This window comes from Mustela lutreola, chromosome 3 (genome assembly GCF_030435805.1).
Source record: "Mustela lutreola isolate mMusLut2 chromosome 3, mMusLut2.pri, whole genome shotgun sequence".
Taxonomy (NCBI): Eukaryota; Metazoa; Chordata; class Mammalia; order Carnivora; family Mustelidae; genus Mustela; species Mustela lutreola.
Genome location: NC_081292.1, coordinates 207,852,544 through 207,923,822, shown reverse-complemented (window position 1 = coordinate 207,923,822; position 71,279 = coordinate 207,852,544). Strand labels below are relative to the sequence as shown.

The 71,279-nt window shown below is 42.8% G+C and overlaps 2 protein-coding genes across 5 annotated transcripts; one reads left to right on the top strand and one right to left on the bottom strand.

The window, feature by feature from the left end:
- Positions 1-13,834: 13,834 nt before the first annotated feature.
- On the bottom strand, positions 13,835-20,781 carry LOC131827983 (basic proline-rich protein-like). The gene is made up of 4 exons (XM_059168898.1): positions 19,501-20,781; positions 19,224-19,414; positions 16,822-19,146; positions 13,835-14,517 (listed from the first exon to the last, which is right to left on the bottom strand). The coding sequence occupies exons 1-3, from the start codon at positions 20,779-20,781 to the stop codon at positions 18,441-18,443; spliced, it is 2,178 nt and encodes a 725-aa protein (XP_059024881.1). The 3' UTR covers positions 13,835-14,517; positions 16,822-18,440.
- NAB1 (NGFI-A binding protein 1) lies at positions 19,699-62,496 on the top strand. 4 transcript variants are annotated; one of them, XM_059168574.1, is made up of 10 exons: positions 19,725-19,836; positions 23,007-23,069; positions 29,084-29,183; positions 29,909-30,746; positions 42,636-42,769; positions 45,319-45,370; positions 55,770-55,859; positions 57,658-57,820; positions 59,764-59,877; positions 61,723-62,496. In XM_059168574.1, the coding sequence occupies exons 4-10, from the start codon at positions 29,928-29,930 to the stop codon at positions 61,809-61,811; spliced, it is 1,461 nt and encodes a 486-aa protein (XP_059024557.1). In that variant the 5' UTR covers positions 19,725-19,836; positions 23,007-23,069; positions 29,084-29,183; positions 29,909-29,927; the 3' UTR covers positions 61,812-62,496. The 4 variants fall into 4 exon arrangements, with proteins under 4 accessions (XP_059024555.1, XP_059024557.1, XP_059024556.1 ...); XM_059168572.1 differs by lacking the exons at positions 23,007-23,069; positions 29,084-29,183 and having other exon boundaries at positions 19,699-19,836; XM_059168573.1 differs by lacking the exons at positions 19,725-19,836; positions 23,007-23,069 and having other exon boundaries at positions 23,102-29,183.
- The last annotated feature ends 8,783 nt before the right edge of the window (positions 62,497-71,279 follow it).

Here is a 71,279-nt window from a genome sequence, read left to right as displayed (position 1 = left end):
TCTCTATTTGTAGATGACATGATCCTGTATATAGAAAATCCTAAAGAATCCGCTAAAAAATATTAGAACTAATAAGCAATGTTAAAGCTTTCAGGACACAAGATCAACACACAAATATCACCATATTTCAATATACTAGTAATCAATAACGTGAAAGTGAAACTAAGAAAATTTCATTTAAAGTAACATCAAAAAGAATAAAATAGGAATAAATTTAGCAAGATATGTATAACATTTGCACACTGAAAACTCTAAAACACCGTTGAAAGAAATTAAAGAAGATCTCAATAAAGGGGAAGACACTCCAGGTTCATAGACTGGAACACCTGATACTGTTAAAACGGTGATGGTCGCCAAGCTGGTCTGCAGATCAGCTATAGTACATATCTGAATTCCAGTTGGCGCTTTTTGCAGAAATTGTCTCATGCTTCCCTGTTTCAAAATTTGCTGCAAAGCCTCAATAAACAAGTGTAATAGTGGCATTAAGATAAACATATAGATCAGTGGAATGGAACTGAGTCCAAAAACAAACCGTCACATTTACGGCCAGCTGATTTCTACAAGAAAGCCAGCTAAGACAATTCAAGGGCAGGGCTAGGTATCTACATGTGGAAGAATGAAGCTGGTTGCTGACTCCGAATTGTATAGATAATTACCTCAAAATGGACAGAAGATCTAAATGTAAGTTAAAATTACAAAAGTCTTAGAAGAAAACATTAGGAATAAAATTTTGTGATTTTGAATTTTCTCAGATATGACACCAAAAACACAAGCATCAACAAGAGAAGATAATTGAACAGCATCAAAATTAAGAACTTTTGAGCTGAACTTTAAGAAAATAAAAAGATAACCCATGAATTGGAAAAATGTTTGTAAATAAAACACCTGATGAGGAATTTGCACCAGAATATATAAAGAATTCTTAAAATTCAACAATAAAAAGAGAAATACCCCAGTTAAAAATAGGCAACAGGCTTGAACAGATATTTCGTCAAAGAAGATATACATATGACCAATGATCACATGGAAAGAGAGTTCATCATCATTAGCCATTAGGGAAAGGCAAATCAAAACCTGAATGAGATTCTACTTCATACCTACTAGGATGGCCATCACTCAAAATTTGGACAATAACAAGGTTTGGCAAGGGTATGGAGAAATTTGAACCCCTATTCTTTGTTGGGAGGAATGTAAAATGACATGTCATTTTGGAGGATAGTTTCAGTTCCTCAAAAGCTAAAACACAGAGTACCACTGACCTGGTAATTCAGTTTCAGACATAGGTCCAAGAGAATTGAAAACATACATCCACACTAAAACTTGTACACTGATGTCTGGAATGGTATTATTCAAGATAGCTTAAAAGGGGAACAACCCAAATGTCCATCACCTGATGAACGGGTGAATGAAATGTAGTAAATCCACACAATGAAGTATTATTTGGCCATAAAAAGTAATAACCTTGGATGAAACATGAAAGCCTTATTACGAGTGCAAGAAGGCAGGCACTAAAGGCCACATAGTACATGATTCCTTTTATATAAAATGTCCAGAGTCCACAGAACCTACGAAAACTCCACAGGGACAGGAAGTAGATTGTAGTTGCCAGGGCTTGGGGGAGGGGACATGGGAAGCGACTGTTGATGGATTCGGGGTTTTTTTCTGGGCGGATGAAAGAGTCGTGCAATCTGTGATCACTGTGCAATTTAGTCAATATACGAAGAACACTGAATTGCACATTTTGAAAGGGCGAATTTTTTGGCGTGTGAGTTGCACGTCAATAAACCTGTTACAGGAAGGAAGGAAGGAAGGAAAGAGGAAAGATCGGAGAGAGAGAGGGACGGATGGAGGAAGGAGAGAAGGACAACAAAGTGAGTCGCACAGAAACCGGCCTGCGATGGTTTACTCAGGTCGCTGCCCCCCCCACCCCGACAACCTGGTGCTGTCAGGTATTTGCATGTATTAGCTTGTGTTCAGTTGTGTTTGTTTCTTTCTTTTTCATTCTTTCTTCTCTTTAATCCAAGTCGTCCAGCCAAATGGGTTCTCGAACGTGTGTTCCCAACATATCTGAGTCCATGGCCAAGGGACCCAGATTCAGGTAGGAAATTATGACCAAATTCAATTTTTGTTACAGATTAACAGACAGGGGATCTCTAGAGACCACAACACTTCTTTTTTTCAAACACGGTGACATGACATCAAATTAATGATGGGTTCCCTTTAGTGCCAGGTTGATATCTGAAAAAAATAATCAATTTAAAAGTTAGAATGAGCCACAAACATAATGAAACACACATTCAAATGTACCCTGAGAAATGCCCTTTTATATTACCATATTCAGAATATATTAAAAAAAAAAAAAAAAGGAGCTGTACCTGTGGGCGTGTAATGACTTTGCGCAGCCATGCGGCACCTTCCTCTGACCTGCTCAGAGCACTTCCGAGCATTCACTCCAGGGACCGTCACAACATCCCCGTGGGTGGCGAGCGCTGCGCCCCCAGTGCGGGATGGCTGCAGGTCAGCGGACCCAAGGGCGCACAGTCATCCCCTGAGGGCTAGGGCACGGGGAGGTGGGAAATGCAGAGGGTCCGTCTTAGGAGCCGCGCCCACCTGTGACCCAAGCGGCATCTCCCTGCCGGGGTGACCTTCCTGACCAACGCCGGCTCCGAGCGCCGGTTCCTCTGATACTCCGAGTGTGCCGGCTGCATCCTAAGCAGGCGGTCAGCATCACACAATGGGGCTGTCTCTGGTGCTAATAAGAGTCACATGGCTAACACTTTCAAAAGGAAACAAAAAACTTGATTATACTGAAAATTGGACCTCAGGAGTTTTGTTCGTTTGTTTGATTCCGTTTCATTTTCAGAAAAGCACAGGAATTTTCAAAGTCGATAGGATTTTGGCGTGGATTAATCTCTACGTTTGCTATGTCACACAGTCTGGGAAGTGTAGAAGGCTCTAGAAACAAAATCGTGTTGTGGAGGGCAGAAATCAAGAAGCCGGGCACGGGCAGTTTTACTCACCATTTTGGGCCTCGGTTTCCTTATGTAGGAAACAGAACTTCAGACTAACTGATCTCTTGGGTTCTACGCAACTGTTTGATTTGGCAAGTGTATTTCTCTTGGCCATCTCAAAGCCTGGCCAGGGACAGGCATGTAGGGACAGGATCCCTCTTATTTACCAGTATATCCCCTGCTTAGCACAGTGCTTGGTACATAGTATGTGCTCAGAAACATTCCTGAATAAGCATATTCTGTTTTGTAAGATTTTCTTCAACAGTGAGGCACTACAGTTGAATGAACACCTTTCCCAGGAATATATGTTGTATTGACAATGTGTTTTTATTTTTCCAGATTTCTTTCATTCCATTCCTAATTCACCGACTGACAATCCTTCATAAAAGGATATTGCTAAGCTTTGAAGATTTCCAAACACTTGTGGCAAGGGCATTTCTGTAAGTGTTCACATGTTTCTCATTAATTTGAAAAGTTTATTTATACTTGCAGTATTTTTGGTACTTAACAAATAATAACATAATTATATTACATCAACACTTACTCCACTGTTTTGCCTTTAAAAGTTTAAGAAAAAAACCTTTTTTCGACAGTCTTTCTGGTTTTATTTCCTTCATTGCCATTAGTTACCTGTGGTGACTCTCTTCTTCTTTTTTTTTTTTAAGATTTTATTTATTTATTTGACAGAGAGATCACAAGGAGGCAGAGAGGCAGGCAGAGGGAGATGGGGAAGCAGGCTCCCCACTGAGCACAGCCTGATGTGGGACTCGATCCCAGGACCCTGAGATCATGACCTGAGCCGAAGGCAGAGGCTTAACCCACTGAGCCACCCAGGCGCCCCATCTATCTCTTCTTTTGATTGCTAATATTTGTCTGGAAAACTTAGAGGAGATGTCCTATTTGTCTTTGATTTTTGCTTCCAAAGATGCAGCCCTGAAGAACAGGAACTTCTTCTAGAGCATAAGCTCTAGGGGCATCTGTCTCTAACTTGGCAAAAATAAGACAATAAAGTTATGTGTCTCCTTCACACATTTAGAAGCCAGAAATAGATTCAGACGTGCGTTTTTCGATCTGCGTGCCAACCCAGTACGGAGGGGAACAGACTGCAGGGAGGAAGGCTCCCCCCATCCCCACCGGTGCTTTCCCTCCTCTGGGGGGCCAGGCTGCCCACAGCCCCACCAGTCCCCCCCCCCACCCCGCCAGCTGCGCCCTCCCCGGGGTGGTCATGCTGTGTGGCGAGGTCAGGTGTCATGGAACTCTGTCTCCCCGCGTGTCAGAGCTCAGTGACTTTGGACGGCTCCTTTTACACCCCTGAACGGCTGCTGATGACTGACTCCACTTTAGGTTCTTCCCATTTCATCACTCACGAAAGGGCTTGCAGAAGGCACTGGAGGCAGCGGATCATGCTGCAGTATTTTGAGGCCGGTCTTAACGCAGAGGTTAGAAGAAGGTTCTGGGTGCCCAGAGAGATGTGCTTGATGGGGAAGGCCTGTCTGCTACTGCTCTCCCCCTTAAAGGAAGGAAACCTCAGAGGGTAGAGCCCAACGTATAACGTGGTTTTGGCTAACAGTATATGCAGCATACATTTTTCCTTAGAAAGAGTAAAATCAGTTTTGTAATGCCTTTCCCCCCAGCCCTGCTATCACACAAAATACTAGGTGAAGAGTGTCCCTCCTTGGCCTGAGCCGGGCAGATCAGAGTCATTGTCACGGGAGTTTGGAATTGGGACAGAAATGCTCACTCCCAGTCTGTGCACTGGGGAGCTGTGGATTAGCAATGTTCGGGGCCATGTGCTCCGAGGCAGTGAAAACATCTGCAGAAAGAGAGAAGGAAAGAAAAATAAAATTACAAAGAGAAAAGCAGAGAAGAGAACAAGAGAGAGAGCTTGTTTCCTGGCTTCCTGCAGGGTTCCTGGCTCTGGGGTCCAGTCTCTCCGGAGAGCAGCCTGCCTCCGGCGTTTGGCCTGAAGTTCGCCCCTCCTACAGGCCACAGAAAGTCTTTCCTAAAATCCTGACTTCATGAGTGCTTTAACAAAGCACCATCATAATCCTTTTATCAAGGCCAATTATCCAAACTCTCAAGCGAAGGGCCCAGAGTAATCATACCACATATGCAAGAAGTCCAAGCTGGAGTTTTGGTCCAGAGGGGTGCGGAAGATCACTCCTAGCTGTGCCTGACACTCCTCCTCAAAAACCAGTAACTCACCAAGTGTGTATTGGGCGGTGGCTGCATATTCTGAATCAGGCCAAATGTTGAAGGCTTGAAAGCCATAGAGACGGAGCCCCTGCCTCCTAGGAGCTTTCAATCTACTGGAGAAGTTGCGTAAGTAGAATGTACCGTGTTCCCCTGACATAAGCTGGTGGAAAGACCCAGTCTTCTGTAACATCGCTCTCCGTGAAAACCTCAGTGTTGAATAAGAAATAATAATACTCTGTCAATATTATTTGTTAGTATTTCAAGAAGCCAAGCATGAGGATTAGCTACAAAAATCTCAAATATTTTGAAGGTCTGACTAAAATTCTTTAGAAGATTTTGGATGAGTGTTGCATGGTTCTAGAGGAAGAAGAAACAATGTCTTTCAGGATGCTTACATATCCAACCCAGTGAAACGGATTACACGCAATTTAACTTCCTTCTGCTGGTTGTGTGGAATGGGTCATGAAGTACACCGCCAAGTGTGGAATGAAGTACACCGCCAAGTGTCATGAAGTACACCGCCAAGTGTGATAGGGTCGTGGAGAACTTTGGACCAGGTTCTCCAACTGATAGCACAGCAACAGGGAAACAAGCCTTACTTAGACACTGTCAGTGATCAGTTACAATGTCAACTGACTTTATAAGATTAAATCTTTATATTAATACTTGACTACTTTTACATTGATGATGCATCAAAGAACACACGCTATTTTTAAGTGAATATGGTGTTCAGAATAGGACTTAGAGAAATAACTTTCATCTGATTACAAATTAACACATATTTATTGCAGAATATTTAGATAATAGACTAATATGATGTGACTGAATCCACAAAACCATTTTATTGCCATAGGTATAATTTTTATATTTTTTTAATGTTTTAGATCCTTCCTTTCTCTGTCAGTGGAAAATCTAATATAGTCTCACCCCAAATTGTCTAAAGGCCCCACGGGCTTGCCCAAAGGTGGATAAGGCTGAGTTATGTTTTCAGTGCAGGGTCTGGAAGAAATTGGTCTAGACCCTTTTACCAGGTCACAGTGCATGGTGTGGGCATACCCGTGATCAGATGCTGGTGGGGTCTGAGATGGGGCTCTGTACCTATAGCTCTCTTCAAGGCCCTCGCGAACGCACACATTGGGCCGGGGTGCGGGGGACTGTGGCCCAAGAAGGTTCCAGCTTAGCTGTGTGCCAGGCTTTCTCCAATAACGCCTAGGCCCTTAGTGTAAGTCAGAACACCAACTTTGTTCAGCCCGTTTCTAAAGATAATTTTATCAGGGCTTCATTATTCTTCTCTGATAACGAGCTTGAGCCAGACTACCCTGATAAAACTCAAAACAAGCAGGGATGAGCGTTTGTCTCTGTCTTCCAGACATCAAAACTCGATCCTCAAACCGTCCAGCTGTTTCATCAGGAATCAGATTGACGGTCATTGTCATGTGTGGCAAAGGTGGTCACCAAAGAGTAAACTGACTGCATAGATTATAAGGAAAAAAAATAAAAATTCTTGAGTGGCAGAGCACTCAAGCTAAGCAAGGATTCCCAATGTGGGGCTCCATCCCAGGACCCTGGGATCATGACCTGAGCCGAAGACAGACCCTTAACAACTGAGCCACGCAGGGCCCCAATGCTTACCCCTTTCGAGGCACAGACTGAAGGTCACCTCTCTCTGGTCTTCCTCCGGCAGAAGGTCCACCTACTCAGACCCACCCCAATTGCTACTTCTAAAGTCACTTACGTTATGCGTGTATTGTTCTTATTTTTGCTTTGAAGTGAGGATTTTGTTTTATTCAAAAGTTTATCCTCCATGTCAACTACAGCGGTGTTTTCCTTGCAAATAGTGCAGACTTGACAAATATTGTCGGAAATACATGGCTGCACAAGCTATAGAAAGATGGCGCACCAATTCAGTTAGCCCTAGTTCTTTAGCTTTATCAAAATCGAAATGGTATCAAGTACCTAGTACATGTAAGACACCAGGTATTTATAATTTCAAACTTTTCTTAAAATCTACTTGGAAAAAGTGCAAATATGAAAAATTATGAAGAATAACATAATAAATACCCATATAGCCCCCATCCATATTAAGAAAGAGCATTGGGGGTTACTCTCCCCATTAACATGGGGGGTCTTTATGTTTTAACCATACTACACATTACTTATAATGTGTGTTGGCTGAATCATTTAAGAAATTTGATTCCGGTGTAGAAAATAAGAGAAGCAAATACACAGGAAGAAGAATGAAATGAAGAATGGAAGCAAACGGCTTAAGAGGCTGGCGATTTGTCGCGTATGTTAAATGAGAAGAAGTAAGTTAGTGACCTATGAGATATGCTAGACTCAGAGAAAGTGGAGCATTTGTTTAACGAACATAATTAGAAAAGGATGGAAAAAATAAGAGACTCCCAATAGTCATGATACATAAATATATATGAGGCTATTCATGACCTACTGAAGATACATGAGGAACATGAGGCATTTGCTGTTAACAATTTCTTACTTTAGGCAACCACTGGCTCCTCCTGTCCTCTGCACAAGGAATGCAACACAGAATCCACAGCATCCCAGGCCTGTGTGGGAGCTAGAGCTCCAAGCAGAAGCGCTTGATTCCAAGCCTATAGAGCAACCGTGTGTTCTGACTACAAACACCTTCTGAGGGAAGGGTCCACTTTGTGCAAATCTCAGTTCCGGTCCTTAGCAAGGAAGGCGGAAAGGACTGGGGACCAGGTAGTGCCATCCCGCTACCTGCCTACATCATGTTTTAAATGTATTAACCTAACCTATCTTTTCACCCTGCTTCTTACTGTGTGTTTTCAATCAATTTAATACATCCTGTGAGTTAAGCATCTCATTTTGGCCTGTAAGCCTTTCTATTTTGAGATCTCCTGGGTAGCTTGCGTGTTATTGTACTTAAAGACTTCCATTGTGCAAAGGCGATTTCCCACACAACAGTGTTCACAAGTTTTAACCTGGATATCAATGGCATTATACTGCGCATAGTCACCTGCATGTGCTTCTCACTATCATATTTGTGAGAACCTTCCAGAGATGTGTGTAGATCTCTTTCATTGATGTCACACTATACCCTCTCCATGAATATATCACAATTTGTTGATGAATTCTTCTGTTCATCTAATGTATGCGGTTTCCAATTTCTTTTTACTAAAATTGCAATCAAGGCTGCTGTGAATATTCTTGTACAAATCTCCGCAGGCACATAACTCCTTAAGATGATCTCAGAATACACCCAAGAGTGAGCATTTCTGGGTCAAAGAGTATGCACATCTTTAAATTGACTAAACACTGCCTATTGCTAGGCAAAGTTATTGCTCCAATTTATATTCTTTTTTTAAAGATTTTATTTATTTATTTGACAGAGATCACAAGTAGGCAGAGAGGAGGCAGAGAGAGAGGGGGAAGCAGGCTCCCCGCTGAGCAGAGAGCCTGATGCGGGGCTCGATCCCAGGACCCTGGGATCATGACCTGAGCCGAAGGCAGAGGCTTCAACCCACTGAGCCACCCAGTGCCCCTCCAATTTATATTCTTAGCAGAAGTAGATGAGTCCCTACGTTTTAATCCAAGCCGACAGGTTGTGTTGTCATCCTTCACAATTTTTGCTAATCCAATGAATAGATGCACTCTAGTTACAAAGAAGTAATAACTGTGACAATTAAAAAACTTGTGATATTTCTTTGGTACTTCCATTATGAGGAAAAAAATATGTGCAAGGTTTGTCTCAGCTTTTTAAATTTTCCCATTCTCTGTTTAAGGCCAAATAAAATTTCCCCTTTTTCTTTCCAACTCCATGAACACCAAAGAAAAAACAACTTTGCAACAAAATCTGACATTTTTTTCCTGTAGGGAGAAGGGTTGGGAAGAATACCATGCTGGTTGCTTTATGTCACAAAAATATCCGCCTGATTATAAAGGAGCAGAAGAAAAGGAACTTAGCTGTATCCATGCAACTCAGCCATCACTAAGCACATGCCATAATGATGGTGGGTCAGGAGCTGAACGAACATAATTAGAACATAATTACTCACAGGCTGAGAGTGCATCCACTTAAAAAATTCTAGAAAGTTGCTCCTTGCCCTACAGTATTTATCATAAGGGCTTCTTCCATGCCTTAAATTTGACTATTATAATGTGCTTGGAAGGGGGTCAAAATTTTCATACTTAAGAAACCAGATCTCAAAAAATACATTCAGTAGTTAGAAACTGCCAGCACCTTATTTGTTACATCTCTTTCAAAACACAGATGGATGGGACACAGGACCTGTGGGTCCTACGGGATATAAGATGGAGACCACCCTCAACATCTCCCTCTCCCTCAACTAGCACCTGCAGACAGGCAAGTCTCCATTCTTAATATCTTGCTTAAACCTTTTGGGTCATTCCCCCGACAGCCCTAGCATTCTTAAGCATGGTCTAAGGGTCCCTTTTGCCTTTGATCCTCTAACATAATTGTTTAAAAAATGCAGATTCATGGGGCGCCTGGGTGGCTCAGTAGGTTAAGCCTCTGCCTTCGGCTCAGGTCACAATCCCAGAGTTCTGGGATTGAGTCCCGCTTTGGACTCTGCTCAGCAGGAAGCCTGCTTCCTCGTCACTCTCTGCCTGCTTACCTGCCTACTTGTGATCTCTGTCTGTCAAATAAATAAATAAAATATTTTTAAAAAACAAAATAAAAAATAAAAAATGCAGATTCATTAGTCCCAGCCCAGGCCTGCTCAATCAGAATGTCTGAGCCCTGGAATGGCGTTTTCTAGAAATTACCCAGCTTGATCTTTTTTTTTTTTTCAATTGAGAAACATAACACACATTAAGTACTAAAACCAGAAATATGTAGTTCAATAAATTATGACAACGTGAACATCTGTATAAGTGCCTTGCCAGCACTTCAGGGCCCCCCACCCCCACCCCCCAGGGCACCTGGGTGGCTCAGTCGGTTAAGCATCTGACTCTTGGCTTCAGCTCAGTCACGATCTCAAGGTTGTGGGACTGAGCCCTGCATGGGTTCCACGCTTAGTGTGGAGTCTGCTGGAGATTCTCTCTCCCCCCTCCCCCTGCCCCTCCCCTCACTCATACACATATTCCTGCTCTTTCTCTCTCAAATGAATAAATATGAAAAAAAAAAACAATAACAACAAAAAGCCCTTGCTTCCCTTTCAGTCACATGCCTCATCCCTCTTCCCAGCTGTACCCACGAACCTGAGGCCTAACCCTACCAGCGGACCCCTGAGCTCGCCGAAGCGAGAACCACAGTGACAGGGTCCGGTCCACACCAGCCAGTGGGCAGAATTCGGTCTTGCAACCTCTCCTTCCGCCTCTGCGCTCTTCACGTGTTGGCCTCAAGTCATTTGGAACCAGTTACGCTTCATCTTAAAATTGTTGCCCTAATTCCCTGCTCACCCGTCCTGCTCTTTCACTCCCCCCACACTTGCTGGGAGAGATTGTATTCCTGGAGTTTTCCTGTCTAGGAAATTCGTCCTGCAAGACCTGCCCAGTTGTCACTTTCTTGTAAGCCTCACGATGTTTGTCCCTCTGCCCCGTCCAAGGCAGAACCACGGCGCTTTCCATTGTGTGACTAGGGAGAGCTTCCATGTGGAGCAGAGACTCCTTTGCACGCCTCGTCGCCTTCCTAGAGCAGGAACTAGGGCGGAGCGTTTATTATTATTTTTTAAATCCTCTGCAGCACGTAGGCTTAGTGTGTGTGCCTCAGCGGGTGCTTAACTGTTGAACAAACGCATAGTCTGCAGGTCTGAGCCTCCGTGGGAAAGGAGCCCGCGGCAGCGCCGACACCCCAGTGCCCTGGGCCCATGACCTTCTTCCTCCAGGAGATAACCTCAGACGTCAGGACAGTGCGGGGAGCCGGGCAGGGAGGGGGAAGTGAGTGGCAGCAGTGGGGTGCAAGGCAAAGGGGGGGTGGGAGGCTAGAGCGAGGCTGGGCTGCCCGCAGAGCCCCCCGAGTGAGCGAGGCTGGGCTGCCCGCAGAGCCCCTCGAGTGAGCAGCGGTCAGACCACCACAGGCAGCTGGAGGGCAGGAGTGGGAGTGGGGCGGGGGGGGGGGCGGGGTAGGGTCTCCTTCCTTGCCTGACGCCCCCCCCCCACCCCCGCCCGTTTCTCAGACAGGACTTCTGGTTGTTAGACTGTTGTGCTGTGTGGGAAGCCCAGACCGTCCAGACTTCTTCACAACACCTTTTCCTGCCTCTTAATTGTCCCCAGACTGTGCACCTGCGTCTGAGGGTCCTTTCTTGCTTGAGAAATGCCACCTCGGGAGTAACCTGCCTCTTCTTGACCTTGGCCTACAAGGAAGGTGGAGCATTCAGTTCTTCAAAACTCCTACCCATCTACAGTATGCGTGAGTAGGAGTGTGGGACGAGAGCCAGGCACACAGAGGGGCCTTGTGTAACTGCCCTGGTGCGCAGAGGCTCTGGGTCGCCAGCATCTGGGCAGCCTGCCACGGGACCTTCGCCACCACGTAAACAGTCCTCACACAAGTGACCCTCGGCTGCTGGGCACCCCAAGAGCTCGGAAGAACAGGAATGAGAAGAATGACTCAAATTTTAAATAACCCAGAAAAGATACTGTAAAATAAGATTAAAATCTATCAAAAAGTAGTCGGAAAAAGAGCCACTGCCGTGGCTGGACCCCAGGATGGGGGGCGGGGTGACTTGACGTTTGGAGGTGACCGAGGCCAGCACAGAGGTGGCTCTTGAGAGGGGGCTGTGTTTGTGAAATGCAGGAGGATGGAGCCCTGCACGCCGCACTCTTGGAGACAGTGGGCTCCTGGGTCCTGCCCTACCGAACCACGGCGGCCTGCAGAAGGGTCTGGAGCAGCACTGGGCCAGCACTGCACCCCGTGGGCCCAGCCTGTGCTGCAAACCAGGGCGGTAGAAGCCGTGACATCGGAGGCTGCTCAGACACCAAGTCTGTCATTCTCTGGATGTGGAAGCCCAGATGAAAGAAATGAGTACCACTCCTTGAATTACTGCACAGAAGCCCCAGGACTGCATACGGCTCGGCAGCAGCGGCAAACACAAGTAGACACATGTTCGAATGATTAATCAGAAAAAAAAACAAAGAGATATGACTGTATTTGTAATATGAGAGTAAAGCAGTTCAAGCAAGCTAACCCTGTATCTCTAGATCTGTCTGACACATGGAAGACTCTCAAGACATAATTATACAGGATGGGCTCAATACCTATTTGCTAAATAAGTTCCTGATTTTTGTCACCCTCTTCAATTTCATTTTAATTTTTATTTCATTGTAGGCTGCTTTTGAAGCAGAATCTTTGTTAAAAATAACTTTTAAATTTCCCCCCTGATTTTCAAAGTAATGCATGCTTGTTGCTGAAATTTTTGAGAATTAAAAAAGCACAAAAAATTAAAATTATCTATAATATCATCACCCAGAGATAACTATCCTAACATTTGGCAAACCTCTTCCCGTATTTATTTATGTAGAGAGATTATGGATTGTTCTGCTCTATTCTATTTGACTAGTAATATTGTATCATAAGCATTTCCCAATATTATTCAATATTAATTGAGTATTTTCCATCATTTTGATGTGATATAACTTAACTAATCCATTATTTTGAAGGTTTTGGCTTTCAAATTTATAAATCCTGTTGTGATAAATATCCTCCTCTTAAGTGTTGATAAACATAGGATAATATCCTAGAAGTGAATCTGTTGGATAAAAAGAAATGGATACTTTGAAACTATTGGTTCAATTTGCTAAATCTTCCTTCTAAAAGGTTGTTTTCCTTTCTACCAGAAATGTGTGGAAGAGCCCTAAACCTTACCAAGATCAGGACGATTTGGAAAATTTCATTTAAAGGAATATATTTTATAGCTGGAAACAACTCTCTGTCACTATTATAGATGTTCTCTCAGTAGAAAATGAAGAAATATAGCAATAGATAAAAAATGAGGAAATCAGGGGCCTTATATTTTTTGACTACCAGAAATTACTGCCAATTCCGGGCAAGCTGATGGTCCCAATGTATAAATCTGGGTGTGCACAACAATATAATTCAAATTATAAAGCTGTAATTTGGAAATTACATGTGAACAGAACCATGTCTGATTTACTTTTATTTCAATAGTTTTGAATCACTTACTTTGTTCAGTACAGGCATGGCTCCCCTACAGGGTTTGCTCCTAGAAGGCACTCAGTGTTGAGTCATTTATTTTGACAAGTAGCCCAACTCATTAATACACTTAATTTCTTTATATTTAATGTAGTGCATGGTGGGTATTGTTCGAAGCTTTTCTGCTTTTCTTTCCTTTTTCAGATAAATACTTGTACCTGATATATACACTACCTCTCCCAAACCAACTAGAAGATAATCCACAGGGGAAGAGAATGCAGGGTCACCACTGCTTCTCTGTCCCTTCTTCCTGAGGAGCCCTTCCCAGACGCTCCACCCCATCACTGTCATTCGTGTGAGGTCAAGAGCACACTTTCGTGGAATTCACGTTGGGACCATCTCTTCTGTCTCTTCTTTGTTCTTCTCCGGAGAGTCCTGTCCTTGGGTAGTTTCCTTTGTTGGTTGTTTCCACTTCTTTCAGAATAGCTATGGACACTTCAGCCAGCGTCTCCCAAGTGCACAGCCACCTGTCGCTTCCTCTCCCTCTATCTTCTTCCAACTCTTGCCCGTCTGCTCCGAGGAAGGCTCTCCAAATCTTTCATCCACCCTCAAGGGTAATCCACTCTCACCGGTGGGTCCTCTGCCTGCGGAGTGTAGACCTGCGGGGTGTAGACCTGCGGAAAGAGAGCTTAGAGAAAGGCGAAGAGTGAGCACAGCCTTGCTGTCATCACAGCCAGCCGGATGGAAGACAAAGGCTGAGCCCGGGACTGGGAGCAACAAGAAAGCCCAGAATACGGCGTGCAAAGGGAAGGGGATCTGGATAAACTCCAGAGGCTGTGAGCGAAGTATTTTCCCTACTCACCACTCCCTGCCCCGTGTAGTTGGCTGAGAATCATTAGCGGCCGGTGTCTTAGTCCTTCAGGCTGCCATAACAAAAATACTCAGACGAGTGCCTTAAACAACAATTTACTTCTTCACTATCTGGAAGTCCAAGATCAAGGTGCTGGCACTGGCAGATGATTTGGGGTCTTGTAAGGAGCCACTTTCTGGTTCACAGATGCCATCTTCTTGCTACGTCCTCAGGTGTAAGTAGAGGCAAGAGAATTCGCGATCTCTTCAACAACGACTCTCCCCGGGGCGCCTGGGTGGCTCAGTCGGTGGGTTAAGCATCTGACTTTGGCTGGGGTCAGGATCTGGGAGTCCCAGGATCAAGCCCTGCAATAGGCTCCTTGCTCAGCAGGGAGTCTGCTTGTCCCTCTGCCCCTCACCCCTCCTGCTGTCTCTCAGTCCCTCCCTCAAATAAAATGTTAAAATACAAAAAAAAAGACCCTCCCATTAATTAGGGGCTTATTCTCCTGACCCACTTCCTAATTAGGGGGATTAGCATTTCAACAAATGAATCTGTGGGTGGGGGACACAGACATTCAGCTCGCCACAGCCAGGAATAAGTGGACAGTAGTGACTGTTGTTGAGATCCAGCGTTACAGAACAGCTAACTGTACCAGCAAGCCCTGCGCAGTGGGGCCCGAGAAGAGAAAATGTGGGAAGAGAAGAGAGAGTAGCTGGGTTGGAATCACTGTTGCCAGAGAGGACAAAGGAGGAAGAAAAACCAGGCCCTATTCTTTAAAAAGTGTCCAGAAATTGTTTTTGGAAAGTCTTTTCAAAATTTTCCTTACATACTCTTCTACCTTAAACACAAATTTTTAAAATAAAACCAAAATTACTCCTCATTCAATTAAATGGTTGTATTTACTGTTTAATGTTATATTAACATTTTTCTGCTGTTCAGTTAGCAATGTATAGTGTAAATGTCTTTATTGGTAGAAGTCAACCCGCTGTGTCAGATGACTTCCACGGTCCTACCTCGTCACTGCAGTCTGTAATTCTGTATTTTCACTAGCATTTTATCAGCATTTGTAGCCCGTGCTGGGAATCCATTTCAATCCTTCTTTTCACCCCAGTAGGGATGGGAAGACAAGTTAAAATTAGCCGACTTATACAACGCTATTAGAACTAAACTAGATGTATGTTGAATTTCTCCAAAGTACTTGAACTACTTTTAATATACACGAAAGGTTGAATTATGTGAACGTCATAAGCCTTTTACATCTTAAAATTCTATAGAGTCTTAAAATGCAATGTATGAAGATATGCTTTTTTTTTTTTGAAGAGTAATTATTTTTAGGGTCATGACTCTTGAAATGATCAGTTATTAAATATATTCTCATTAGCTTACCTTTAAGAAATCTGTTATAATTTCAATATACTAAAATATTCAAATCTCCATACATTTAAACATCTACTTAATCTACAGCACACATCCAAAGCTTTAAATTTCATTTTACAAAATAAGGGTAATTTTAATGATATTTCTGGTAATATGAATATTACACATGACTCAGTTAATTGTAGGGCCACCACCACACAGAGCGGAAAATTCGTTAAGTACAGAATTGCTCTGAGGCGACAACAGGAGAACTGAAAGATAGCATTATATTCTTGTAGGTCATAAGCCATAATGTTATTCTTTCTCTCCTCTAAGAATATTTTTAATCTATATGAATTCTTTTGTTTGGAATCACTGAGGCATTTTAAAGTAAGAAATCTTTCTGAAAGTAATAAATTAATGCTCTTTCAGTGAAATTTCACTCAAATGTCAGAACCACCACCAAATTTGTACTTTTTTTTTACTTAAAATTTTTTGGTTTCTGGATGTGGAAAAGAACTCCTTATTCTTGTAAATATACCAATCACTTAAGTACTTTTTAAAAATATGTTATTTATTTGAGATAGAGAATTAGTGAGAGAGAGAGCACCAGAGGACGAGGGTGCGGAGGGGCGGGGAGAGAGGGAGAAGGAGGCTCCCCCACCGAGCAGGGAGCCCGACACAGGCCTCAGTCCCAGGACCCTGAGACCATGACTGGAACCGAAGGCAGACATTCAGCCAAGTGAGCCACCTCAGGTGCCGCTGAAATATATATATATATATATATATATATATATATATATATATATATATATTTTTTTTTTTTTTTTTTTTAAGATTTTATATATTTATTTGACAGTGAGAGAGAAACAGTGAGAGCAGGAACAGGAATAGGAGCAGAGGGCATGGGAGAGGGAAAGCAGGCTTCCCAGAGCAGGGAGCCCGATGTGGGGCTCAATCCCAGGACCCTGGGATCATGATCTGAGCCGAAGGCAGACGCTTAACCAACTGAGCCACCCAGGTGCCCCGCTTAAGTACTTTCAATAATAGTATTTTAAAAATCCTGTTAAACACATACGTACTGAATTCAAAAGAAGTAGAAGACACACTTACGGGACAGAATGGGATATGGAACAATCAGAATCTCTAATTGTTACCTTACGGGATGGAGTGCCTTCCCTTAAACCAGCAGGGCCTGGCAATGGGAGATACCTGTGTGTGTCCAGGGCATGGGGCTGGAATGGGAGGTGGTGTTGAGGGTGGCATGGGTGGCAAAAGCAGTGAGGAGGTCTGTAACAATCATGCTCCTTTACCTGAGTTGTCTCAGATACAGATGAACGCCTCAGTTCTGCTCGTGAGGAGCCATCCTGATTATACTGTTGTCATATAGACACTGTAGACAGAGAATTGGACGCCTAAAAGCTTAAAAATTTATCTTTTCTTCATTTTCCTTCCTCCCACCACTTCCCCCAGCACCAGAGAGTGTTTAAGGCAATGCAAAGTGGGCCAAAAATACCATTCTTAATGTGGGAAGGATATACTATCTAAACGTGCCCAGAAAACAAACAAGGAGGGATATCAGTGTTTAACTGTAGAAATACAGTAGCCCCAGATTTCACTTTCCTTGCTTTCAGGAACCCATGGTCTAGATGTAGATGACCCTCCTTCTGAGGTAACATTGGCAGGCGGATAATGAGCTGGAACCACGTCACAGGCCTAGTCCTTCATCTCACTTCATCTCATCACTGCAAGAAGGGTTAGTATAGCACAATGATATTTTGAGAGAGACATTTACCTAACTTTATTACAGTATGTTGTTATAATTGTTCTAGTTTATTATTACTTGCTGTTGTTAATCTCTTCCTGTGCCTAATTTATAAATTTATCATAGAGAGTTACAGGAAAAAACACAATATATATATATATATAGGACTTGGTACTATTTGTGACTTTAGGCATTCACCAGGGGCCTTAAAGTATAACCCCCCCCCCCAACGGATAAGGGGAAATTATTGTACCTAGTCACAAGGCAGAAGAATAATCTCTTCCCTAACATGTTTCCTTTTCAGCATCTTGTTCAATACTGGCCAAACATCCAGGTTCAGTAAGAGAACTTAATGTGTTTCTGTCCACTCTGGAAACAATTCTACTGGGAGGCTCAATAGTCTAGGTTAAGATTGCTCATTTCATGACTTGTGAATTACTAATTGTACAAACTCATGGAAGGAAGTTATTTTTTTTCTAGCCCTTTACAACCAACAATGTTTGCAAAACATCAAGATTCCAGAGAGAAACTAGAATTTTGCCGTTTTCATTGCTTGAAATTTTGTTAACCTGCATCTTTCCAAGAAATTGTCTTTATTTTGTAACAACCTGTTAACTGTCTCTGTAGCAGAACAAGGTCCACAGGAGCAAAACCACAACTGGGTTAAGACAAACCTCCCGCAGATTTTCTCCAATTGTTGAACTTGAGGGAGCGAGCCTGCCTGTTCACTGGAAGCACCGCCAGGCCAGTCCGCAGGGCACCCCTCACTCACACGGGGCCAGGCGTTAACTGTACACATCATGGACATGCTGCATCCCATCGCGGTGTTACCCCTTCTCTCCAGAGGTTTGTGACCAGGAGGAACAAAGCGCGGAGCCTTTAAGAGGGTCTTTTCCTTTCCGCGCCCGGCCCCGTCCGCGGCTGATGCGGGAGGAGGAGCCCCTCTCCGAGCGCGCCTCGCACCCGTGCCGCGAAGGGGGCCCCGTCCGGGAGGTCAGCCAGGCTGCGGGCAAGGCTTCTAGAAACCGGATTTTCATGCTAAAACGCGACTGTACCTGTGCTGGCAGCAGCTGGCGGTTTACTGAGTAGTTGTGTCCTGCAAGAGCACATGGCTGCTGAAACCCGGGGATTCTCCCATTTTCCGTCTGTGCAAACACAGGGTAGATTCTAAAACAAATTTCCTTTTTTTTTTCTTTTGGCAATAGCTGAAGTACATTTATGGAGGTTTTCAATACTTTGGTTAGAAAAGTTTATGCAGACCGAACTGAGACTCCGCCGCGCGCCCGGGGACTCTGTTTCGCGGCCCCGCGGGGCTGCGGCGCGGGCGGACCTCCTCGCCTGGAAGCGGCCGCGCGGACCCGCAAAGGGACAGGCCGGCTCTCGGGGGTGGCAGCGGCGGAATCGGCGGCCCGCAGGCGACCCGCTCGTCCCAGCCGCGCCCCAGGACGGTCGCCTCCCGCTCTGCCCCTCCCCCTTCCCGCCGCCAGGGCCGGGGCGCGGGGGCGACAGGGGCGAGGCGGGGGCCCTGCGGGACGGCCACGGCCGGTCCCCGGCTGCGCACCTGCCACCCCGCGCCGGGCGGCCGCGCTGACCCCCCCCACCCCCCCGCGGGACGCCCCAGCACCGCAGCCCGAGGGGCACCGGCGCGGCGGCCTCCGGCGGGGGCGAGCGGGCGCGCAGGGCCGCGGGCGCTCTCGGCTTCGGGGCGGCCTCGCGAGCAGCCGGAGCGGCGGGCCGCGCTCTTGGGAACGCTGCACCGGGAGCCTCCCGCGTTCGGACGGGTTTTTTTTCCCAAACTGCAGATCCCCGCGGCTCGGCGGGCGGCCGGAGCGCAGGCCCGAGGCGGCGTCCCCGCCCCCCCGCTCCCCCGCCCCTCCCCCGCGGCCCAGCCCCCCGCCCCCGCCCCGCCCGGAGCGGCCCTCCGGGCGCCGCCCCCTCGCGAGCGCCCACTCGGTTCCTCCCAGCTGCCGCGCGAACGGGCCGCCCCCCGGGCTCCGCGGAGGGGGCGGCGGGAAGGGGCCGAGCCCGGGCCCCGGCGGCCGCCGCCCCCGCCCCCGGCCCGCGCCGGCCCACGCCGGCTTCTGCGTCACTCGGCCGCGCGTGGGCGGGAGCCGGAGCGGCGAATGTGGCAAGCGCGGAATCTCCCCATGTGACCGCGCGCGGGGGGCGGGGGCGGCGGAGGCGGGCGGGGGAGAGGGAGGGGAGGGGAGGGGAGGGCGCCGCGCGCCGGGAGGAGCAGGGAAGCGGGGAGGAGGGCGGGCGCGGCGGGGGAGGCGCCGCCGCCACCGCCCGCGCGCCGCAGCCCGGAGGAGCCGCCGCCGCCGCCGCGGACGCGGCCGAGCCGAGCGCCGTCGGGGCTGGCGGGCGGGCGGGCGGGCGCGTCCGAGCCGGGTGGGGAGCCGGAGCGCGCGCCCACCGCCTTCCCTTCCCCCCTCGATGGGCGCGGGGGCGTCCCGGCCGCCGCAGCCGCCTGAGGAGGGAGCGCCGGGGGCCGTGTCTCCGGAGTCGCGGCCGAGCCGTCCTCGCGGGAGAGCGCGCCCAGCCCGCCGCAGCCGCCGGCCGAGTACGTACCTGCCCCGGCCCGCCTCGGCCGGGACGCGCGGCGCTCGCGGGCCAACTTGGGCGGCGGAGGCGCGGGCGGCGCGGGCTCCGGGGCCGGCGTCCGGGGCAGCGGGCCCCGCGCGGCCGCGGCGGAAGCGGACGGCGGCCTCTGGTCGTGTGGGCGATCCCCGGAGCGAGTCGGGGGCCGCGGCGGCGGGAAGGGGGCGAGCGGGGCCGCGGGCCGGGGGCGCGCGCCGTTGCTCCCGAGCCGGCGGGGGCGAGCGCTCCCCGAGGGCGGCGGGGGTCGTCGCCGAGTCGGCGGTGCTGGGGGCGCGCGCCCCGGGGAGATGGGGCGCGGACGGCCGGGATCGCGGCCGCCGGTGCCCCCCGCTGCCGAGCGCGGTTTCTGTTTCGGCCGCGGAAGGAGTTTCTTGGAAGTGGCTGTGCCAGAAACTTGGCTCCGGGCGCGGAGCAGCGGGAGACGCGTGCTCGCGGGGCCGAGCGTGGGGTTCCCGGCGCGGGGGGCGGCCGCCGGGGCAGAGCGCTGCGACCTCACGCGTGCACACGCATGGCAGGCGGGGTGCGGCTTCAGCCGCCGGGTCCGGGCGACCGAGGCGGGAGGCGACCCCGGCCCGTGAGCCCAAGTGTTCTCCGCTCTCGGGGAAGGGCCGTGGGGCTGGGGGGCGCGCGTGGGTTCCGCGCACCGGCCTCGCAGCAGGTGGTCGCGAGGACAACCCCCCCCCCCCCGCCGCGGCCCGCCTGCAGCTGCCCGCACAGGCCCCGAGGGCGGCGGGCTCGGAGACGGGGCAGCTGTCAGGTTAAAGGGTCGACGTGGAGTGACCGCTCGCGGCCGGTCGGCCTGTCCGACTCGAGGAGTGCAGGGATCAGAAGCGGAAGCGGAGACGGAAATGCTCGGATCTTGTTTAAAAATATTTTGGCAGTTTTGATAGATAATATTAGATTGCATAGGAACAGAGGCACGGAATTTGAAATAGATTAGTCACGGAGCAAATGCCAGGCGGTTTTGTTAGAAAAGTGTGCACACAGTGAATTACCTTCTTAGATTTTCACTTTTTTGAAAGATTTCCTTTCTAAGACATACCAGATTATGACACGTCATAATTTGTATGTGGGTTTCAAGAATAAATATTGGAAAAGGGATGGTTAGCGTTTACTTTATTTTGGGGTGGAGGCTGATATTTTCCTGAAGACTTAAAGGAGCTGCTTTCAATCTAAGTGCCAGTGAAAGTGGCTCTTAGATTCAAGGGTATCCCTTTTCCTCCATTTTTTAGTTTTGAGACATTTTAATATTGTACTCTAATTAAATTTTCAAAGTATGGTATCCTTACAGGTATTAATATGCATATAAAGGTTTTCTTAAGAACCGATGGGTGCCTGGCAAGGTCAGCCTTCTTTATTCTTGTTTGCGTGTTGGATGCTGGACAATTAGGTCTTGAAAGAAAATAATTTCAAGGAACCATTGGGAAGTTTCTTGTTTTAATTTTATGAGTATCTTGTACAAAAGTTAATATGCCATCCTGATATTAGAAACACGTTATATTTCTTGGCTCTGGTGATTCCTAGTTATAGGTGAATGAATCAGTAATAATAATACAAACATGGAGGCATTGTAGATTTTTTATTTCATTTTGCTTGCTAATTGTGGATGTTATTAAAATGACAGAAATCCTTAGCAATACTATAGCTGATAAAAGGAAATTTAGTGAGTTCATATGTCTAGTAAACAAATTGATATATTTAATAATTTATGTCTTGTCCTTTTCCAGAATTATTAATACAATTTAACCTCAACTAAGTTAATTAAAAATTTTCCCTTTTTGGGACCAGTAAATAACACCCATCGTCTTATAGGGAAGTTAAATTATTTTCATCCTCCCTCATTGTTAGAGAATCAGTTAACGCATTTGATATTTTAATCACACTTTAAGGACATAATGGTTTATTATTCAAGATTTGGGGGGTTTGCACTGTGGTTGCTTTGAAAGAAGAAATTAAGTGTATTACAAAGTGGGAGAGATCTTTGAAGAATATATGGGTTGAACTTTAAGGTTTTTTTTCTTTTAATTTATTTATTTGACAGAGAGACATCACAAGTAGGCAGAGAGGCAGGCTGAGAGAGAGAGAGAGGAGGAAGCAGGCTCCCTGCTGAGCAGAGAGCAGGACTCCATCCCAGGACCGTGAGATCACGACCCGAGCTGAAGGCAGCGGCTTAACCCACTGAGCCACCCAGGCGCCCAAACTTTAAGTATTTAAAGTAAAAGGTGGTTGGATGGAAACAGAAATATGTCAGGTTTTTGTGTCTCTTGACCTAAACTCTAAGACTTGGGCCTCATTCCATTAGAGGTCTGTCTTTTTTGTTGGTGCTGTTCATGTGCATTATGAATATGATGTTTTATGTTATGTTCATGGAAATGAGCATTTTATAATATGTTTTGATCAGTATTGAGATTCTGCTAACGTATAATTATCTTGCCTATGCATATTTTATCGTGGAGTTTATTAAGTATATTAAGGAATAAATAATACCCTTTCAAGCATGATATAAGATTCTCAGCTTCTTTGTTTTAGATTCAGTTTTATCTTATATGCTTCTTTCATTCTTTTCAGTGGAATGAAGAATAGTAGTTATGATATTAAATGCAAATTTTCTTTTTGATCTGACATGTTCAAAAACTAGTACAATAGTAGAGTATACTCTTAAACTTAATAATGAAACAAGTGGGAATACTGAGAAGTTGGTGCTGGAAAAAAATAGTAATCCTCATCTTGTCAGAATTTGCACAGCTAAAACCTGGCATTAAGCTTTCAAACACTTTGTCATTTCTCAACACCTTGGATTTAGGGGGCTGTGCAGTTAATTTGCACAGTATGTTAATTTTAAGGAGAAATTTCTGGAAAAAGCATGCCTTCTACATGCTCAGAGGACATTCATGTTTGTTGAATGACTTGTCTGTTGGTTGGTTGAAGAACTTCCAGCCATATCTTATGAAGGGGTAAGACACTTTTTCCTCCAGTTTCATTCAGAATTCAGAAAAAAATTCATAGGAGGGAACATTTTGTGTTTCCTAAATTACTGTTAGTTCATTAGGAGCTGTGTGTTCAACTCATAGCTCTGACAGTAATAAGATCCTGAATATTTTAAGATCACTGAATGCTGACTGATTTGCCTAGGTTAAATTATTTGGTACTTGGAACACAGAAACACCAGCTCTGCAATCTGAAGTAACCCATGATGTAAGTAAACTTTATATGTAATTATTTCAGCTTGAGTTCTAGCACTAGGACAAAAGTTTAAAAGAATTCATTTCCCAGGCTTAATGCTTATCCTTGCCTAAGCCAACCTCTGACTTGTCCTAAACCTTTTCCGTTTCAACCTGCAGTATACCCACTGCACCTTTCTCACCAGGCCCCTATACCTTCAGACTCCATTCTTCCAAACTCAGTGGTGCACTTCTGAGGCTTTAAATACAGTCTCTGCCCTTAGGTTTCCTCATTCTTTCCTTAACATTTCCAGTCCATCTTTTCATTTCCTTTAGCATGCACTGGATTTCCATCTAGATGTTAAGAGGAAAACAATCTGGTGGAACTAATTCACCTTAATCTGTAAATGACTCATGAGCTAACTCTTCCCAAGGTTTTTCACATTTTTTATAAATCTGTAAGAAGCTGCTGTTAACTTAGACAGTTTTAAAGTAAAAATTTCAGGCTGTGTTGGGAGGAAGGAATTTATAGTCCTTTGCATGAAAACTAAGTGAGATTTTACTGGGATTCTGCCCTTGTTATCTCCTCATTCCTGAAGGGTCTCTGTTCTTTCGAATGCCACAGACTTCATGGAAGTGTGTATATGCTGTGTGTGTGTGTGTGTGTGTGTGTGTGTGTGTGTATTTCCTGCATGATGAAGAGAAGGATTCAGGAGTAGTGATTATCAATCCATTTGATATTTGTGGATAACTTATATTGCATTTTAATTTATAGGAACAACGAAGGAAAAGACCTAGAATCTTTGATGACCTTTTAAAATGCTGGTGTTGGGACTGGACTAACCCATGAAGTATATTATAGTCCTAACCACATGTAGTTCCTGTATCTGGAAATAATCCTTAGATCTTTTGGGAAAGTAGCCATGTTACGGAAATCCAAATAGCCTTATAAGAAGGAAGTATTGAGGAAGAGAGAATGTAAAAGCTTTCAGGGAAAGTAGTAGCTAAAGTGATAGATTGGTCATGAGATACCAGCTCACAAAGACAGCATCCCTTTGGGAGGCTGCTCGTCATAATCTGTCTCAGATGTTGGGTTTCATTCAGGAGCAGCCTTTATAGAGTTGTTATTTTATTGAACACTTAGCTAGAAGTGGGGGATAGAAGATGAATGAGACTGAGTTTCTGCCTTCAGGCAGCTTAAAACCTCTGTTCTGCAGAGCCTAGCCAGGTTTCTTCTTCATCCCATAGCTCCTTCTGTATAACACTTAGCACTTATCACCGTGTTTAAATGTCTTGCTTCTTTGTCTTCCTTCACCCTCGTAACTCGTTCTCTATGAAGGGTCGTTTGAAGAAATGGGGAAAAAATGAGAAAGCGTAGGGTTCAGAGAAGGGACAGGACACCAGGGGGTGTGGAAAAGACCAGCGGAGGTGGGCAGGAGAGAGTATGCGGGGCACAGGGGCAGGGAAGTGGGAGGCACATTCAAGGAGTGCCCGGTGTATCTCTTTGGCGTAAGCACAGGGCTGTGTTTGGGACCAGAGAGAAGGCTGGAAAGGTACAGGTTTGGGTCTGGGATGCCTCTCTGAGAAGTCTGGACTTCTTTCTCGTTGCAGTGGGGAAATTTGCACAGATGGGTACAGAGTCACACCTGTACTGTAGGAAGATAAAGGTGGTATTGCAGGGTGGGATGTCTTGAAGGTAAGGAAGCTGTTTTCAGAGTGGAAGCAAGAAGCGGTGAAACTAGAATTAGGTGCTCTTGAGGTAGAGAAAGAAGAAAAGGATGGATATGTGGCTTAAGGAGATGAAGATTTGAGGAAGGAAGAAGAAGAAAGCACAAAGGTGAAAGCATAGTGATGCAACTGAAAAAGAGAAACGGGAAGGGTAGAGTTGGGATTCTGGAAGGAGAGAAACATGGACACTTGCTTTTGGACTTAAAAAATTTGAGATTTTGACAATTTCCAGGTAGTAGTTCAAATGCAAAATTATCATTTTGCTGATGTTCTCAAACTTGTCCATTATGAGGATCATTTTTGTAAATTAAAAACATTATAGATGTTCACTGATAATTTTACTTTCAGTATTTGTTGAGAATTGATACACTGTAAGAACGGCTGCCATGAATTTGGTTACGCACTTAAATGAGTTAAGAGGCAGGGAAGAGAGCATAATATGCCCCTAACCAAGTCAGGTAGCGAGCGTTTCAAGGAGCTGTGGTGGGGCTGCAGAAAGGTTCGAGGGACGGGCGGGTGATAACACGGTGGTTTCTCTGAGCTCCGACCGAGTCGGAGCCCAGGAAGGCGGACTGAAGCTCCTTGCAAGGGAGGGAGGCCGGGAAGACCCTCCGTCCCACACCACGCCCCCACGCCCTCACAGTCCCCCACAGCATCCCAAGGGAGATGTCTTGCTTCCCTCAGGCATGTGGAGTGCTTCCTTGTGGTTCAGTGACAACATAGGAGTTGACCAGTCGAGTTTTCTGGGCCAAACTCACCCCTTTTTCTCATTGAGCAGGTTTGAATCTGACAGATGACTGATCCTACCTGTAAGGAGGAGGCAGCTTTCTGTTTTGTTTTATTGTTAAGGTTCTGGAGCAACTGTTACCATTTAAAATAGATTAATGAATAACAAATGACAACAAATGGCCTTAAATGAATCCATTGTTGTTTAATTCCTCTTCCTCTGGAATGGACCAGGCTGAACAGCGTTCCAGCTGGTGCCAGTGGCCCTCGCTGTGTGTAGGTAGCAGGCCTTTGGTGTGGATTTTGAATGCAGTAAAAATTAGTAACTGGTTTCTCTTCACTGTGGAATTCATGAAAAGGTCAGACTCAGCATGGTTGTTCCAGCATCCTGAAAAGACCAGTTAACGGTCTTCAGCTGAGTAAATTCACTGTGCTGTTAGCTACCTGTGTACAGTGTTGTTGGCAGGATCTTTTCCTGTTTGCTTCAGCTTCAAGAGCTGCAGTTAGAAGCTCGCTCCTGATTTATTTGACCTTCATGTTAAAGCATGAATAGATACAGCATTTGTGAAAACAGAAAATCTCATAAGAATTTTCTTTTAAATCAAAATCGAGTTCATGTATGAGGTGGTGGGTGTTTGAATGATCATATCACAACAGGCATTTGTAAGGAACTGAAACATTCTCCCAAGGCAAAAGCTTAAGGAGGAAACTCCCCTCCCAGCAGTAGGTGTGGGCCTTCAGAAGCCTCCTGGGACCCTGAAGAGCTCTCGGAGTTATCTTTCATCTGGTATCTTGACTTTGGGAATGCACACGTGGTCCTATCAGTCATTACGGAGATAGTGTAATAACTAGTACTTTCTTCTTGCTTCTGCTTTTTTATCCCCTTAGGAACTAGGGGTTTCTTTTCTTCCTTGGTAAAGATGAGAAAGGAAAAGATTTGAAATTAATTTTTTCCAAAATTATAGACATTTTAGAAGAATAAAACTTAAGTTTGGGGCTTTAGTTTTCCTTAAGTTTCTCTTTAAGTTTGACGTATCTTTTGTTGCTAATAAAAAGATTCAAAAACTATTCTTAACTGATTTTCACACATACTCTTTAGACGAAAGAGATGTGAGAAAATCTAAGAGGAGCAGCACATATGATGAGATAATTGATGACACCATAAACCTTGCAGTTGCATAGCTCTCTTCAGAAGAGAAGATTGTGTGGGCACATGGTATATATGAGATGGATGACTTCTGCCTCTGAAACCAATAATACATTATATGTTAATTAATTGAATTTAAATGAAAAAAGATTGCTTGTGTGTGTGCGCACGCGCATATGTGTGGTTATACCTGTATATGTATTTTTTTTGTGTACTGGAGTTGAAAGTCTTTGAAGCTCTTGCATTTGGTGTATGATGGGAAAGGAAGTTTATTTTCTCCCTTAGACGCTTTCTACGAGTCCTTCTGTTTGGTATAATGCAATCCAATACAGATTTAAACTTGTATCCATAGTTCCCAAGAGTTGTGTTTCTGTGGGTTAGTGTCCAGCTGGATGATATACTCTCTCCTGGAGAGTCTACCTGGAGTGGGAGGACAAGTAGATACTCCTCTGTGTGATGTAGAAGATGCAAGAGTGTTTTTATCCAGAGGGGTCAAGTGGCCTGAACCTGAAGGTAGATTTAAAGAATCTGGATGATCACAGAACAAGTAGGAGTTCCTGGTGCCCAGAGTCTACACTAAATAGGGATCTTCTATTGTAGTTCACCAAGTTTGCCAAACCATGGGAGTCTCAACACAATGACCTGGGAAATTGTAATTTTTTTCAAGATTTTTTAAAAAATTTATTTGTTTGCGCATGAGCACAAGCAGGGGAGCCACAGTCAGAGAGAGAAGGAAACTCCCTTTTGAGCAAGGAGCGTGATAAGGGACTTTCCCAGGACCCTGGGATCATGTCCGAGTGGAAGGCAGATTCTTAACCCACTGAGCCACCCAGGCATCAGGGAAATTATCAGCGCTCCAAGTGATGGTCCTGGGTGCTGTTAGAAAGCTGCTGCTCCCCAATTGAATCTTTTTTTTTTTTTTTTTTGTATGCCTTGGGAAGTTATCAAGTCACCTGGAAATACCCTTATAAAATAAAGGACCATAAAATTTGAGGCGGTCACTGGCTAATCAAAGCAGATTGTGGGTGACACAGACATTCCTGAAGATGGGGTTTCTCAGAAGTCAGTCCTTAGGGTGTCAGGGAGATATAGTATCCCTGAGTGGGATGACTGAGACTAGAATTTTGATAGTATTCTGATCATGGTATAAAGAACAAGTCCCAGATGTGGTGGCCTCCTGGCCTTCAGAGATGTCCTAATACTCTTCTGCTTACCTTATCTCCTAGTTCACTGTTGCTCTGTACTATTTTGAATTGAGGCTGGACCTTCCATTTCCCTCTGATGCACATACATATTCTTACATATTCTTATGCTCTTCTGTAATGTTCTCTATAGAGGGCCACAAGGTCCTTTTTAATCCTGAAGGTGCAAGTTGATTATAACATGCTTATTTGTTTCTCTTAAGTGGAAGTACTTGGCCAACTCCTCTTTGTATGTGGGAGGTCTCCAGGCAACTGTGAATAACTTTTAAAGGCTGCTAAGAGGTCAAGAAGTGCTTTGCTGGGTCTTGTTCTGTCTCTTTAAAAGCAGGCTTCTTGGTCTTGATTGGGCCCCCAAATTCTGTTTCTTCCTGGACTGTCTTGGGCTGTCTGCAGCTGCATTAGAGGCTGTTCCATCCTCTGTTCCAGCCTGTGTCTCTGACCCTTATACACACCGAGATCCAGGCTGCTACTTCGCACACAGGGCAGAGTTTTGAAACATCCTACCTTACGCCATCTTCAAGTGCTAGATGTTTACAAGAGAATCCAATCATCCTGATTTTTCTGTACCCCAGTGCCTTCGCAGTTCTTAGACTCTCACAGATGTAATCCCGCGGTCAATCTGTTACTCTTTTCTTCATGGACTCAGCAAAAAAGTGTCAAAGAATGGTAGCCATTTCCTCTCCTTTATCACTAGTACCTAAGTGCTCACCAAATCTTGTCATTTATTTTGAAATTTTCCTGCCTCTTTTCCTGGGTTCTTAAATACACCACCTATCTTCTGACCTCCAATTCATACTGAAATCCAATCCATTGTGCTCAGCCTACCAGGCTAATCTTACTCGTTTTTCTTTATAAAGTGGGAATCACTGTACCAGTCTGGCAGGGCTGCTACAAGGATTACAGATCTTCCTTGACTTACCATTGGGGTTACATGCCAGGAAATCTGTCGAAAGTTGAAAATTGCCATGAGTTGCATTTAATGCAGCTAACTTACTGAATATCAGAGCTTAGCTTAGCCACCTTCATTGTGCTCAGAACACTCCAGCTTACAGTTGGGCAAAAATCACCTAACACAAGGCCCATTTTATAATAAAGTGTTGAATAGCTCATGTAATTTATTGAATACTGTTTTTGAAGGTGGAAAAATAATGGTTGGTGTGGGTACAGAATAATTGTAAGCATATCAGCTGTTGACCTCATCATTGTGTGGCTGACTGGGAGCTTTGGCTCGCTGTTGTTGACCAGCATCAGGAGTGTCACTAGCCCAGGAAAAGATCAGAACTCAAAGTGGCGTGGTTTCTACTCAGTGTATACGGCTTTCCCACCATCATAAAGCTGAAAAATCGTAAGTCGAACCAGTGAGTTGGTTACCGTTTGTAGATGTCATGTAAAGTGTTAATCATATTGTCTGACGCAAAGTCAGTATTCACCAAATGGCAGCGTAACAGACTTCTCTCCTCCCTGAATCTGATTGTTACTCACCTCACCTTTCACACCACGGAAGCAAGCAGCAAAATGCATTGACAGACGTATGGGATATAGAGCCCCCGTGAGCCTTGATTTGAGTCCTTGACTTATGCTTGACTGCCTGTAAGATTTTAGGCAAATTACTTATATTCTTTATTTTTTTTTTAATTTTATTTATTTGACAGAGAGAGTGGTCACAAGTAGGCAGAGGCAGTCAGAGAGAGAGAGTAAGGGCAGCCAGCTCCCTGCTGAGCAGAGAGCCCGATGTGGGGCTCCATCCCAGGACCCTGACATCATGACCTGAGCTGAAGGCAGAGGCTTAATCCACTGAGCCACCCAAGCGCCCCCAATTACTTATATTCTTTATATTTTTCACTTAAAAATGGAAACAGTTATCCTGACCACTAGGATTGGTAGAAGAATAACATGAGGTGACTTTGGTCAAGGGGGAATGCTTCCTTTAACTAAAGGCAGTTGCTGCGCAAATGCTCCTCGTCTTTGCCCTCCCGGAAGCGCTTCTGTCCGTTCCGCAGTGTCCGATGAGGACGTGTAGGAATGTCGGAGCCAGCGTCACGACTGTGTCCTCTCTTCTTCTTCTTGCAGGTTGAGTCCATCCACAGTAATGGCCGCGGCCTTACCCAGGACGCTGGGGGAGTTGCAGCTGTACAGAATATTACAAAAAGCCAATCTGCTCTCTTATTTTGATGCCTTTATCCAACAAGGTGGTGACGATGTCCAGCAGCTCTGTGAAGCGGGGGAGGAGGAGTTCCTGGAAATCATGGCCCTCGTGGGCATGGCCAGCAAGCCCCTTCACGTCCGAAGGCTCCAGAAGGCGCTGAGAGACTGGGTGACGAACCCCGGCCTGTTCAACCAGCCGCTGACGTCGCTGCCCGTCAGCAGCATCCCCATCTACAAGCTGCCCGAGGGCTCGCCCGCCTGGCTGGGCGTGTCCTGCAGCAGCTACGACCGGGGCAGCAGCGCGCGCGAGCCGCACCTGAAGATCCCCAAGTGCGCCGCGGCCACCTGCGTGCAGAGCTTGGCACAGGGCAAGGCCGACGCGGCGGGGAGCGTGGTGCTGCCGGGCCTCGGGGAGGCCAGACTCTGGCAGGGCCACCACGCCCCCGAGAGCGAGCACAGCCTCTCGCCCGCCGACCTGGGCTCGCCCGCGTCCCCCAGAGAGAGCAGCGAGGCGCTGGACGCGGCCGCCGCCCTCTCCGTGGCCGAGTGCGTGGAGCGGCTGGCGCCGTCGCTGCCCAGGAGCGACGCGGCCGACGTGCGGGAGCTGCTGAGGAGCAACAAGAAGCTGGCCAAGATGGTCGGCCACATCTTCGACATGAGCGACGACGACCCGCGCAAGGAGGAGGAGATCCGCAAGTACAGCGCCATCTACGGCCGCTTCGACTCCAAGAGGAAGGACGGGAAGCACCTCACGCTGCACGAGGTAAGACGCCGCGTGGGCCCGTGAGCCTCCCGCGTCTGTCCTGGTTCCTCACCCGGGAGTGCGCTGGCGCTCGGCCGCGGGGGACGTCCGGCCCGGGGACCTCCCGCGTCTGTCCTCGTTTTCCTCACCGTCGTTCCTCACCGGGGAGTGCGCTGGCGCTCGGCCGCGGGGGACGTCCGGCCCGGGGAGCGGCGCCCGCGCCCGTCCGCGTGGGCAGGACGGTCCCTCCGCAAGGAAGACGGGGCGTGTCTGGCGTGTGCGGCGCGTCTGTGTGGGGCTCGGGCGCGCCGGCGCGGATGCCGCGCGGGCGACTTCCGGAAACCGCGGGCGACGCCGGAGAGCGCGGAGCCGTGGCACTTAAAGGCGGCATGTTTTTTAATTAAGACAGAAAATAGGATTTTACATACAGCGGTTCACAGAAAAGCCATGTGGGGTGCTTGGGGGGCTCCGTCAGGGAAGCGTCGGACTCTTGATTTCGGCTCAGGTCACCATCTCAGGGTCGCGAGCTCGAGTCCCGCGGGGGCTCCGCGCTGGGCCCGGAGCCTGCCTGAGGGTCTGTCTCGGCCCCCCCCCCCCCTCGAGACGTGGGTGACAGCGGCGTTTTCATAGACTTTAGGAAAAAAAAAAAGTTATAAAAAAACAAGACCAGAACTTAAAAGTAATTTTCAACTAGCATAGACAATAACATTTTAGTGGATGAATGTTACAGGTATTATGATGGGTTTGAAAATGGTTTCGGTTTGGCATTCGGCATCAAATTCTCATCATCTGTAGCGCTCTGTCCAGAAAACCCTTCTCGAGCAGAAGAACGCATCTCCCGCTCCCGCATGTGTCGCCTTCCTCTCGTCCGTCTGGTCGCGGCGTCACGTCTAACATGTCGCTCAAGGATAAGCTTAAGTCTGTTCTGATAAGTTTTCCCACAAGTAGAATGACCTTCCCTTTCCTTTCCGTTTCTGTCCCTGCAGACACCACAGTCACCGTAACGTAAGCACTTCACTGTACGTGCGTGTAGCTCATCTGTCCCTCACAGTGTGCTTTGGTTTTCTTCAGGGCAGAGATAATGTCTCCTTCATTTTTATATCCTCAGAGTCTAACACACCCTATACATGTTTGGCAAATAAATGCATTTTCAGAGTTAAAAAGACATTTTATTGCTAAATTTTTATAGCATTTATCCGATAGAAGAAATAAATCCTGTAGAAGAAATAAAATGTTCATTTGAATGTAGTATTCCATGTAAGAAACATTAGGTTTCCCCCCTGATTTGTACTTTACTGCAAATTTATATTTAAAAAATAATAAATAAATAAATAAAATTTACTGCAAAAATATTCAATTATTACAAAAGGATGTAAAGAAGTTGAATCTGTAAACTTTCAGATAGTTTTCTTTACGTGTACAAATAAGGGATCATATTTGGTACACTATCCTCTAATTCCTTTTTTAAAAAAAAACTTATAACACTATACTCACAGCACAGTATATATATTAGGTATCTTTCCAAGTGAATACACCTAGAGTTACCTTTTTTATTTTGGGGTCATATTGTATTCCAGAATGTGAACATGCCGTTACTTATTTATCTGAACCATTCATTTTGTCATTTAGGATGTTTCTATTTTTTTGATACTACATATGGTAGACATGAACATTATATACATACTCTTTTACAGACAGACTTGGCGTGTTTTCCTGTAGAATAGATTCCAACATGTAGTATAATGGAGTCAAAGAATAAATAGATTTAATATTTTAGTAGATGCTGCTGAATTGCATTATAAAACTGCAGCTTTATAATTCCATTATTACATGCAACTGTCCATTTCTCCACACTCTTGCTAATACTGCATTTATCATTCTTTTTAATCTTCGACAGTCTAACAGATGAAAAATTTTCATTGCTCAAGTTTACTTAGTGAGGATGACTATCTTTTCATATGTATAACAGACATAAAATTTTATGTTCTTATCATTTGTTTTGTTTTAATTGTTTAATGTTTTGTTTAACATTTAATTGTTTGATGTTTTAATTTATTTTTCTTACCCCTAAGAAATTTGATTGGTTAGAAATTTTTATATTTTAAGGATATTAACCTTTCGTCTTACGTTGTAAACATTTTCCCGGATTATCATTTGTCCTTTGACCTTTCAGACTCATTTGCCTGGAAGTTTAATTTTATATAGTAATATTTATTGATCTATCCTATATGATTTCATTAGTCTAGTTCGCTATTCCTTTACCAGTATAGAATTACTTTAATTACTGTAGCTAAATAATGTATTTTAATATCTGGAGAGGCAAGTGTTCCTTCAGTAGTCTTGTAGCTTCTATCTTTCTGGGTGGTCATGCATTTCTTCTTCCAAATGTAATTTTTATATTTATTTATTTATTAAAAGATTTTAATTATTAGAGAGAGTAAGAGTGTGCATAATGAGCAAGAGGGGCAGAAAGAGAGGGATGAGGAGACTCCCCATGGAGTAGGGCGCAGATGTGGGGCTTAATCACAGGACTTTAAGGTTATGACCTGAGCTGAAGTCAGACACCCAACCTACTGAGCCACCCACAGGCCCCCCCAAATGAAATGTTTAATGCATTTATTAAGTTGCCCAAAAATTTCTAGGGTATTTTTTAAAAATTCCTTAAAGGTATGGATTAATTTGGGAAAAACTGACATACTTAAAATAATGAAAACCCCATATAGTAATGTAGTGTGTATATTCACATATTTAGCTCTTTTATATTCCTTCATAATTCTACAGTTTTTTATTCCTGTGTCACAAAGTTTTCGCACATTTCTTGTTAGGTCAAATACTGTGAAGTATATATATACATATTAAATGTCTTCTATATATTCAAGTTTTTATTTAATAGAGGATATGCAAATATATAAGATTTAAAAAAGATATAATTGTAAGTGAAATTTTTTCCCACTTTTTAAAAAAGATTACTGTCACTGGCTGATTTTTGTATATTAATCTTGTTTTCAGCAATTTCACAGTCATCTTTTTAAATAAACGCTTTTAGATGTGAATGCATACTGGAGCTTAAAATAAGGAAATTGGTTAGCAAAATGTTTTAAGTAACAGTGCATCTGATTTGATCTATTTGGGGCATATCCCTTTGTAATTGTATGTATAGTTCCCATACAGTAACTGACTCACAAGAACTTAGGAATCCATCTAGAAAATACACTTAGCATTATAATTCAGACACACTTTGATGCTTTCATTACCCATGAATTAATGGAGGAATCTACCAAAAGGCTATTATGGTTGTCATTAATAGAAAACAAAGGGCAATACATGTTGGTAATTTTAGTTTCATGCTTTAATCTAGTTCTAATGTAATTTTTTTTAAGATTTTATTTATTTATTTGACAGAGAGAGATCACAAGTAGACGGAGAGGCAGGCAGAGAGAGAGGAGGAAGCAGGCTCCCTGCTGAGCAGAGAGCACAACTCGGGGCTCGATCCCAGGACCCTGAGATCATGACCTGAGCCGAAGGCAGCGGCTTAACCCACTGAGCCACCCAGGCACCCCTCTAATGTAATTTTAAAATATAGCAGATGAAACCCAAAGTTGAGTCAGTATTTTTTCAAAGTGAAAGTATGTTAAGAGATGACTTTGATAAACCAAATCAACCTCACTTTTTTTTCTTTTTAAAGTCCTAACCTACTTTTAAAAAATAGAAAAATTATTTCACACTTGGCTTTTGCTTAAGGTTTCTTTGCTTCTTTGGATAAATAGGTACAGATGGTATTTAGGTAATGAGATTATCATGAGTTTCCCAAAATAAGAGAACACTCAGAATGAGTGCTAGAAGGCTGAGATGTGGGGGCGGGGGCTTTAGAATATGTGGCTTATATCTTTGAAACTTAGACCACTTGTTATTTGTAAACTCAAGTATGTGAATCTGGTCCAAAAATACAGTTTAGGATAGATGTTTATGAATCAGGATGCTTCCTTCAAACCAGTAGCCATTCAGCACTTGGTGGATATTATGAAATCCTGAGAGAATTAAAAGAAAGGTACTACATTAAGTGTACCTCCTAGGTATGGTAATTTCACATTTTCTCCCGTGACTATTTAAAATGAGTGAAAGATACGTGAGTTTTTCTAAATTCCTAAGATTAAAGAACAGTACTGGTTTGTCCTCAATTTCCAAATAAGGAAATATATGACTCATTGTTAAGTCACTGTCAGTATTTGAGAGTTTTCTTCATGAATCCCATGTGGACACTGTTCTTTCAATCTTTCAAGACCTACAGCTGTAATATGTAGGTCACTAGTGAATGAAAACCAAAAAGTTATCTGTACCTGAAAACATTTTCTCAGCTGTAAACTACATAAAATTCTCTTTCTTAATGCATTTTTATACTTGTTTCCAAATGTACTATGTATCAGGCAGAAAGAATTATGAAATTAATCATTGTTAAAATAAACACTTTTTTGTTTTCTTAAAGCTAAAAAATCAGCGATGGTCTTGGTACCCCGCGGGATATGGCCTGGTGTATAGGAGTCAGACCATGAAGATAGTGTGAGTAGCTGGGCCTTGAACCGCACTCATTGTTGGGGTGAGGCAGGTTCTAAGGGACAAACCCCAAAGTGTTAGAAGTCCAGGCAGACAGGATGTTTCGTCTTTCCCGAGGTGTGTTACATGGTAAGCAGACAAGCAGTGTATGTGTCAGATCTTAAGTCAGTGAATGGATGAGGAGAAAGAAACTGAAAGTTGAAAGCAGCAAGGCCAGTGGAGGAGGCAGGAGCTTGCGGTATCAGAAATGCGAGCGAGTAGTCAGCTTGGCATTCTAGAATATTTGTCAGATAGCATCTTCCATTGGAGACTTCTGGCACTTAAAGATGGGAGGGGGTGGATGGGTAAGTGGGTAAGTTGTAGACCTACTGGAAATTCTATAGGAGCTGAAGTGTATGTGTTACGAAGATAAGGACTTGGGCCCACAGAATACGCCACATTTAGGTCAGTTTTCCTTGTAGTGCTGAGAAGTCAAGGCTGAAGCTTTCAGAGGAACCCAGCAGTCTTAGTTTTGAGAGGGGAGGACTTTTGAACCTGGGACCCCCATAGATAGACCTGAATACATTATTGATAAGTTATGATGCTTTATTCTAAACTCTTAGAAAGCATTGATTTCAGCATCATATACTTGAATTTTTTTAAATCATTTTTAAAAATGGGCTGTAGGACTATCAGAGTAGTCTTCTTTTGAGTCATCTTGGTAAGTCACATTTTTCTAAATATGTCCATTTCATCTAAGTTTTCAAACTCATTATTGTAAAGTTGTTTATCGTTTTTAAGACCTACTGTTGTTTGTACATTTCTCTCATCTTTTTTTACAATTTGTTTATTTGAGAGAGTGTATCCGCATGAGTGGGGGGGAGGGGCGGAGGGAGAGGATCTTCAAGCAGATTCGCACTGAGCACAGAGCATGATGGGGGGTTCCATCCCGTAACCTGTGAGATCATGATCAGAGTCAAAACCGAGTCGGGCGCTTAACCAGCTGAGCCACCCAGCCACTCCCGTTTGTCTCTTTTCCCCCCAGATCAGTTTTGCCTGAGATTTGTCTGTTTTATTCATCTTTTCAGGGGTGTGTGAACTACAGCGCGTGGGCCAAATGTGGCCCATCTCCTGATTTTCCAGTAAGTTTTTGTTAGAACCCAGCCAGGCCAGTTAGTTTATGTACTCTGTGTGACTGCTTCTGAGCTCTAACTTCAGACAGAGTTCAGTAGTTGTAACAAAGACTCTTTGGCCTCTTAAGCCTAAAATACTTACTATCTAATCTTTTACAGCAAAAGCTTTCCAACCCCTGATCTCTAAAGGAGCAACTTTTGGCTTAGCTGATATTCTTAGTTGTGCCCTGTGTGTGTGTGTGTGTGTGTGTGTGTGTGTGTAGTGTGTGTGCACGTGTGCTCTCTTACAGTTCATTTTATTGTGCTTTTCTAACTTAACTCAGATGCTTCCTAGTTCATTGACGTTTAGCTGTTCTTCTTTTCTAATGTAAGCAATTAAGGCTATAAATTCTCACTATATACTGATTTGGTGTAATTCCCAAAGTTTTGGTATCAAGTCCCACCTCCCCCATTCTGATTACTTCTCTTTTTATTTATGATTTCTTACTCATGAATTATTTGAAGTGTTTTTTCATTTCCAAATATGAGGGCTTTTCCTTAATTATTTTTCTAATCATTTTTAACTGAATTACATTGTGGTCAGAGCACATGGCTTACATATTTTAAAATCCACTGAGATTTTAGTGTGGCTCAGTGTGGCCCGTGTTTCGTGTGTGTTTCTGCAGGTGGAGTGTTCTGTGTGTGTTTCAGCAAGCTTACTCTAAGGTAGTCTGCTTTTGTCTGCGTGCTCTGTCAGGAACAGTTGTGTGAAAACCAGCTACTGTGGTTGTGGAGTTCTCTGTTTCTTTCTGTGTTCTGCACCAACTCTTCTAATCTTTCATAGCCCATTTTGCTTTAAAAGCCTATTTTGTATGATTTTAATACAAGTACATGTGTTTTCTCTTTGTTATCTTTTTACCATCCTTTTATTTTCAGTTTTTCTGAATCCATGTTTTACATCCAGCTCTTGTATTGGAATTAAAAAATTAATAGGCACATTTTTCTTTTATCCGGAACAATTGACTTATTTACACTTTTTATAATGACTACTATTCTGAATTTATTTCCCTTATTTTATTTTGTATTTCTGTCCCTCCCTTTATTTAGATCTGATTTACTGTCGGAATTAGTTTCCTTTAGTCTGAAGTTTATCTATCATGTAGAAGTTTCTTAACAGAGGCCTACCGATGGCAAATTTTGTCCAATCACAACCCACTTTAAAATATCTTTATTTTGCCCTCGTTGTTTATTCTGGGTATCAAATCCTGTATTGTCTGTTCTCTTCCCTTACTAATTGAAGATACTTCCTTGGCTTTTGGTTTTCATTGTTGTGTTTATAACCCGTGTTATCTGTTGTTTGCTTTTGAAGTCTGCTGTTTGCCTCTACCCCAGTTCTTTCTCTCCTTCTGTTTTCTCAGTTTTTCTTGATCTTTTTTACTGTATTATTCTTTAGTCACATTTTCATCTCTTTTTCTGAGGTTTTTGAGGGTCTTATTCGGTCATTTCTGCTGGTTTTTACTTTTGATGCCTATTTCTTTGGATATTTTGTGATTTCTGTCTATAACTCATATTTCTTAGAACTGTGGGAATGTTTTGAGGCCTAAGAAGAAAATGGATTCTTCTAGAGGTTGTTTGCTTTTTCTTCTACCAGTCACCTGTTTTCTGCACAGTACCACTCTGGAAACCTGTGAAAAAAATTCTCAGCCCATATAGTGTAAATTAGGGCTGAAAGTCATGTGTGGGCTAATTTGCAGGGGTGGTTATGAAATCTCGAGGGAGTATCTTCTGTTTTCCCCTACTCAGTAGCAGGGTTCAAGACAGGTAATTTCCCTTGTGTTCTCCTGGGAGTACAGGTGTATTTCTATTTCAGGCTTACAGTGGGGGTGTGGTGGTTTGGGATTTCAGCTTGTGGAGGGAGGGGGTCTCAGACTCCCTCACCTTTGGTGGATCCTGGGTTTTTCCTCCTGTTCTCTTCACACACTAACCAGACCTGTGAGGTTGGGAGCTGAAGCTCAGGGTCATCTGGTCTAGCAGCTGTCCTCAACTTACTTTGTCTTCATTCATTTTATCCTTACTAGTCCTTACTGTTGTCTTGCTGGCTTAGTGATAGCATTTAAGATATTTTTCCTCCTATTTTTATCCAATATTCTTAGTTGTTTTCTCTGAGGAGGCTAGCCCTTCCCTCCCTGTGCTGGAAATGAAAGCCTTGATTGCCTTTTAAGCCACCCTGTCACAGCGCATTCTCATGGTATTTTTATGCTAACAATACAAAATGGAAAGTCACAGTCATTTGATTGTTAAAGATTATAATTTTAACTACCAGAAAAGAAAACTTTAGGTCTAGTTACAAATGATAGGAAGCTAACTTTAAGGAATAGTTAACATAAAAATATGAATGGACTTTTGACATTTTTAGCCACAAAAAAGAGGAATTGGAGGAAGTAAACCAATTAGAGAGAATATCTATTTTATATTTTTAATGAAACTAGAAACATAGGGTCGCCTGGGTGTCTCAGTTGGTTAAATATCTGACTCTTGATCTCAGCTCAGATCTTGATCTCAGGGTCCTGAGTTTAAGCCCCACCTTGAGCTCTACACTGGGTGTGATGCCTATTTAAAAAAACTAGAGACTTAGAATTTTTACTACTACTTCTTCTTTTTTTTTTCTTTAATAATTTTAAGCGGGCTCCCACATCCTGTGTGGGGCTCAAACTCAGGACCCTGGGATCAAGAGTCACACGCTCCACCAACTGAGCCAGCCATGTGCCCCTGGAAACTTGGAATTTTTAAAAAAGCTAGTATGGTACTACAGTGACTAACAGAGTATTTATATAATTTTTTAAAATACATCATAATATTTACTGATTTAATTATTAACAATTAGGAGCATGAAATACAGAAAACACCAACAGAAAATGCAATTTTTGAGGGGATCCCTGATGAATCAGCTTCTTAGTACAACTTGGGGTGAGCGATAGTTATTTCTACAGTTTCAGTTAGTTTCCCTAAGGTCTTGGAGAGCTCAGTCAACTTTTTTGATCTCTGGAAGCCTGAATTCAGTAACAGAGAATATACTACATTTGTGTTTTTGGTTTCTGGTAGGATGATGGAATACTAGAACGCTATTTTCAGTTGATGTTAAAGGTTATTTTCTGTGGTTGTGCATAAGGTGGTACCTCTGAAATGTCAGTTAAAACACCTCATAACAATCCAAAGCTCTCCCTAACTAATTTAGGGTACGAATGCAAGAAAGAAAGGGCTACCTAAAAGGGTACCTTGAAGAAGGTCTTCAAGGTCATTGTAGCTACTGCTTTTCCAAAATTGAAGTTAATTTATTTAGGAAATCATTCTTTATATTTCACTTTTAGCTCCAGTTACATTGTACCTTTCAGAAGCACTTAAGCGCTAGCTAGCGAGATAAGTCAGTCAGAGAAAGACAATTACCATATGATCTCCCTGATATGAGGAAGTTGAGAGGCAACGTGGGGGGTTGGAGGGGTAGGAAAGGAATAAAGGAAATAAGATGGGATTGGGAGGGAGACAAACCATAAGAGACTCTTAATCTCACAAAACAAACTGAGGGTTGGGGCGGGGGAGGGAGAGGGTGGTTGGGGTGATGGACACTGAAGAGGGCATGTGCTATGGTGAGTGCTGTGAAGTGTATAAGCTTGACGATTCACAGACCTGTACCTCTGCGGCAAATAATACATTATATGTTAATAAAAATAAATAAATAAAAATAAGTAGGTAAATTTTTAAAAAAGGCACTTAGCGAAGAAATTGATCTGTTGATGATTCTTTAGGAAAAGGGGAGAAGATTGAAAACACATTGTTCCTATTATGCTCTCATTTTCAGTTGTGGGTTTAAAATAGGAGGCCTGGGTGTATGACCTTGTCCATAGCAAAATTATTTGAGAATTAGACAATGTAAATTATAGGTAGAAATCTGGGGAGGGGAATGTTAAATACGTGATTTATATCATACACCATAACACATTCTAAATGGTTTAGTAGTTAAGTGGAAAAAATAAAACTGTTATGCCAAATTACAGGAAACCATTCATGTTTTAGGGTGAGAAGGGAGTTTCTATGCATGGCACCCAAGACAAAAACCATAAGGCTAATGATAAGGTATGAAAAAGAAAAGCCACTGCATATGAAGAGTTAATGCTCTTAATGCATAAAGAATTCCTGAAGTCCCTAAGAAACCAAATAGTGCAGTAGAAGAAACAGGCAACTGCCATGAGTAAGCAAATTTTAAAATACTTCATAAGAAAAAAGGTTCAGTTTTATAGTCAAAGGAATGTTAATTACAACCAAATGATACGGAAAATACATCAAATTGGTAAAGCTTTTAAAATAAAATAACCAGTATTGGTTGATTCTGGATAATGGATCTTCATGTAATTGTTGGTAGTATTATGATTTGGAGCAGTTTTCCTGGAGAGTAATTTGGGGAAATCTATAAATCTTGTAAAGTTTAGTATAGTCTGTGACCTGACAAATTTATTCTTAGGAGTTTATTCTAAGAAAACAATTGAATATGTGTGCCAAGATACATAGTTAAGAACATTCTTTGCAGCTTACCTTGTAATACGTGAAAACATACATGAAAAGTTTCATGTTCAGAGTGAGGTTGGTTTAAATAATATATTGCTCTTCTCTACAATGGAATATTATATGTCGGTGTAGTAAAAATGACATCGTAAAGAGTATTTACTCATTTATCAGCCAACAGGTACTTGTTGAGTAGCCAGCCCATGCCAGATGCTGACATAAATAAACGAAGTTTCTGCCTAACAACATGATAGAAGTAAAAAATACAGCATACATAAGTGAAAAAAGGCAGTTACAAATCTATATTCACATGCATGTTTGTATGTTCACAGATATTAGAATAATATACATTAAAATATTAATAGATGTGGGTGCCGGCTGACTCATTTGGTCAGTCATGTGCCTTCCGTTCAGCTTTAGGCCCTAGGATCTTGGGATCAAGTCCCACATTGGGCTCCAGACTCTGCAGGAAGCCTGCTTCTCCCTCTGCCTCTGATTCTCTGTGTGTCTTATGAATAAATAAATAAAATCTTAAAAAAAATAAAATATTAATAGATGGAAGGTTTGCACTCTGCATTGCCTTAATAGAATGAAGGCTGAATTTCTTCTGTTGCTTCTCTGTATTTTTGAAAATTTTAAATATAGAACATTTTTGTGAACAGAATGGGATGCCCGGGTAGGAAGGAAGTAATGCCTGTTTTTTTATGAAAGGAAAACAAGAACTAATACTAAGAACAACCTTGTGCCAGGTGTGTCTCATTTTCTTCTTGTTAGCCACTTGGGGTAGTTACCGTTTTGATTATCCTATTTTTGCCTCTGAGAACGCTGAGGCTCTGAGAAGTTTTTAGACGCCCAGAGTCACACAGATGGTAAGTGATGCCGCAGGACTCACCTCAGGTCTGTCTGTCATCACTCTGTTTGCTGTCAGTCATGCCTGCAACGAGTGTGTTTCTTGCTTTTTGAAAAAGTTTGATATACTGCATGGCAATTCCCTACATCTATTTAAATTGCAAAATTACGTGAAAAAGCCTTTTCTAATTAAACAATTAACAGATTTTCAATTTGGATAACATTGCTATTTTAAGTTTCAATACAGTTCTTTTGTCAAGTAGCATTTCTGTATTGACATTATTTAACACATAGATAAAAGAGTGGAATTAGATGAATTTTAGAGATTTAGTGACTCCCAAGACCTTGATTTTCCTGTATGGCCCTAATCTGTGGTAACTCTGTTTTATGACTATAGTAATTTGATAAATATTTAACTCAAATCATCTAACTCTTATTCCTTCCTAAGAAGTTTCATATCAGTTCACACTGAAAAAAAAATACCTGTCAGACCGCAAATACTCACTTTTAGTTAGAGAACTAGTATCAACAAGTCATATCAAATCCTTGGCTTTTCATAAAAACGAGATACAGAATTTGTTGTTTTATTTTGCTTATTTTCTATAAATCCATACCTAAACAAAAATTAAGTATATAAATACATAAACCAGGGTGACTATTTTGATTAATTTGAGTTCTGAGAGATGGTAGGTGATGTGATTTTCTTCTGAAATTAGGCCTTAGGACTAATAAAGACCCATCCTGATTTTTATAAACTATGATCTCATTATACAATGTGACATTTTTTATCCTTAAGTGAAACATTTTCTTAATTGATTAAATACAGATGTTTATAATTTTTAAACTTTGTTTGGACACACAGCTCACTGTTAACGAAGCGGCTGCACAGCTCTGTGTAAAGGATAATGCGCTGCTGACGAGAAGAGATGAACTGTTTGCTCTGGCCAGGCAGATTTCTCGAGAAGTCACCTACAAATATACCTACAGAACCACTAAGTAAGTGTCTAATTGGCAGGCAATATTTTTGCGTTGCTTGGTAGAGGTAGAACGGACAGCATTACCCACTGATAGACTATAAGCATTTTTTTAAAAAGTAGAAGTGTAATGTGACTGTGGTTCTATAAAATTAAAGAGTGAAGTGACTATTCAAAACACTGATAAGGTGGTTTTGTTTAATTCTCCTTTTGTCTTTCTTTTGAAAGACAGTTCCGTAGCACTATAGCATTGTTCTGATAGTGGTTTTAACATTCTTCTCACACAGATGCTTTGGTTTTGAGTGTGATGATGAGATGTAGTTAGTATGTATAGACTTACTTGTATACTCACTAACCGTGTGAACTTGTTGAACTCTTGGTAGAAGCCAAGTGGTTCCTTTGGCAAGGTGTTTCCAATCCAATGAGATTAGTTGAATGGATGAAGAGACTCCATTGGCCAGTACTTAAAGGAACATTGGAAGATGCCAGATTACATGGAATATGGACGTGTGTTGCAAATAAGAAGTGGAATATGGAATATTTGAAGTAAAAAACTTATATGTTGAAAGCAGTGGTGGTTCTAAAATGTAATACAAACACGTCTTATTGTTCATCTCGTCTTCATTTGAATCCTAAATCTATTGACTTCCTCAATAGAAGTCATTTTATTAGTTTCTTTTTCATCTTTCCGTCTGTTTTGTTCTCTTGTCGCACGTGCATTTCTAGTTCACCATGAGTTGTGTGTGCTGCTGCTTCTCTGAGGAGATGCAGATGACCTCCTGGCGTTAGCGTGATTCAGCGTGTGTTGAAAAACCACATCCTGAGCACCCTTCCTGGCCCTAATTAATCACAGTTTTGGGGGATGGAGTCTTGGAATCCAAATTTTCACAAGGGTCCCAGATTACCCTCATACCTGTTCACATTTGAAAAGTCACTGTTGAGGCATTTACTGTCATTCTGGCCCCAAACTCATAGCAGTTTCCTTTGCTATGCCTTAAGAGCCCACATAGACACAAAGTGAAGTTATTAGACTAAGTGAACAGGCTAAGAATATATATCAGCAATATTGTAGAATTATAAGATTTTTTTAAGTTGGATGATTAAGAGCTGATTTAGTGATTTTTAAATTTTTTTCATTGTATTACACAAAATTTTCTGACTTCTTTATTTACATAATTTAATCAAGGTGATACATGTACATGCTTTAAGATTTACGGTACATGGGGCTTGTACTGAAACTCACCAGTTTCCCTGCCCCCTCAGGATACCACACCCAGAGGCAATTGCTTTCCACAATTTTTAGCTGTTTCTTGTTGTAGTTCCATTTATATACTTTTTAAGTTAAATATATAACATGCTTGCATAATTTAGAAGCTAAAACCATGTGAATATGTAATATAAAAAGTTACATTCCCATTCTGGTCTTCCTTAACTTCTTCCTCTTCTCAAAGAAGTCATTTTATTAGTTTCTTTTTCATCTTTCATCTTTCCAGTCTGTGTTAATGTACTTGCAACGATATATATTTTCTCATTTTTACCAAAAAACAGTAGGTAGTATGTATCTGTATTATTCTGTATTTTGTTTTTAACATGTCTCGGCAATCTCATTATGGTAGTATGTACACATCTTCTTCATTATTTTTTAAAGCGCCATGGTATTGCATTGTGTATATGTACTATGATTTTTTTTAAAGATTATTTATTCGCAAAAGAGAGAGCGCACAGGTGCACGAGCAGGGGGTGGGCAGAAGGAGAAGCAGACTCCCTGTTGTGCAGGGAGCCTGATGCTGGGCTCAGTTGCATGATCCCAGGACCATGACCTGAGCTAAAGGCAGACACTTAACCGACCGAGCCACCCCAGTGCCCCACTATGATTTATTTACCCAGCCCTACTGATGGATACTTGAGTTGTTTCTAGCCTGTTATCATTATAAATATCATCATCATAAATAATGACATACATATTTTGTTGATTCTGAAATGTACTTTTCACATTTTAACATCTTTTACTTTGAAGGATAACTTGTAATTGATGGCTTATTACAGTTTAATTGGCAGTTTCATGTATCTGTAGGTACCCTTGGGATAGAGTGCCAGCAGAGGGATCTCTAGGTTGAGGGAAAATGCATCTGTAGTTTCAATAGATAGACAATAGGTGCATTTTAATCTTATGTAGCCTTAAGCATTCATCTTAAATGGCCACTTTGGGCCTTTTATCCTGAAGTGTTCCTGCTGGTCTGTAGGAAGATATCATGTGGTATAATCCTGCTTGATTTTTTTTTGCCTTTTGCATTATTTGATAATCATTACATATTTATTGAGTACTTTCTTTGTGGGGAAGTTTTTAGGTAGTGGCCTTTTAAAATGTATAATATAATTGTGTCTGCATACTTCCCTGATGTTAATTTAGAAGTGACGAAAAGTCTTTTTTGTTATGTCTGTAATATGAATGTCTTACTTCTGGTGTAAGGGTTTTGGGGGTGTATGTTTTGGTGGACGTTTATAGATTGAGATGTCTTTAGAATAAAATTTGTTACCTTCTCAAGTTTTTCTCCCTCCCATTTTATTCAGGTCAAAATGTGGAGAAAGAGATGAATTATCCCCGAAGAGAATTAAAGTGGAGGTAAGATTATGCATTAATTTTTCTTATGCTAATAATGTTTACTAGTTCAAACTGAAAAAAAAGGGCGTTCCATAAATAAAAAATGTGAATGAATTGTAGAATCTTTAAGACAATATAGAATTTTGTTGCTTTGAAGTATCTGATTCAAACTAGAATACTGAAGAAATTCTTAGAAGGAAGCAACAATAATGAGATTGATTTCCAGTCAATTTATCACAGGTTGATTTGTCAATAGGTGTTTCTTAGAGATTTAAAAACTCTACTCATTAAATGATTTTTTAAATAATCTTATTTATATCATTAGTCATCTTTCCAAGTACAAATTTAGAGGAGCTAAATGTTGTTTATATTAATGATCTGAGAGAAATAAATGACAATTTAGTATTTCCAAGTAATGGAGACTTTCCTATAATCAAGCCTCTTTTAGAGGATCATGGTTGAGGCTGTCCTTTTTCTTCTTATTTCTTTTTTTTTAAGATTTATTTATTTGAGAGCGAGAGAGAATGAGCAGGGGGAGGGAGGCAGATGGAGAGGGAGGAAGTAGACTCCCCACTGAGCTACGAGCCTGACGAAGGGCTCAGTCCCAGGACCCTGAGATCATGACCGGCCCCAGAATCAAGAGTCTGATGCTTTAACTGACCAAGCCACCCAGGAGCCCCGAGGTTGTCCTTCTGATTTTAGGTCTGCAAGAGGTAAGGTGGGAGTTGAGCAAGAAAAAATATATCCTTTTCTTAGGACTATCAGAACTATAGAATAGTTTCAAAACTACTGTTCATTAATTTGGATTGAATGTTTTTTTAAAGGCCGGTCTTCAGCAGAATAGAAATTTGAAGTCTAAGAGATCCTTCCTTTTTTTTCTTGGGCAGGGGATGAGGGCTTGTACTCCCTTCGACATCCGTTCATTTCAAGTTAAAGCAAATAAGCTGTGTTAGATTACCCTAAATTCTTCTCATTATTTTAACAAAGCGTCTGTTTGTCTATAGTCTTTCAGTTACACCAAAGCTACAGTTACCTTTTTTTCTCTTATTTTTATTTTTGAGAGAGAGTATGTGTACACATGCACGCGAGTGGGGTTGGGTGGGCAGAGGGCAAGCAGACTCCCTCCTGAGAGGGAGTCCCACGAGGGACTCGATCCCAGGACCCTGGGATCATGACCTGAGCCAAAGGTAGATGCTTAACCAGCTGAGCCACCCAGGCGTCCCCACAGTTACCTTTTAAACATGTTTCCCTTTCTCACTTTCTCACTTAAATCTTTCCAGTGGCTTTCTCCTGTGCCTAGAATAAAATCTACACTCGTGGAGACATGTAAGACCCTACGTGATCTGACTCTATCTGCGTGTCTGACCTCATCTGCTGCCATACTTCCCCATTCTTACTGTGTCCCTACTAAACTGACCCACTCTTCGGTGCTAGAACAGGTCGAGCTCATCCTGCCTCAGCACTCGCTGCTTGTTCCCCGGCGCAGACCGTTCTGCAGCTCTTCATGGGGCCTCAGCTCACAGCCGAGCTGCCTCTGACTTCTTGCCTCCCTTTCTGAAAGGGCACCTTTACCTCAGTCGCATTTAGTCTCTTTCTCCTGCTTTGTTTTGTAGGTTTTCAAAGCACTCGCCGGCATCTGAAACTATGATGTATTTGTTTTTGTTATCAATCTGGCCCATTGGATGAGAATATAGCTCTTACCTGTCTGTCCACTGCTTTGTACTCGGATTTGATAATAGTGCCTTACACTTAATAAGCACTTAATAAAATCAGTGAGTTGAGATAATGAGTGGCTATGGCTAAGCATCTTTGACTTCTTAAAAACTTTATCCTAAAGCAGTGGTTCTCAAAGAAGAGAAGAATTTTGTCCAAAAAAGGCCTCACTTTTAAAAGTTGTGCTTGTATTTGTAATCAGCATCACTGTTAGCTCTTGAGTAATGCTTAAGACCAGTTAGTCTCAGATACAATGCCAAAAAAATGGCCGGAATTACCAAAAAGGCCATTAGAAGATAATCTAACTCGTGATGACATGGTTTTATCCTGTTGTATCCCAAGGTAACGGACAAGAGAGGATCCCTGTAGATACAGTGACTCTGCCACTGAACAGGAAATCAGGTGACTACAGAGACTGCGAAGAAGCATGTGCTGTCAGAGGAGTTAGAGGAAAGAAGGTTCAAAACCTGCCCAAGGGGCCAGGAAGAGTAGTCAGCCGCTGGGCTAGAAATCCTGTCTGCCTCTCTTTCTCACCGTTGGCCCTCCGTGTAATCCTCACTCGGGCTCTTCTCACACTGAAGCCCTCCTTTCCTTTTTTGTCTGTGTTCAGAGATCACTGTTGTACATCTGCGATCATGAGTATCACCGGCTGTTTGAGCTGTCACTGTTTCTCGTTCAGCTGTATTAATGAGTCTTCTGACCTCCTTGGTGGCCCTTATCGGAAATTTAAGCAGTGTTTTTTGTATCCAGCACAGGGTTTTGAGTTTCTTTTTAGTAGCTCAGAGTGTTGGGTCATAGCATTAGACGTAACCTTCTGTTCCTTCAAATACGTCCCACTAGAGCTACTGAACGATCGTTCTGTTTGGTTAGTTGACTGTCTTACTAACATTCCCAGAGCCGCTTGAACAGTTCTGGACTTAGAATTAAGATAATCGGTGTTTCCTTCTTCTGGGAATAATAGTTCTAACCCTTCCTAAATAAGACAAGTGACTTAGCAGCCCAGGCCACTTTAAATGCTGTTATTGGCACTAAACTCTTGATTTTGTTTCCCAGAAATAAAGAGGGACCTGAGCTTTTTAGCTGGGACAGTAGTTTGCCTATTCTGCTGGCCTGTTTAAATTTCGTTTTTGCTTTGTTTTTTAAAAGCACTTCTGGACCGCAGGGCAACAGTCTCTCTCCCGAGAGCGTGTGTTTTCTGCCTGGGTGTACCGACACATGGATCAGGGTAATCCTTTGCAAAACACACAGTATTGGCACCAGTCCTTGTCTCGGTTCTCTTACGTACTCTAACTCAGATTTGAGATTCCAGTGCTACTCACGCGATTCCAGAAGCCGACACTGAGGTAGTTAGTGTTCTGTGGGCTGCACTCCCTTATGACATTTCATCGAGTATCCGTGCGCTGTTACACCTGTTTTGTACGCAGCCATCAGTGACGGGAGACATGGTGTGAGCTGGGTTTTAGAAGAAAGGGTTTTCGAAGGTCGGTGTCAGGTGGAGGGGCATTACAGAGGTAGACTAGTGTGGGCAAAGAGGGGGTAAGAGAATACTGTGCATGGTTAGAAGAACAGTGAGACCAATTTGTAGAATTTATGACTGACACCAAGGACTTCAACGGTAAAACTGGAAAGATTTTAGAATTCTTTGAACATACTCTTTCTTATTTCTTTTGAATTACTAATTTTCTATTAAAAGAAAATACTATAAAGATAAGCTTAGCACGTTATAAATTATAGCAGATTACTAGACCCAAGCTAATGAGAATTTTTTCTTTCATTTTCATTTTCCTAAAACCCTTGACAATAACCAATTAGCATACATGCCAAATTGCTGACTTTTTTTTTTATCTCAGAAAGATAATTTTTACAGTGTACAAAAAAAAATGTAATGTCCAGTAGATAAAATAGAAACGAGATAAAAAAAATGGGCATGGAAGGGAAGAAAACATTTCCTTGCACGGCTGTGCGTCAGGACTCTCACAAGACCAGCACTTTGTTCAGACTTGGGAAGGTGTTTTCTTTTCGCCAAATGCTGTGATTTCCTGGTTTGTTCATGGAGTGTTGGGTATAGGTTTTAAAATCCTTGTCTGACTTTTTCCTCTTACTGTGTAGTGGGCTGTCCCCCTTTAAGGACAGCTAGCTATTCTTTGATCGCTCTTGGTTCTGTGGCGGCTGTGTCCTACCGCCCAGCATCGCGGTGGGTGCTCAGCATAACCCCCTTCCTGTAGGGAATGTCGGACATCAAGTAACAGAGAGGTTTTGTACTCTATAATTTGAGAATAATGAAGTAGACACAGAGGAAAAAGCCTCCTGGCTTAGGAAGGCTGTAGGGGAACCCACCGCCTGGAATGGCGCCTCTAGGGAAGGCGCCCCTTCAGCCCTGTGTGTTGGCAGGCGAGGTTTGGGAGTGGACCTCCGGTCTGGACCCGATGAGTGGCTTGTCCACCTGGAATACAGTCCTTTGTGTGGATCCACTTTCAGGTGAATGGAGACGAATTATGTTTTTGTTTTTGTTCTTTCCCATCGGAGACCTCAGATCTAGCTCTGGGACACGTGCAAAAAAGTAACTTTTTTATTGACTCTATCAATGCCTGTCCCTGCGAGGCATTTGAAATTCGTTATCACAAACCTTCTTGTTTATCTTGATGTGGATGCTTTAGGATTTCCGTTTATAGCCAAAGAGACACCCAGAGAGTCTCTGTGACTTGCTCAAGCTGCCACATTTCTCTCTAGTAGCAGAGCCAGGCCTGCAGGCTACCTTCCCGCGTGCTGACGAGCATTCACACCGCACATTCGGTGTGAGAAACGCTATTGGCCTTACACCTTTGCTCCTGCTAGGAGGGTACGAAGGCCGAGTGTTTGCAGAAGTGTAGCCTCTAAAAGAAGAGGGAAAGGGGGCAGTTTCCATTTCTGTTTCAAGGAGGCATGTCCAAGCAATTGTTAAGTTTTGAGTGGGAAATTTAACAATATAAATTACAAAATATATCTAAATGTAAGGCATTGCCATTTGATAAACTGATTATTTGGAATGAGGAGAAGCATGGTGTTGGGAAGATAAATAGTAAATCAAGAAAAATTAGTTTAATTTTGTTCTGTCATAATAATGACAGTATATTGCAGAAAGATTGACAATGAGTTAAAGATGAAACACTACCACCCAAAGGCCTGGCACTCCTGTCTTTTAAAAATAATAATTAAAAATGGATTCAGTGGACAGCCTTTCTTTTTCATGAAGAACATAACGTTACATGAACAGATCCCGTCACCCCCTCCCGTGTTTGTAGTAAGTGAGATCTTGGAAGACAGAATATGTAAGGGAACCGGCCATGGGAGCTGAGTGCAGGGGCTGGTGCTGCTCAGATCTCCTCTGTAGCTTCTCTTCGCTCTCCGAACTCGCTGGAGACCCGGCAGAGGGATGGGGGGACAGCATTCTTGATCCTGTGTGGGCTGGGAGTGCAAAGCAATCAGAGAGAGCTGGATGAAAGAAATGCAGTTTGTTAATAGAGACCAGAAAGTCAGAGAATCGGATCTTGAAAGACTTGGAGGAAACATCTGCGAGCAGTTCCAGCGGGGTAGGGGTGGGAGAGGGAGGCAGGGGAGGGAAGAGGGTCAGAACATCCACCTACGCGTTCACTGAGGTTGTTGAAGGCAAGCTGGTCTAATTTGATGTAGACTCTTCCCCTTTGGATCAGAAAACAAGAAGCATTACAATCTGCTATTCATATAGAAAGTGTGAGTAAAAAAAGAAAAAAGGAAAATGCACGTGTGAGGCGGAGAACATCTGTGGCAACAAGCGGTTCTGAAGCTAAGCAGCGGCTGTAAAGCAGCTTGTGGTATTCGGGGGCGAGGTTGGGGAGGGGTGGGGGTGGCCCCAGCGGGAGGAGAGTCCGAGGTCACGAACAGCATCCCACCCCGGGTCTTGTTTTCTCCGTGCTCAGCAGCGAGGGAGCCTGTGATTAGTGGCGGTAGCTGTGACATGAAGGTCACATGAAGACGACCTTGTGGATGAGTGGCTCGTAGTGTGGTCCAGCTGCTGCTTGGGGGAAAAAAGCTTGAGAGACGTGCAACAGAAGTCCTGCACCAAACGTCTCGTGAAAGAGACCCGTTTCTGGGGAATGTTCTTTCTTTTCTATCTAAGCCACGTATTTTGGGTCCCTGCAGACGTAGGTCGTGGAGTGACGGCTGCTGAGCCTTGTAGTTGGCCCGTGGGGAACCGTCAGAGACTGCGAGGGAGTCAGAGTGACTCGCACCCAGTCTCTCGAGATCGCTGCCTGCTTGGCGAGGTGTACGTTCCTGAATCCATGTCTTTGCCTCTCTCCGTCCGTGAAGGAGCAGTGTCCGTTTCCCAGAAACTGCCACATGCAGAGTTTGCAGCCCCCCTTCCAGCTTTGTCGCTTTCTCCTGGTTAAGCGTCCTGACACCCGAACACGTGCCACCCCGCGTTTGTGTAGCGACGGGCGCTTCCCCGAGAGTGCCGTTTGCGTTACTGCATTTAACCCCCACGACTCTTCATTGGGTGGCTATAGCAGGTGGTATAATTTCCACTTAAAAATTGGGAACACTGGAAATCATGAGGTTAACTGCCCTGCCTGGGGTCACACATCGAATTCTTAGCACGAGAAGACTAGATCGCTCGCTCTTCTGTAAGGTCCTTCAGAAACAGCACGGGAGTCCTGGAGGTTCTGGCCTGGGCACGCCCCACCCAGGGCTTCCTGAGAAGCTCAAACTATACATTGTCTCCCACACGTTCAGACGGAGCTTTCAGGAACACAGATTGGTTTGTTTCTTCCCCAAGACCTGCAGTGGCTTCTCTTTGAATTTAAGATAAAATCGACAATTCTTAACATGGCTCACAAAGTCTCACAGAATTTGGGCCTGCGTGTCCAGTTTCTCTCACCGTGGCCTCTTTCTCAGTGTGATTTCCCCTGGGAGCCGGAGTTCTCCAGCTTCTGAGGGATGCCGACCCTTTCTTGCCACCTCTAGGCTTCTATACAAGCTGCTCTCTTTCCCGGAGAATTCTCTTCTTTCAGGTCGAGGCCTAGTATCATGCCCTCAGAAGGCTTCCCTCACGCTGGCCTCCTCTCTGCTCTGGATCTTTTTGTCCTTTTCTTCCTCTAGACTACTTGTCAGGAGGCAAGAGTCATCGAATCCCCAGCATTGAGTACAGAATCTAGAACCTATTGGTCACACGAGAAATTTTTGATGAATGAATAAACAAGTATTTCCAGATTTCTGTTGCTCTTTCCACTAAAACCATTCCCTACCAATATGTTCAATATTTTCTTGCTGGTTTTAGTGTTAAATACCCAAGATATCTTATACTATGTAAGTAATCTCTAAGATGTTTAGACTGTGTAAATTTCCCCCCAATTTATCTTAATTCCCCTGTACCATAGACATGCAGTAAGTCACTTGTAGCCTGCTATCTGTTTTACTGTGATTACTCTGGGAGCTTGAAAAGGGAACTTAATAAATATCAGTAGCAGACCTTTAATTGGGTAATATCTATGTGCCAAGCACTGTGCTAAGTGTTCTTGATGAGTTTTTGTTCCTTAAAATGGTTCTGCAGTTAGCTGAGTAGACGCACAAAGAAGAAACAGTCTGTGCAGTATCGCAGTCAGTCGGTAGTAGGATGGGGTTTTGAACGTGTAGATCGCGGAGGCAGGCCGGGTCGGCTGGGGGAATGCGCGCTGTGAGAGCTGTGCCTGCGTTGACTGCCGTGCGCCTTAGAAATGCTGAACAGGAGCAGAGGCTTCGAGCCACTGTCCAGCCGTGACATGAGAGGAGCCTGCGGGCATCTGTGCTGGGGGTTAAATTAGGTGGACACACGTGAAATGCGCAACGCGGTGGGGAACCAGGGCACGTGGTCATCACCTGGAAAATGATAGCTTCTCGTTTCCCAGGTCTTCTCCTAGCTGCCCCTGTTGAACTCACTGACCAACCCTGACAGATGAGTGCTCTTCACTCAAAGGAGAGACTGCTAAGAGGAAGCTAGATTTAGGTCTGAATAAGTTCTTAGAGAAAAATCGAATGACGACGCAAGTGTACTTTTCGCTTAGATTTAAATTGCATCCATTTGTATAACGTTCATTCTAGCTCAGTTAACGATTGTATGCCATACGTTCCTCTGAGTCCTCGGTCTGGGGGTGCCTAGAAAGGTAGCTATTTTCAATGCTTTAAAAATGCTGATTGGGGGGCACCTGGGTGGCTCAGTGGGTTAAGCCTCTGCCTTCAGCTCAGGTCATGGTCTTAGAGTCCTGGGATCAAGGCCTGCATGAGGCTTCTGCTCAGCAGGGAGCTTGCTTCCTCCTCTTTCTCTGCCTGCTTCTCTGCCTACTTGTGATCTCTCTGTCTCTGTCAAATAAATAAAATCTTTTTAAAAAAATGCTGATTGGGGGCATTTGGAAGGATCAATTGGTTGGGTGTCTGCCTTTGGTTGGGGTTGTGATTCCAGGGTCCTGGGATCCCCGAGCTGGACTCTTTGCTCAGCAGGGGATCTCCTCCCTCTGCGCCTCCCCCTGCTTGCTCGAGTTCTCTTTCTTTCTCAAATGCCGATTGTATGTTGACCCATCATAAAGCTACATGAGACTATCTGGAGATGTCAAATTTATTTGCCCTTGACTCTAATTCACGTCTTTGAATTTAAAAATGGCAAATTACTTAAGAAATGGATTTTGGTAGATGAAATCTTTGAGAACATGAGAGTCACTGTGGAGAAGTAAGACCCTGATGGGGAAAAACTTCTGAATCAGTATGCCTTACTTCAGATACAATATTGTGTTATTATTACATCTCTTCTAGGTTATAATAAGAACTTTGGTTTTTAATGATTTATCCTTTGTTACAAATACATAGTTCATGAAACTAGGGGAGAAATATTTTAGAGGTTGTGACCATTTCTGTGAGGAATGCTTCAGTTTATAGTAAATTTACTTAAATCACGTTGTCATGTTTGTGGTTATAAATTTCATGTAAAGCACTAAATGAGCAAAAACCACTAAACAACTGAAAAAAGTAGTGGATGGATTGGGCTTTCATAATAAAAAGTTGAGTGAAATTCATTTAAGTTGATGTGCTGTGCAGGAGGAGGGTGCCTTGAGTAAGCTGTTTCATGGAGCTTAGTGTGTGTTGACGTACTTACGTGGCAGTGATTACGCGCTAAGTGACTACATCCTCACAACTCACAACAACCCTCAGAGAGAGGTGCTCTTACCTGTATTTTTCATAAAAATATTATGAACAATTAGGAAACTAACGTTCGGAAGGGTTGAGTTATTTCTCTGGTGTTACGTAGCTGGTAAGTGGTAGAATTGGAACATGAGTGCAGGCCTTTTTTATTTCTTCTCCTCCTCCTTCTTTGAAGATTGATTTATTTTAGAGAGAGTGTGAGAGCAAGCAGTGGGGCGAACAGGGAGAGAGAGAGGGACCTGAAGCACATTCCCTACTGAGCAGGGAGCCTGACTTGGGGCTCAATCCCAGGACCCCGAGATCACAACCTGAGCTGAAATCAGAGTCGGCTGCTTACTGAACTGTGCCCCCCAGGAACCTCCAGAGCAGGTCGTTCTAATTCAAATCCCTGTTGCCTGTCATGTGAGATGCTGAAGGAGAAATGACCACTCGGCGTAGCAGAATTCTTCAGAAATTCGGATTGGGGTTATTGGAGAGCACTTTGAAGACTATTCACGTTGTACATAGAACAGAATAAATTCTTTTTTTTTTTTTTTTTAAAGATTTTATTTATTTATTTTACAGAGAGAAATCACAAGTAGATGGAGAGGCAGGCAGAGAGGGAGAGAGAGAGCAAAGCAGGCTCCCCGCCGAGCAGAGAGCCCGACGCGGGGCTCGATCCCAGGACCCTGAGATCATGACCTGAGCCGAAGGCAGCGGCTTAACCCACTGAGCCACCCAGGCGCCCCCAGAATAAATTCTTGATGGGTTAGAGAGATTTTAGAAACAAAGCAAACAAGTAAAGCTTTAGAAAAGCTAGAGGGTATATTTGAGTATTTGTCAAATCTCTAAAGCAGAATGCCTTTCTGAAGCTTACAGTGATAGAAAATTTACAAAATAAAAGTGTATATAGTTACAGTGTATATAACATTTTAAAAATTTTGAATATCGATACAAAAATATGAATTGGCAAAAATTAAGAAAACAACAACACCCAGTGCTGGCAAGGAAAACTTACAGTCTAATTAGCCAGTAAAGGCCTTTGGGGGAAGTAGTGAATGAAAAATGTTCATAAAAATGTTCATCCCTTTGCAGTAATTGTACTAGGAATCTACTGTACTGGGTAACCTAAGCTATGGAAAGGGCTGTTCCTGTGAAAATATTTTTGCAGTGTTTTTCAACCTAAAAATAAGAATCTAAATGTCCGATATAAAAATAGTGATTATTACTAGTTGAGCCACTGGATGAAATGCTATCTGAAACATTATACAGCCATTCCTATTAATGCTCATGAAGTCTGCATGTGCAAAAGATGTGTAATTCTTATTCCATCTTTTTCGTTTGTATTTTTAGTAAAGGAACAAGTGTAGAAATAAGGTAATTGTACCATAAAAGACTGAAAGGAAGTATTGTACATTAAAATCTTAATCATGGTTACTTGGGCAGTAGGATTAAAGTGTTTGGTTGTCATTGTTGTTCTGTTTTCTGAGTTGTTGGTATTTTAATTACAAATTCTAAAAAGGACTTAACTGTTGACCCATAGGATGGATTTCCAGATTTCCAGGACTCTGTGCAAACGCTCTTCCAGCAGGCCAAAGCGAAGAGCGAAGAGCTTGCTGGCCTTGGTTCGCAGGTAACGTAACGCAAACCGCCAGTAAACGCTTCATAATAGTACCTGTAGATTGAGAAACAAATGGGTGCTCAGCCAGCTTCAGTTTTAAGCCTCTGAGGACTGGATTTATTTCTGGTTGTTTCTGAAAAGTCAGCTGATGCACAGCTGTGTCAACAAGAGAGCAGTGACTACATAGTTTGATTGGGTTATGAGCAGAATCTGATACAGTGATAATCTACTCTTTGTAGTTTTGTAGGAAGAAACACAGAGTCTCTACCTAGAGGTAGAGGAATTTGATACCAGGAAGAAAGCCATGTTGATTAGGGCTGTGTGTTACAGAACTTTGAGATAGAACAGGACTAGTTCTCAAGAAAACATTAATCATCAGCATTGTAGCTATTTTTAAGTCATTTTGATTCATGGATGAGAAAAAATTCTTACCTTAATATGTATCTTTGGGTGCTTTTGCTATTGTTTCATCATTGTATCCTTAAATTAGCGTTTTAAAAAGTCATCTCTGCAAATACCACCTTTTAGAAAGGACTGTAGGTTTTATTCCTGTTGATCTTCTGCCTGGCAGCTGCTCTTGGTCAAATTCAGTAGTGCCAAGTTTTGTTTTTTTTTATTAAGAGAATGAAAAATACACTTCCTCTTTAGAAATCTTACTGAAACTTTCCCAATTAATTAGTAATAAGTTCAAATGAATTAAAGCTCCTTTTGATCTGGTTTATGTGCATTCAGAAAAATGCACATATAAGCTTTTATCCTATTCTGTGAGTTAATATTTTTTCATTTATTGATTTTTACTATTGTGAATCAGGATTTTTTGGAACTAATTTATACAGCAGCTTCCTTGTACTACCCTTCTCTGTAGCACAGCAGTGACTCCTGTTTGCATTGTGACTATTAACACAAATGCACTGCTTTGAATATCACATATAAGTAATTTAAAGCAGTAATATGTAAAGAAGGAACTTAAAAAACACATGGCAGAGAAGAATTTCTATTTACTTGTGTATTTTTTTTTAAGATTTTATTGATTTATTTGACAGAGAGAGATCACACGTAGGCAGAGAGAGAGGAGGAAGCAGGCTCCCTGCCCAGCAGAGAGCCCGATGTGGGACTCGATCCCAGGACCCTGAGATCATGACCTGAGCCGAAGGCAGAGGCTTAACCCACTGAGCCACCAGACGCCCTTTACTTGTGTATTTTAAAGTTGTCTTTTTATGATTGGTTGGGAAATACTGCAGTTTCATTCCATGGTGAAGGGGAAAGTCTCGTTGGCACTGATGTTTTTCCTGCATAATTTGCATTGTTTAATTTCGGTGGGAGGGGTGTTTGTCTTGTCCTTCTAGACAGCCATTTTACACCTTTTCTCCCCCAACATGCTGTCATCATATCAGAGTATGCGTAGTGCCAGATCCTAAAATAAGAATGCCAAGATCTCACCCTGTGTGTTTCTAGCAGATGTTGCTATTGCTCCGAGGTTCCTTTTTTAAAAAATATTTTAAAGGACTCAGTACTTCGGGAAACAAAGCTAAGGTTATTTTGCCTTTGAGCTGAAATATGGAATTCTCTTTAAAGGACGAGCAGGAAGGTTTTTCTTTTTCCCCCTCTTGCACAGAATCCAACATTTTATGTTTTAACATGATGATATAGACATCTAAGCATATTTATGGAACGTGTATACCACATGAAGTGTGAACTAATTTAATGAATACTAAATATATTTGCTGGAGTCTGAAATTGGCATCTTTAAACCATTAAAAAAAATGTAGACTGTTTTAGTTCCTGATTTTATTTTTGCTTTACTTACTAGCAGCCTGAAAAGGTGATGGCAAAGCAGATGGAGTTCCTTTGCACCCCAGCTGGCTATGAGAGACTGCAGCACGCCGAGCGGAGGCTTTCGGTGGGGCTCTACAGGCAGGCCTCCGAGGAGCACAGCCCGAACGGCGCGGCTTCTGACACCTCGGATGGGCAAGGTGGGTCTTAGATGACCTGCTCTCTGCGAGCCGGGGGCTGTGTGCGCTGTAGAGAGCAGCAGAAGTCGGCTTGTTTTTAAATTCTGATATTTTAGAGTGATTTTGTTATTTGTTCCCCATAAAACTTCATCTTCAAATTGTCTCTTTTTCACAAAAGGAAAGGATTCATTCTGCAGATTTAACTAGCAAAAGTTTTGGGCTTATTTTGTTTGTATGTTCGTTTTTTTACCTTATTATCCCTAAACTAGCTGACCCGTGCAGTTGACCCGTATTTTGTATAGGGTGAGTGGGAATGGGACATGTAAACAGTAAAGATCCTTTTCCCCAAAGTCCCTGATGCCATGGGAGACATTTATCAGTTTTTAAAAGCTCACATATATTCATATTTTCTTGGACTTCAAAAAAAATTTGTCTATGAAATTTATAACATCTGGTTTCTAAGACAATATGGTAACTGCTTCTCAAGCATTGGGACAGGAGTACGGAGATGTGTAGAGATAGTATAAGAATGGAGAGACTTGAAGTTTTGTGTTCTTCAAGCTTTAGATTGACCACGGTCTCTATGAAACTGTTTGGTGTGGTGCATTAGAAATGGTTCTCTTAAACTCTTAAGTTTAGAGAGCTGTGATTTATGAATATTTTTATCAATTTGAAATTTTTTTTCATTTTTGTTGCATGGACACACGAGGAAATCTCACGTCGTTGTCATGCGCTCATAGGCTCTTCCGGCGTGCCGGGCGCACTTCTGGGCACCACGGGCACATCGGTGGCGTTAAGTCCCTGCTGGCTCGCAGCTCACTCTCCAGTTGAGGCAGATGTATAGTACACGACACAGAGTTTCAGATAGTGATGTGTGTTTGAAGAAAACAGTAATTTTGTAGGACCTTCTTGTTTTACATATTGCTATACTTTTCTAGTGAGTGGTTACCATTGTCAAAAAAAAAAAAGAAAAAAAAAGATTTCTAAGTGAGAATACTGTCTTAACAAGCATTCTCCACCTGGAGAGTAAAATATGTCAGCAGACCAGAGTGCTGTAGGAGAAGAGAATTCTTCCTTTTAAAAGATGTTACAGAAACTGCTGAGTTGAGGTCTTGTTTAACCTCTCCAATCATCCTTGACAGTTAAAACTTAAGAGTTTAAGAAGCAAAAGCAAAATTAATGAGAGACTGAATGACCGTAATTGGTGGAGTCAGGATAATGACACGTGGGGTGGCAGTCTGCTAAGCGTGTGGGTCTAGGTGTATGACAGAAGGTGATGTGGCTTTTAAGCATTTTTACCTTGTCTGTGCTACTTCTGTCTTCTTGGGTTTGCCGCGGGTTCTGCTGTTCAGTAATGGGCAGTTGTTGGAGCCGTCTCTGTTTCTCTAGCACTCGTTATATTATGTGTTAATGACACATCTTGGTAAACTGTGCGCTGGTAAGAAAATGCCTTACAGAGGGAACGTACTCTGTGCCAGAGCTGGAGTGCTTACTGGAAATCTCAATCTTTTGTTTGGTTCATGTTTCACTCTGGAAAATGTCCTGGCAGAATTGTAAACCTTGGAACTAGCGTGAGCTGCGTTTTCCTTCCTAAACTATTATTTAAAATATTTCTCAGCTATTATTTAAATTCTTCAGTGCCTGTTGGCTTTCCTTATTCCTTTCCTAAGTAGTGTTCAGGGAATTCATGAAAATGTATTTTTGGGGCGCCTGGGTGGCTCAGTCATTAAGCATCTGTCCTTGGCCCAGGTCATGATCCCAGGGTCCTGGGATCGAGCCCTGCATCAGGCTCCCTGCTTGGCGGGAAGGCTGCTTCTCCCTCTCCCACTCCCCCTGCTTGTGTTTTCTCTCTTGCTGTGTCTCTTTCTGTCAAATAAATAAAATCTTCCCAAAAAATACATTTTTAAGAAAAAACATAGCATGTTTTTAATATTATTCATACTTTTTTTTTCCTTTTCCTTTAGGAGAAAGACCTTTGAATCTTCGAATGCCTAATTTACAGAACAGACAACCCCATCATTTTGTGGTGGATGGAGAGCTGAGTAGACTTTACTCCAGTGAGGCAAAGTCCCAATCAGGTAAGAATATGGGATGTGATTAGAGAGAGTGACACTTGAATAAAACATCGTTAAATTCCGTTTTCCTACTTTCCACTATCTCCACTCCTTCTCTCCCCCATTCCCAGCCAAAAAATAGGGTCATTACTGTTACAGTTTTTCTCCCTTTGGAAATAATAGATTGCCATAATAATGGCCACTTATTTTTAGAACATGGTATTCCAAAGAATTGACAGGGAAAAACTCATGAAGGATGATACTATTTTGATTAACTGTCATACAGAATTTTAAACCAGATAATACGTGGCTGATTTGAGTTGCGTAACTGCCTTTTCCAGCCTTTCATCCTGTGAAATCAATGGATTACGTGTTTACTTGCAAACTAAGGAAACCTTGTATACTAAAATCTAAACTTACCTTGCAGGTGCATTTTGGGATGGTATTTATATTTTAAAATTAAACTGAACTCCATAAAAGGATAAGCTGTTCCGTATTAGATGCTTGACTATTTTTCCCCATGAAGTAGTGAGTTAGACAAAGTATTAGAGAGCAGCACCGTTTGAAAGTCTCGGGATCATGGCGGGAAGGCTGCTCTCCCTCCTTCCCGTATGATCTGGTATCATACCATCTTGGAGTTACAGTAGCATCAGGAGTCACTTGAACGCTGTTGCTTCTTCTGTGAAACAGACATCATTTCTGCTGCATAGAGTAGGTGAGAGTATTAAACAAGGTAGCACGTGAGAGTATTAAACAAGGTAGCACGTACAAATTGCCTCGCTGATAGGGATCCTGTAAATGGTAGCTACTATTTCTAGACTCTTGCTAATTTTAATATCTACTTTTGCATAGAGAGAGCGGATTCATAAATTGAGCTGCCTAATTTCAGATTAGCTGTTAGTTTTGGTTACACATCTAGAATCCTTTTCAAAGGGTGCATGTGTGTGTACACGTGCGTGTGGATATGTATCTTCCAGCATTAGTCCTTCACGTAGATACTACATTTTCTTGCCATTTGTAGTGTCTCATGAGGTTGCAGTAACTACACACACGTAACTCCAAGGAATGGTCCTTATGGGGGTGGCCTTCATTCCTTGATCTTGTTTCTCCTACCCTCCTGTTTTGTGGCCAGAACTTTTCCTAAGGTTCCGTGTTTAAATGTGGAAGATGTTTTCTGTCTCTTTTTCACTGATAGTAATTAACTATTTTACTAGTAACTTTTTTTGTAGATGCATGACCAGTTTTTTTTAACATATTTTTTTAATGTTGAACTAATCATCAAAGAAAAATATGGTCTGTATGCATTTTTGTGCCTTTTATAATTTAACTCTCATGCCACCCTATATAGATAACTATCCCCATTTTATAGAAGAAGAAAGATACTAAGGTCTAGAGAGGTATGTGAGTTGCCTGGAGATGTACATAGCTAGTAACTGGCGGAGATGGAATTTAAATCCAGAATCCAAGCTCTTTTTTTTTTGTCGTGGTGGGGGTGGATTTTATTTATTTATTTGACAGAGAGAGACAAAACGAGAGAGGGAACACAAGCAGGGGCACTGGGAAAGGGAGAGGGAGAAGCAGGCTTCCCGTTGAGCAGAGAGCCCGATGTGGGGCTCGACCCCAAGACCCTGGGATTGTGACCTGAGCCAAAGGCACCAGCTTAACAACTGAGTCATCCAGGCACCCCCAGAATCCAAGCTTTTAATTGCAACTCTATAAACATGAAATTTCTATATGGAATTGCAGAATTATGAATAGTTGAAACTGTTTGCTGTGGAGATTGGGGTTTGGTTTCATAAGTTGGAATTTGTTTTTTGTGATCCATTGATTTAAAGTATCAACACACTTTGTGTTTCCATTTTTATGCAGAGAGTCTTGGGATTTTAAAAGACTACCCTCACTCAGCTTTTCCGTTAGAAAAGAAAGTCATCAAAACAGAGCCTGAAGATTCAAGATAGCTGTGATTCTCCCGCTGTTCTCTGGAAATGGCAATTTAAGGATAATGCTCCATCATAGAAATAAGCCTTAATAACCAACGTTGCCTCATTCAGCTCAAACAGATTTCATAGCCAAAGCATAAGGACTGATACATAGTCTGCGGAAACCAGGAAGATAACACAGCAGCCACAAAGGAGGAAATTGAGAGAATGTTGCAGTCTGTAATAGAAATACTGATCCATTCACATTCCTGTGTAAGTTGTTTTATGTGGAAAAGCTTACAAATTAATATTGTAAGCATTCATTATTTAAGAATGTACAATGTATTTGTGTAATTTATAGAAGTAAAATCTAGATGTGGAGACATGTTTGGTCCAGTAAATGTGGATACAGTTTATTTTACTTGAAATTTCACTGTCTATTTTAAGTGTGTTTAGCATAAATATTCTTCTGTGTTAGAGTTTAGAATCGTCGCAGTCATAAAGAAAGTTTAAGCAGTGTAGTTATTGGCGAGGTTGCAACGGTTTTGGACGAATGGAAAGCAAATGCTCAACTCAAACCAAGGAAAATATTGTGGATTTAATATTTGATAAAACCGACTTTGTTTAACAGGAAATGTGTCATTTTGGGAAGTAAAATGTCACTTTTGCTGGCTCAGGCACACTTACGCAATTAATAAATTCTAAAGTAAAGTTTAAAAGATGAGCAAGAGAGTAGAAAATCTCTCTTATGTGGTTGATTCGGATTGTAGTATAACATTCTCTCATCATAAAAATAGGAAGCTGGTCCTTGGACAGAGAACTTGAAATAGGTGAACTGATGTGTAAAAGCCGTGACTTAAACATTGTTGTTGAAGAATGTGTTGAATAGATTAAGTCTTAGTAAGTTAACCCCAAAGGTGATAAGGATGGTGACTGTCAGAAAGGCTGTAATATAAAGTAGAGTCAGCACCAGTGTATGTCTAGCAGTTCTTGATGTCCTGGATGGAGTCAGAGAAAGTAGGCGTCTCGCCCTTGGGGAATGTCTTCCCACTCAGACCGTCCCAATTATGCAGTCATAATTCTGTGGAGGTTTAGTTGACACCTGGATTCATTATTTATTTTACAGTTTTGTGTACCTTTCATATTTGCATATGCAGTTTATCTTTAAATTCATTTTAGCTTGAAAGTCTCTTTCAATTCCCCCTATTTAATAAATGGACTGTGTGCATATTTATGGGGGTGTGCTTAAATGTTGATAATGTCCTTGCGTACTTACGAGAAGTTCACATTGGAACCCATAGTTTAAAAAAAAATACCATTTCTACCAATTTACATTTTTTCTATTGGTTTAAGAGAAGACATTTGACAGCTTTACCTACTTCCTTCAGATTCATCTAAACCCAGATATTGATGAGAACAGCATCCTGAGTTGGGATATGTAATGTTTTTTTGTTTGTTTTTAGTTCTGCTCTAAGTCCTAACTGTGTACAAAATACTAAGTCATAATCCATTATACTGGAGCTCATCGGCCACACATTAGATGAAATGTCTGGACTGTAGTCTCTGATCACGGTCACATGTATAATTGCTTTTTCATTCTGATTTGTAGAATAGCTTTATAGTAGAAACACCAGTAAACAACTTTTATACTATTGAAAGGCTCTCTTCCCCTAAGTGTTTTAATTGTACCATAGTGTTTTGCCCACTGAAGAAGCTTTTTATGGACCTTGCAACTTTGTTGCTAGCTTGAGATTGATTATTGTGGTTGTATTGTTCACTGTGTGTAGAAATAGTTTGAGTACGATTTAAATAGATTGTTCAGTTTTTAATATTAGCCATAGAACTGGTTAGTATCTCAGTAGTTTCATGAAACGTTTCCTGTATTCTAATCTATTTTGAGAAATTTTGTGGGTTTTTTTTTAATTGTGTCTTACAGTTCAAGTTTGTAGATTTTAATAAGCAACAATTTTTAAAGATGCAGTAACCTTCCAGTTAATACTTACCTGTCTTTCATGGCCCCACAAACTGCATCTTTAAATCCATAAGTAAGTTTCCTTAAGTATCACACTTTCCTGGTCTTTCAAGCTTAATGATAAGGGGAAAGCACAAGAAAAATTTCAGTAGAATACAGTTTTTATTTTGTAAACACTAATGTATTAAATTTGCTATACATTGAAGCAAATAATATATATTTTTATTTGAATTGTATATATGAATTGGATGTTATAACTAGTTGATTTTTTCATTGTGTTCGAGGTATTTTCACTGAACAAGGTCAATTGGTTACCTCAGTATTATAGCCGATATAGTCCAAGGGACCGTTTCTCCCCAAGTCTGCGTTGTACTTGATCACGTGACGTCTGCGTTCCTGTGACTCTTACATCTGTTGGTGAGGTGGGACGAGTGCACTTGCTTCCTGTGGCAATAAAGATTTCTGTGCCTCACACACGTATGTGTATATAACTTCCTGCAAAGCACTTTTCACAGTAGGTGATGTGAGCCTCGCCAGCCTCCCCTCTCTGAGTATTTGGTCTGGGCTCAGGTGTGAGGGGCCGGGGCCAGGACTTACGTCTTACTTCAAGACAAAGTATTATGACCAGTGACCTTCGTTTCTAGAAAGTTCTTTGGCATACAGGTGCTCAGTTGACTGGTCTGTCGAGGAACGGGTTTGGTTTATGTTGTTCTCACTTACGAGAGGTTTACAGAGATATCGTAAAAGCTATCCATCCTATCTAACCAACTAAATTAACAAAAGGAACATTAGCATTTAACATATTTAATATAGTAATATTTGTAAAGTGCTAATGTGATGTGGCCTCAGTATTACAGCTAATTATGATACCGAGCTAACCTATGGTAGAGAATGAGCAGCAGCTTTGCGAGGAAGGTTTTTCGGCTTTGTTTTCTGGAGAGTGAGATTGAGAGAGAGTGGGGAGGGAGGCGCAGAGAGAGGGAGAGAGAATTCTAAGCAGGCCTCACGGCCAGGGCAGAACCCGACTCGGGGCTTGATCTCCTGACCCTGAGATCACGACCTGAGCCCAAATCAAAAGTCGGGTGCTTACCCGCCACCCAGGCACCCCTGCCATGAAGTTGTAATTGCTGCATCCAGTAGATGAATGAAGAGCCTCCTGGGGTCCGACACCGTGCGGGCCGGCAGGGCGAGGGTGGAGGCTACAGAGGAAACACGAGGTGTGCTCGCCCTTGGTGAGTCCAGCGCTTCACTGAACGGGAACGAGTGCCGCTCCGATAAAACACACAGTTCAGTGCGTCACAGACCGGGGGGAGCAAGGAGCGGACGTTGAAGTGTGTTGCGTCCTCCGCAGGCGCGGTGCTGGTGGGCGCTTGGACGGTGAAAGTAAACACTGGCCTGACAGATGCAGAAGAGACCAGCCAGAGCTAGAGCAGTTAACAGGAGGCGAGCTGTGCCGGAAGGACATAGCGGCAGTGCATTTCCTTCGCTCTGAGTCCACTGAACGGAAAAACAGGTCTTAGTTTCAGCCCGTTGGATCTGCTTGCCAGGGTAAGAATTCTTTTTGGTAGTCCCACTGAACTGGCAGAAGGCTGGGGGGTTTTCTGATCCCCGGTTAGTAAGACCACTTGGGTAAAAGCTTTAGGATTTGGTGATTATGGGGCTACTAGCACCTAATGTACATTTACAGTAACAGTTGGTGGTATTTAAGACTTCAAACCTAGATCAGCATGCAGGGAATTCTCTAACCTGTAGTCTGCTCGTGTGGTCACTCAGATGTGAAGAATTACTGACACGAACCTCTTTTGCTTCTGTGCTGTGACTGCACAGAGTCCTCAACAGAAAATCAACCAAGGTATTAACCTAATGAAACGAGGAGGTCTTTCTCTTATAGGAAATGAATTTGGTTAGCAAACAGCTAAGTTAGAATTGAGTTTTGTGTTTGTAACAGCTTAAAGCATATAACCAAATATGGTAGCCGCTCTTTAACTAAACACCACTGTATGGTCCAGCTGTGCGCGTGTTGTTTCAGGGAATCCAGGCTTATTTATTCCTTATCTGCGGGTGTCCTCATAAATGAGATTCTCAAGTGGACCTCCAAAATTAATAAAAGAATGATCCAATGTCCAGACATGTATTTTTACTGTAAATATATTTAATCTTAAAAACCTTACTGTTAACTATTTCCTTACTGACTCTGTAAAATCATTCTTATTTTACGTAGAAGTGATCAAAAAACTAAACGCTAGGGGTAGGATTTTTTTCTTTAACTTTTTGAGTACGTAGTGGTTAAAGCTTTAAAACCTCTAATTTCGTTTCTACTGACCTATGAATATTTTTAAAAAAAATACCGTGGAGTTCTTTTTTTTTGTGTATGCAGAAAAATCTAATCAGAAATGTATTTTTTAGGTTTAACTTGCAAATCTTTATCAGTTTAGAAAATTTAAATCACTTTTAAGGGAACTATGAATAATGATTAGTTCTAATTCCAGAATTGGTTAACTAAGCTCTGTTGTTTCTTTCATATTCTCCTTGTCTCTTAAAGGCCACAAAATTTTTAAGTATTAAAACAGCATCCTATTGAATTTGGGGTCTCCAAAATTTGGGTATCTGTTTGGTCACAGTTTCCAAGGTTGTTGTTCTGACAACTAAATTATCTACTTCCAACATACTACTCCAATAATGTTAAAGCTTTGGTCTTTAGAAGTTCATCTTCAGTTAAAAGAAATGTTTATAGCAATTGGATAAAACCCTCGAACAAGGAACATCAGAAATGAATCATATAAAATACTAATCTTAGGGTTTTTTCAACATATACCTGAAATGTTTAATTATGATCCTTCTTCCATTTTATTCTTTTTTCCCCCCATTTTACTCTTCTTGCCTGATTTCAGACACTTCAGTGAGAAATTGCCTCTATTTATTTGTTTTTACTTTACTATACAACTGCTGTCTATTTAGTTTTCCAGCGTAAGTTCTCCAAGATGTTGTTTCACAAACTCAGAGAAAGAGTGAATTGAATGCTGCCATCAAACATGTTGCAAAATGCAGATGAAATAAATAAAACACTTGTTCCAGGTAAGGTGGTAGCGCAGCACAAACGTTGACACCAGCCCGAGATTTTTCCTCTGCTTCCGAAGAGCAAATGCTGTGACTGTCCTGGTGAACCAGGCAGGTGGGTCCAAGCCTGGTTGTGCCGTGGGTGAGTTCCGTGATGGTGCGGCTCGCCTGTGCTCTGTGTTTACACATTCCGAAACTTTATGAGTCATCTCTGCATTAAAAGTTCGCACCTCACAAATTCATGTTTAAAGTGCCATGTTTGACACCCACTCACCATCCTAAGCAAGCAAGGCCATTGTCTTGTAACTGTCACAGACACCCTCTGCTGCCAGGTCACGGGCTCAAGTCTGTGGGCAGATATTTCAGTGGCGCGCACGGAGGTGGCGTCTTGCCGGGAACTGGCTCGGCAGAAGCATTTCACGATTTTTGGAGCCTCCCGACTACCCTCCCTGTGAGCCGTCAAACCAGACACACATGGTCTAGCCCCGTCCCCTGCCATTTGTCGTCCTTCCCAGAAGACAGGGACGTCTTTGGAAGCATATCTGACACTGTAGGGCCCTTCAGAGGCTCCTCATTCAGGTTCCAGTTTGGAAGCCCTCTTTCCACCTTCGGGTCCCCAGCAACACGATGTGAGGACGTTTCCCGTCGACAGTCCAATGGGCGAGGTCGCCCTTTTCCTTTCCGAATTCAGCCAGTTCCTCTGTCGTCACAGCGTGTCCACGGAGTAACTGAATCTTTCCGCACGCGCTGGCTCCACTCTCAGATCGGACCACATCTTTGTTTTTTGTTTTGTTTTGTTTGTGATGAGAAGACAAGACCGCTTACGGAATGAGAAGCATAACCACAGAGAGAGTCAGGCTCTTCACTCCAACTCTTGGGGTACTAAAAAATCAGTTTGCATGTATCTTAAAAATTAGCATTTCAGGATGAGATGAATTTGAGGTTACCTAATTCAGAGAGTCAAAAATTTTAAATGCCATAATATTTAAAGGTGAGAAGAAAGATCTGATTTCCTAAGATTTTAAACCGGAGAAATAAATCAGTTTCTCCCGTGTTCCCTTATGAAAAAGAGAACTAGTTCTGTTTTGAAAAGCAAAAGATCTCAAACTGAGTTTTATACCGCAAGTCTAGTGGTGACTGTGTTATTGCCGTATGTCAGGTTAACCGTTTCCCAGCTCTGGGCTGACTGCTACACATTTAATCCTCTGCAACTCCAGGAGGTAATTATTAACCCATTTTTTGCAGCTCACGGCTAGGAACGGTAACTTGGGCCCATCTGTTAGATGCCGAGTCCACATGCGCCCTGTCCTGCCATAGGTCCCTTGAGCCAGGCGTCTGGCCTGTACTATTGTAAGTGGTTTGCATTCTAGCGTAGTAAACGCTTCAAAATGGACATGAAGCTTAGCAAAATACATAGAAACAACTAGGCTATGAGTACTGGTCAGCTGGTTGGTAGGTGGTGGTGGTGAGATTCCAGCAGAAGCTTCCTGAAGGAAGGAAGTATCAAGCCATTCCGAAGGTAGGTATTTAAGTGGAGAAGTAGAAGGACAGGCCCAGGTAGGGGAGCAGGAACGTCACACTCAAGTTGCACTGGGACATGTAGTGGACTAGAGCAAAGAACAGAAGCAAAAATCCCATTAGAGGTGAAACAACTGGAAAAGAGAATGTCCGTTAAGTGAAATCTTTTGAAACTCCCATGACGTTCTCCTTCAATTGGGGAAGTAATGAGAAGCTTTTCCGGAGAGTAGTGAAACAGTCCAAAAATGTTTGGAACACGAGAGCAGAGTGACACAAATTGGATCTTTAAGGGCTGTGAGGGAGCCCCCAGAGAGCTGGCGTCTGGCGCGGGTGCAGGGAAGTCGCGGCGGGGGTGTGGCTGCAGCACCCGACCCTGGGGCGGCCGAAGGGAGCGTGAGAATACGGACCAGGGGAATAACGGGCTACCCCAGCGCAACAATGCACTCGCTCGGCAAACTCTTGTTATGCCATCTGCTTAAAAATAGCCAGCTGGGAACTGGGAACACAAAGATCTTAAGGCATTGTCCCTTCCCGTGAGGGACTCTCCGTCTCGAATAGAGGAAGACAGCGATCGAGACGGTTGACGATGGGTAACAGACTAAAATAACGGTCTGGCTCCTCAGAAAGGACCGTATTGACCAACTGGATGGAGATTATCTGTGCCTCTGACCCTGGGAAAAGGAGGGAATAGTAGCATCACTCTCCAAAAAAGAAATGAGGAAAGAGAAGAATTTGGTGTTTGATGGTACTTTGTTTCACACTCGCCGCGTTTGGGAGTTGCACGTGTAAGTGAGTCGGGCTGCCACGTGGGCAGCGAGGATAGCAAAACGAAGATGACGTCAGCAGTCCAGGCTGGAGCTCATTCTCTTTGGAGAATCTGAAGTCCTTTTCCTAGAGAGACTCCACCAAGATCAAAGTCTGTTATATGGCTACACTGCCAATCTGCAAATTAACGTTAAGGTTCAGGTGTGTTTTCAGTGTGTGGTTCGGAGGGCGGAGGGACGGGGGCATTCGGAGAAAGAAACAGACGTGCTAGATTTGGAACCAGGGTTCACTTAACTCCATTTTCATCTCCAAATTTCACCCACAAATTATTCATTACAAAGAGAGAAAGCTAATTCTACAATTGCGACATTTGGTCCATTGTCCTCTCCTGAACGGGGTGCAAAAATTCTAGAAATAGAACTTTCACTTAAAGCGTGCCGCCAGTGATTAAAAATTAATCCTTTTTTTTTTATCATTACAGTTGTGACCTAAGTAATCCTTTCACACCCTGCAAATTTGGCGTTATTTTCCTTGTTTTATGAAAGAAAAATCTGCTCCAAGAGATTTAGGCTCTCACTGATACCTAGAGGAGTCAGTTTATAGGTGATAATTGCTTCTGCTTTGATTTCTGTCCTTAACGAGGAAGGGAAGTTAGACTGTAGATTTAAAAAACACAGTTTGCCTCCGCCTCCTTATGTGCGCGCTTCTAACGAGACTTCCGGGAGGGCTGAAGGAGCAACAGCATAGGCACTAACGGCTTACGGTAAATTCCGAATCAAATGTAAAAGTACTGTACTTTATTTCTTAAATTGAAGGTCTTCTTTTAGAGAAATCATGTTTTAATAAAACATTTTTTAAATGTTTTTTTAAAAACTCAAGGGTTTTCTAAATACACAAATGATCATCACTGACATGTTTTAGGCCCATCTATGGACCTAACACATAAGAACAAGTTAATTCCTGAACTCCCAACATTCCGGCATAAACAGCATTATTCTGAACAGATGCAAAAAGCAAAACCCACAAGCCGTGCCCACTGCCCAGCTCTGTTCTCTGCCTGCACTCCAGGGCACAAAACCCAAAAAGCAGCCGTCACCATGGGCCATTGTGGGACCACCTTCTGCAGGGATCTCTGATGTACTGAGTTTGAAGGCCTCAGCTGGTCTTAGCAAAGCTATTTAGGATTTACCTGGCAACAAAAGTCTAGACATCAAAAAATCGGGAGCTCGGGTCCAGAACTCCGTTCACCTAAAACCCTTCAACTCCTCATCCCAGATCCTGTCCAGAGTCCGCCTCTCAAAAGACTGAAGTAGGGTCCTGCGGCATCTCATTGCGAATGCCAGACTTCACAGCCGAACAGATTTGCTTAAAAGAAAACATATGTTTTGTTTCCTTTGTTTTTCTACGTGTTTCAGTAAAATGACCTTTTAACGGTGAACTAATGATGTTTCTCAGCCTATGGCACCAGGCCACCATCACGATCATCTGGCTATTTGTAGGAATCGTGTGTTTGTGTTAAAACACTACTTTTATTTTATCACTGCTTATGGATAGTTTTTAAGGCTTCAGAATCAGGTATCAAAAGTCAGGAATGAAGAGAATGTTTAAAAAAAAAAATAGTAACAATTCACCAATGAATCTATCTTTAAAAATTGGTAATATCTTTCAACATCTAAAATGTGCTTGTTTGGGGCGCCTGGGTGGCTCAGTGGGTTAAGCCTCTGCCTTCAGCTCAGGTCATGATCCCAGGGTTCTGGGATCAAGCCCCACATCGGGCTCTCTGCACAGCAGGGAGCCTGCTTCTTTCTCTCTCTCTCTCTCTCTCTCTCTCTCGCTCTCACTCTCACTCTGTGTCAAATGAATAAATAAAATCTTTAAAAAAAAAAATAAATAAATAAATAAATAAATAAAATGTGCTTGTTTTCCTCCTGCTAAAGGCAGCTTTGAGGTAGGATTAGAACACTGCGGTAGCTGCGGTGCCAACTCTCCCCGATCTCACAGAGATGATGAACTCTGCAGACTTGAACTCCATGACTGGGAACTTGACTCACCTGTTCCTGCTTCTGCCGCCCCACGGAGTGCGCGCACATAGCAGAGCCACAAGGGACTGTGTGCCCAGCCCCGTCCTGGCCCTTTGGGAAGATAGACCTGCCACGACTCAAACATGGGAAGCAGGAGTAAGGAGCTATAAAAAT

Excerpts from the sequence above, each read along its gene's own strand:
- NAB1 (XM_059168572.1), top strand. The coding sequence starts at position 29,928 with ATGGCCGCGGCCTTACCCAGGACGCTGGGGGAGTTGCAGCTGTACAGA. Across the intron at positions 45,371-55,769 it reads CGAAGAGAATTAAAGTGGAG|GATGGATTTCCAGATTTCCA; the intron begins GTAAGATTATGC and ends GTTGACCCATAG. Across the intron at positions 57,821-59,763 it reads TGACACCTCGGATGGGCAAG|GAGAAAGACCTTTGAATCTT; the intron begins GTGGGTCTTAGA and ends CTTTTCCTTTAG.
- LOC131827983 (XM_059168898.1), bottom strand. The coding sequence starts at position 20,781 with ATGCAATCTAATATTATCTATCAAAACTGCCAAAATATTTTTAAACAA. Across the intron at positions 19,415-19,500 it reads CCGCTTCCCTGCTCCTCCCG|ATTCCGCGCTTGCCACATTC; the intron begins GCGCGCGGCGCC and ends TCACATGGGGAG. Across the intron at positions 19,147-19,223 it reads CGGCAGCTGGGAGGAACCGA|GGGCGGGGGAGCGGGGGGGC; the intron begins GTGGGCGCTCGC and ends GCCGCGGGGGAG.